Raw genomic sequence first — 62,740 nt, 5'->3', positions numbered from 1 at the left:
TGTTCATGAAACTAGATTTGTTTTGAGTTTATACAATCACCATCCATCCCAACCACACTAGTTCTAGGTTTGGATAGGCAATGATTCTTATGGCTGTGACAGCAATGATGCAGTCATTTGGAATGCAGTCTTAGCTGTGGACATTCCAACTTATTATGGAAAAAGAGCAATCTCTCATTGATAATATAATAGGTAGTCTGCTTGCAGTTGAATGGGGAGAGTTGGGGTATGTGTGGTCCCGAGCACAATTTTTGGGGCCTACAAAGCTTATGAAAATTGTGAACACCCTTTTGTTCCACCTATCTCATATTTTTCCTTTTCAGCCCCTTGTATTTTCTGCATCTTTTCTCATGCCATATAACTTACCTGTTCCTTTCCTCTTCATGAAATTCTCCTTTCTCTCATGGCTTCAACGTCTTACATGGCTGGGATTTGAATCTGGATTCATCAATACCATGGTGCAGTATTTCCCACACTTCCTACGAATTCATATTCTCTCTTTTTCCTTGGTTTCTATGGTCAGCAATATTATTACACCCCATTTTAAAAGAACTCAAAATAATTGTAATTCCATATTAAAATCTTTATTGCACAACTCTGGTTTTGTAGCCGTGCAACATCTTCTGGTGATTCACAGCAACTATCTGGTTACGTACACAGTTTATGGGGAGGATGGTGGTGGCTTGGTGTGCAGGGCTAGGGAAATTGTAGCGAGGGATATGATAATGGCCAAGCGAGGGTAAATTTGCTAGGCTTGGTGGGGAGTCAACCACAAATAGATGGATGGTGACACCAGGACTCGTGACAGGTAGGGGGGGAGTGGGGATGGTAGGTGCCTTAAGGAGTAGGTACTTTGGTATTGGGAGGCTAAGGATGGTGGAATGAGAACTGCATGTTGTTACAATATTACAATTATTTCACGATGGTCACTCTAAGAATTCACAGTGCTCTCGAGCAAGGATGGCAAACCTTTTGGCGGTTGAGTGCCTTTGTTCATGTACGTAATAGAAAGTATGCCCCTGATTTAAGTGCCAACCTATCGAGTGATCACAGTGGAATTGCCTGTGGTACCCTCCCAGCTCTGTATGCCAAAAGAATGCATCTGTGAGCCATAGGTTTGCCATCCCCTACTCTAGAACATCCAAACTTGGCACCATCCTTTTCAGGTGGATTATTTGTGGGTAAAATTGCTTGAGTGAGTGACATTTCTCTCCGTCAAATATTTCACAACCGGAGAGGTTTTTGATACAGAGCTCATGCTCCTTAATTCTCTCTCCCAGTTATCTCCATCTTTTCCCATTGTACTCAAACTACATTGCAGTTGTCACGTTGTACTTGATCAAAACTCCACTTTTAGCGTTGTCTCAATCCTGCCATTGATGTGAACAAACATGTTTTGTAAAATATATACAATACAGGGTCGCACCCAAAAGTGGTAGGACTGATTTTCTCTGGCGCGAACGAAGCGGTGGAGGAGGGTCTGCCTGGCAGGGTAAGGTGGAGGGGGCTCTTAGCAACAGACCGACACCAACCTCAGTCGCCTGCGGGCTGTCGTTGAGTGAGGACACCGTTTTTAGTGAAGCAAGTTTTTTGTCCGCGTCGAAAAACAAAATGAATCTGAATTTAGAGCAACGTTATTCCGTGAAGTTTTGTGCGAAACTCGGGAAGACGGCAACTGAGACCCTCGGTATGATCAAGCAGGCTTATGGGGACACTGCCTTAAGCCGTTATACAGTATTTGAGTGGCACAAGTTGTTTAAAGAGGGTACAGAGCTCGTTGAAGACGACCATCGCTCCGGACGGTCGTCGACGGCAAGAACCGACACGAATGTAGACAGAGTGAGGACACTGCTGAACACAGACCGACGCTTAACCAGTGAATAAATTGCAGACCAGTTGGGTCTGTCTGCATCCAACGTCCAACGCATTATTTCACAGGATTTGACCATGCGCAAGGTGTGCGCCAAGATGGTGCCGAAAATTCTGCCACGGCGCACTCTTCGTCAGACAGCTCCTGGCCAAATACGGCGAGTGTCGACCAACAGGCAACGCGTGTGCGCATTTCCGAAGAAGTGTTAGCCAATTTAGCGACGTTGCCGCACCCGCCCTATTCTCCCGATCTTGCACCACCGGACTTCTTCTTTTTCCCCCTGATGAAAAGACAGCTCAAGGGACGACGTTTTGACTCGATAAAGGCCGTTGAAGAGGCTTCGACGAGGGTCATCAACGGGATCCCCAAAGAAAATTTCCAGCGGGCGTACGGGGAATGGGAGCAACGTTATACTAAGTGTGTAGCAGCTCAAGGAGCATACTTTGAAGATTATTAAGTCGATGTAAGTATATCGTCAATAAAATTCTTGTAAAAAAATCAGTCCTACCACTTTTGGTTGTGGCCCTGTATATGTCGTGAAATGTAGGTTTACATCAGTTTTTGGTAAAAGGTGATTGATTCTACTTGTAGCTTCACGAAGTAGCCATGGTATTTGAGTGTCATTTTACATAGCAGGCCTCGACATTTCACATATTTTTCCATTTCCTTCATAACCATGTTTATTTCCGCAAGAGTTAAAAACCTGAGCATGAAATAAATGTGGTGGTTAAGGAGAACAATATCAGATTTGTTGCCAACAACTGCCTGATTGTGTGGAAGGAATCTTTCCACAAATGACACGTTAACAGTTCTCCGTCACAGAGTCCCAAGGGCATCTGGCAGTCCAGTGTTGTGTGAGCTGGTATAATGGTGTCAAAGAATGTAGTTTAAAACATATGCAGCTATATTTTCCCAGTGGATGAATGGTCATTCGTGAGAGAGTCACAGTTAAAATACCAAAGGTCAGTTTGATGGGCGAGGGTATAGCTCACCTAGTACTAAGCCCAATGGTGAGAGAGTGAAACACACCAGGGTAAGGAGGTCCAGTTCCTTCCCCTTTGCCACCTATGGTTCCCCAGTAAGGTCTGGAACCAAAAAATTACAGAGCTTGAGTGAAGCTGAGGCTGCCTGGAGGCATTGCCAGGGATCAAAGCCAGGCCCCCCTCGTCAGTGGTCAAACCCTCTACCCCAGGACTGCCACGTCCCTTCTTGTAAGATATATATTTTGTTCAACAATATACATGAAAATTAGCTATCGATTAATGCATATTACTTAAAGAAAAACAATTCCGAGGAAGAAAAATGTTGACAAAGGCAACTAATCAACACGCATTTATTAATGAATGCAAGAGACCACAATGCCACCCTACTAAGACAAGAGGCAAGATAAGCTGTACACTGAAACCCATCAAGCAAGATCATTTGTGAGGGGCAAAGGTCAAGTAGAGGCGTCCACTGCGGGTGTTCACCTTCTGCCACAGCGGGAACTCAAAGGAGCCCTTCTCCATGGAGTCGATAAACATCCCCCCATTCAGGTGCTCCATTTCATGCTGGCAGATGCGAGCCGGCCACCCCCGACAATGCCACTCCACCTCCTCCCCCCTCTCATTCAAACCTGCAAAACAATTGAATCCTGAGAAGAGGACGTCATAGCACAATTTCTTCACCAACAACACAATAAACGCATACAAATTACAAGGAGAAAATGAATGTAGTTTAACCGCAGACTATACAAATCTGTATGTACGAGGGTCATCCGGAAAGTAGTACCCGTTCGTGCCGCATGAAGAGCTGACGACGCGAGTAGCCGCTGGACGAGGTCAGATAGCTTCAGTGGCTTGTCTGCCTTCTCTGAGCCAAGTTGCGTGACGCTAGCATTGCCTGTGTTGTTTCTGTGATTGTTTACAATGTTTAAAAAAATTGAGAACGCCGCCAGTTGTGAAGTGAGGGCAGTGATTAAATTCCTCAATGCAAGAAACGTTCGCCCATGTGATATTCATCGCCAATTAAAGGAGGTGTATGGAGCCAATGTAATGGATGAGTCGTCTGTTCGGCGGTGGTGTCGCAACTTCAACATGGGGAGGGGGAACACACACGACGATGAGCCTTCGGGGAGACCGTCTGTCATTACAGACCAACTGGTGAGCTCAGTTGACGAATTCGTGAGGAACGATCGGCGCGTCACAATTGATGACATCTGTGAGCATTTTCCCAATGTTTCTCGAACAATTGTTCATGAAATTGTTAAACACCATCTGCATTATGCAAAAATTTGTGCAAGATGGGTCCCTCGCGTATCTCAATGAGCTGGCGGCGAAGGACTATGCAGCAGGAATACAGAAACTTGTCACACGTTATGACAAATGCCTTAATTTGCTTGGAGATTATGTTGAGAAGTAGTTTAAAGTATCCTCTTTCAAATAAAATTTTTTATGTTTGTTAATATTTACTTTTGTGTCTTTATTTCACGAACGGGTACTACTTTCCGGATGACCCTCGTATGTAAATGCGCTATTTTAAATTAGAAGTAAGGATTGAAGTGCAGTGTTTACCATTGATTTGCATTATCGCTGAAAAAACTTCTTCATGAAGATAACAAAAAAAATTTTATATATTATTAAAAAGTCAAAAGACATACAACTCATCTATACTGGGCTATTTCCATAAAATCCAAGGAAACGTGTATAAATAAAATAGGATAATAAACACAGATGCAAGGATATAATAGTAAGCGATATTACAGATACTGATAGAAGAAGATTAAAATTTTGAGTTAGTCATCAAGGAACACATCTACACAACCAATAAGCTAGCAAACCCCACCAAAACCTAGAGACATACCTGTAACTCTGACTTCCAAAAACCTTGGCACAAGAGCAGAAAACCCTTTAACACTTTCACAGGCCTCTGGAAAGCTTACTTTGGTGTAATTCAAAACTTTCATCACAGGGTTGATAAAAACCTGCAATAAATACTTTTCAATGAAGATTGATTCGAAGCACAGTATATGTAGCACGTTAAATCTAGGCAAATACCATTATAAAATTGAATGTGTGAGTTATTGGCTGTGGGTATTTTTCTCTGTTTAGACAATCTTTTTTGCTATTTGAACGCCTTTGCCTGTTTCTAGGATGCTTCCACATTAACGAAGCTTGGGAATATTTGGTGCATACCAGTATAAAAATGAAGTGAATACAACAAGGCAAACAATAAAATGAGCATACAAGACACATATTCATAATAATTTTTTCCTGAAGAGAGCGTGACGTTCTGAATTCATCCCGGTCAAGGAAATTATTTTTACACTGAAATTATTGCATAGTGATGAACATTTAGCAGATGACTCCTTTTAAATTTACTGTCGGGGCATCTCCTGCATTTCCTTATAATCTGAAAGCAGACTGTTGGTTAAGTGTGTGTATGATTGGAGATCGTTTTGGAAATTGGATTGGAAAACTTGGCGATGCAAAAGATCTGCACTAAACTCGTCCCAAAGTTCTTAATGGACAACCAAGAGTAGAGTTGAGTGTTTTCTAGCAAAAACCTTCCACACTGGCATCGTGATGATTCCCCTACCCCCTTAGAGTCCCGACTTGGCAACAGCAAACTATTTGCTATTCCCAAAAGTGAAATCCTCCCTCCCTAACCCCCATGTGCCATCAAAGAAGCTTGCATGCATTCCCTCAAGGACCTTCCAGAATCCATCTACCAGGAAGCCTTCGAGTTGTGGAAAAGCGGTTCTGGCTAAAACGTGTGTGGATGTTCAAGGGATGTACTCCAAAGAATTTTGAGGCATTATTGCAATACCTGAAATAAATCTATTTTTCCAAAAATATTCCTGACACTTTTTTTACAAACCGTGCCTGTGCGTGTCTAAATTGCATTGAACTATGAGCTTGAAGAGTTTTGATTCCTTGATTATTATTATTAGGTAATCTAATGGTTAAGATGAGGTTTTGGATGGACACAACTACCAAATAAATATTTTGTGACTCCTAACAAAACACAAAATCCAGTATCCTACTCTACATTAGACCCCTCTTCATCTCTGAGTACTTTCTTCCTCCCTTCATCCCATCCAACATCCCTATCCTGTTCCTTCCCTTTCCTCGTTTGCCTAACATTCTCCCCTCTATCACAGTCTTCAACATCCCACTGCCGATCAATATCCCCTTCATCCACTTTTCCTGCCTCCATAGGATTTCTCCCAACAAACCCCTCTCTTCGCCCACCATACCAAGTACTTCCTCATTTGTTTTCTTCTCTGTCCATTTCACCTTCTCCATTCTTCTCCACACCCACATTTTAAAAGCCTGCAATCTATGTCTATCCTCCTGCTTCAATGACCACGTTTCCGCGCCGTACATAGCTACGCTCCATATTAAAGTTTAAAAGAGTATTTTCTTAACATCCTTACTCAACGTCCCTGTCATCAACTCCCTCCTCCTTGTGAAAGCCTCTTTGCCTAGTGCAATTCTTCTCCTTACGTCCCCACTACTTTGACCGTGTCGGTCCAAAACACTTCCGAGATACGTGAACTGTTCTATCTGCTCTAGTTTTTGCCCTCCTATTTTAATGTTTCCTGATATGCAATTCAAAATGGCAAATTAAATCAGGGTTATCACTTGTTTAAAATTACCAATAACTCTCCAAGATACACCCAAGATTACAGAACCCATCTGAAAATGCACACCATTAATAGTCTATTGGTAAGAGGCACATTGAACAATGAACTTTTAAGTACGCTGAAGTTATATAATACACTTTGTTTAATTGAAAGTGGAAACTATCTTCCTATGACTATTCGTGTTTAATGGTGACTGTGAAACTACTCCTGGTCTAAGAACATGATGTATTCCTGAAATTCACCACCATTATCACTGCCCCTTTTCAAGTGGTATCCTCATGTTCTAATGGTCATTCCTTAGTACTTGATTGAAGCTGAAGCATTTGACTCTGGCAGACATATTTCTTTTTTCACAAATGAGTAAACCAATCCTAAGTAGACCGCTCACTGAATGTATGGGCTAATGAATTGTGTTTGAATTGACTGAGCCCTTGACAACGTAGCCACCACAGAGGATTCAACATCCAGCACTCGGCAGTTGTGGAATGTGGCGACCATAGTAAGGATACTCTACGAACCATCCTTCCCCCACACCGCCCAGTTTCTCCAGAGATACACACTCGGATGATGGAAGATTTTGGTTTAAGACAAATATGAGAGTTGCTGCTTTTACATGGAGGCAAGGCCAATTTCATGCATTGGACTCAACTGTGTCACATGTGAATGAAGCAACGGTGGTATATTCTAAAATTTAAGTATCAATATCTTTGTTCTCAAATAAAATGTTTAATAAAAGTAAAGTTACTACTATCCTAAACCCCCAGCCAATGTTATTTTATTTTATCGCAAAGCTGTGTGCCAGGATCTATTGAGGCAATAGTCATGAAAAATTGGAAGAAGAAATTGTTAAAACATACACCTCTCTCTTCATTTTGTGGCAAAAGAATTCTAATAAAGAGAGAGAAGTTCCTTCTTTGAAACACGCTACTTTTTAATCACTCTGATCTGCAGATTTGGATTGGTCGATCGATCAAGGTGATTTTCGAATGAACCCCGAGACTTCTGCCAAACTTGTAAGTCCCAACTAATACATTGCTAAAGCAAACATAAACACAGTATTCTACATTACAGCCATGTTAGGGCACCACCCATACATGCAGAAATATTGGTAATATATGCATTTCAATGCATATTAGATGATATACAGAAACATTCATGCACATTAATATGCATCGTGCAATAATTGGTGTTTATGGCTGAATCATTAAATTTTAGCCTTCATGCTAATATGCTCAAGGGCTTGGGTTCCATTTTATTATGATGGCGTATCATGTGATGAAAGAATGAGATTAATGTGCTTAAATCTGGCTGTGATGTTATCTAACTCTTGTATTTTATCTTGAGTTTGACTCCACCAATTTAATATGGTGCCATAATTATTCCCTAAGTGTCATTAGAAAAATCAGGTATCCTGAACCTTTCCGGTGGAGGCTAGTGAGAGAGATTAGAGGCTTTTGAAATGCAGGCGTTGAGATGAATGAAGAAAAAATGAATGGATAGGAAAACAAATGATTAAGTTCAAGACATGGTATGGAAAGAGCAGTATCTGTTGGGAAAAATTCAAAGAAGGCAGCAGGACAAGTGAATGCAGGAGATACTGAGAGAGGCAACGAGATGCTGAAGATAGTGATGAAGGGGAGAATAGTGGGAAAAATAGGTGGAGGGAGGTAAACAATAGGCATTTTGGATGGAGTTAGAAGGGAGATGAAAGGTATGCGGAGCTAAAGAATGAGGCATTATACCACATAGAATTGGGTAAATGACAATGTGTAATGCTACTTAGGGCTTACAAGTAAAGTAGGGAGTAGTCCCAGGATCCATCAAAAATCTATCCTAAGTGGTGGTGCAGTTTGCATCGTGAATGCATTTTCCCCCCTCCCCCCCAATAAACCACCCATGTATTGAGTAATTGCAAATAGTCCTGGATAGTTAAGACAATACATTTTTTCTTGCTGCCTGGGGAAAAGCAACACTATTAATTCTTTTATGCTGTACCTGGTTTAATTCCCTGTTAAAGTATACTTAAAAGGAAACTTTTCTCCTTGTAAGTAGGAAACTTCTGATTGAAATCTTATGGAATTTAATAATGTTATTGAAGGCAGCCATAAAGGTTAGCCACCCATACTTTTCAATCAGACTCAAACACGGACGGCCTAGCGAATGTTGCCGAATGCTGCCAGCGATGCTGGCAATAGTGTGCGTATTTGGAATGGTCTTATAGATGGCTCATCTCTAGCCCTTTATACCTCCTTAATAAATCTTTTGACCTTGTTCCTTGGGTATTTCTTTATCCGTGTATTGTTTTCTACTTGCATGTACCATATACATTTATAACTTAGATAGCATATATCTGCTTTTTAACAGTAATTTGTGAGGATGTACAACATATTACTGCACTATGAATTGAATTAAGTATGTCATTGTTTTTAATCCAGGATAGTTATTCAAAGTGCTAAGGAAGGTAATTATGAAAAGCATGTTCACATTGGCACAGATGAGAAAAGATGACTAACTATTAATGGTGGTCTAAGAGAAGTCTTAAAATGTGCTGTTCAAAAAAATGTCAGAAGGGCCCCCTAGGTCTGGAGCAAGTAATAATGATTATATTTTCGTCAATAAATGGCATTTGGAAGAGGTGATAAATAATTTGCAAAAGTAAAAATTGAACTGATTGAGAAAGAAGTTACATGACAGTGAAAAATGAGTATATACCATTGTACAGGGTGCAGATACATAACTTCCTTTTTGAATGAGGTTTTGCTTTATAAAAAAGGAAGTTATGCTGCCGCACCCTGTATTATCAAAGAATAATAAATTAAATTAGGCAAAAGGTAAAAAACCCAAGAGAAAGCCAACAAAGGATTTGCATGAAGAAGTGCAAAATATACAGATACACACATGAAAATTTTGAGGCCATAGGAAAAGAAACCGAAATACAATTCAGGCAGGGGATGGAGGGATAATTTAATAGAAGATGAGAATAAAGTGTAGAGGTGAAAGAACACAGAACAATTGCAATGGAAGGGATCTCGGCACAAACAAAATTGAAAAGAAAGTTGTTGATGATACTAAAGGGATTAGAATTTTATTCACTATTGGATTAACAGGAAACATTGTTCCGGCCGAATAAAAGTCCCTGGAATCAATGCCATTACACCAAAGTTCATTAAAAATGCTGGAGATATGACTTTAATGAATCTGAACAAAATCATCTATTATGATCACTCAAGAGGAAAAATACCTGTGAACTTCCAGAAGAAGGTAATTGTGCCTCACCTCAACAAGAAGATGGAAGACACGTGTAAAACCTTTAGACCTATATGCCTGACTGCACATATATACTCAGGCCAAAATTCACACAAACACACAGCAGAATTTGTCAGTGAAGACTAAGATGGATTTTGAAATAATGGGGGCACTAAACAGGCTACTTTGGCTCTTCTAAGTAAAATAGATAAGGCATATGAGAAATTCACTGTATTTGCTGGCATAGAAAAAGTATTATTATGTCACATGGAACAAAATACTTCTTATTCTAATTTAAGAAAGTGGAACTAGGAATGGAAGAAGAAAAAAAAGGAAATGCCGGAGAAAGCCTAGTTTCTCCAACATACGAGGAAACTGACAAAAAACAAATTTGGATGAACTTCTTTTCAAAAAATTGGACCGTGCTTTTGTAGCAGTAATGTACTGAAGAGATTGGAGGCATTACAATCGTGGTGCTATACATAAAAATGATAAAGATAAAATGGATATTTTCATGGACGAACGGTGAAAACGATGATTTCCTCTGTAAATAATAGGGAAATGATTAACCAATGGTATAGAAGTTATTACTTTATTGACGTATTTACTAAAAAGAATGAGCATTTGGGAATAAAATTTTAATTTCTAAATTATTTAATTTTAACCAAGCTAAAGAATTTGCATTTTATGAGCATTTCAAGAGAGATGTGCTATTCTTTGGACTTGCCATTGAATCCTGGTTTATTTTCTATATCACGCCAATTTTTTACCACTGAAAAAAAACACGAAAATTCATTGGCATCTAATGAATGGAATAGCGGGTTATACGTATGCACATGCATTCATTCTTTCACTTCCAGATAAACAATTTCTGCACATTCACTTTGCCTTTACAATTTAGTTTAAGAGGCGAAATTTTTAACATAGATCTAAATATATATGGGAAACTATAATTAACCTTTAAAGGAAAGGATGAAATTTCCCGTAACTGAATTATTTCTTTACTGAATTCTTCCTTCTTGAGTTCAGAAAATTCAACGGCAAATATTCTTAAGGGAATACCTATCTGCGGCGCCGCCATTCCGACTGCATCGTATCCTTTCATTGTTTTCCTGAGCTTCTTTATTATCTGCAATTAAAAGAGATTCTTCACAGCACTGATAATAAAATAAAATAGCCAAAAGCAAATGTGTCATACACTTAACTAACAAGCTGTATCTTGTCGGACATAATTTCCTCGGGGTTTACTAATTCCGCTTTGGTTCTCAGCACTGGATCACCAATTTGACACACATGGTCATATGGAGGAACTGGATTATTAGGCAGCCAAAAGGTTCGATACATATGAGCCAGTTTTCGAAAACTAAACATTCGCTTGCTATATACTAAATTAATTAGCCGTTTCTCAAGGCAAAATATAGGCTGATGGCACCACATCTTGTAACAGCTTGAGTCATCAACGTCACACTAAGAAAACTGTGCCCTAATTTATTTTCATTTTATTTCAATGGTTATTCCCTTGAAACCCCTTTCCAGCTGATCTTTCCTCTTTAACATTTGGCGCTACTACCACATTCAATTTTTTTCAAAGTGCCATAACCGCCATCTTTCGCCGAAATATCGAAACGACCGAAAGTGTTAGACAGATAAGTGACATACGATTAAGCAAGGTCTCTTCCGAGTTCAGGACAATGGCGGACGCGTAAGTACACGTTGGCGTAATTTAAATCTATTTCCATCCATCTAGTTTTTAACGTTTATGCATAATATTATTGTAGCCTTTCGTTTTGTGAATGGATTTAATTTACTACTTAGCACTTTACTTGATGTAATTTTGATTGAGAATGTGTATTTAGTGTCGGGTACCAATGTGATATTTCTTTCAGAGCCAAAGTGGAAAAGAAGCCGGAGAAGAAGGCGACGCTTTCTAAAAAGCTGCCAGCCGTTCCAGAATCCGTTCTGAAAAGAAGGAAACGGCGTTTAGAATCAAGAGCGGCAATAATAAGAAGTAACTTAAAGGTAATCAATTTCATTGCGATGTTCAACACGTGTGTGGTTGAAGTTCTCAATCTGGTGTTTTGATATGAACGTTATATTGTGATTATTCTCGCAGAGGAAATCAGCGGCGATCAAAACAAGAAAGGAGATATTCAAGAGAGCCGAAAAATATGTTAAGGAGTACCGAAGACGTGAGCGTGATGAAATTAGGCTAGCACGGCAGGCGAGGAACCGTAAAAATTATTACATACCAGGGGAGCCACGTTTGGCATTTGTTATCCGTATAAGAGGGTATTTATTACTTTAATATCTGTTTTAACCACTTCAAACATTGGTATCCTATGCTTATACCTTTTAATTTTCTTTTTAACTAGTATTAACCAAGTGTCTCCGAAGGTGCGCAAGGTGTTGCAGCTGTTTCGGTTGCGGCAAATAAACAATGGAATTTTCTTGAAGCTCAACAAGGTAATTGCAAATGGCTCTTGGAATTTGGTAATTCCTTCTATATATGATGACCCTTGTTTACTGAATTTGATTGATTATAAACCACATTCACCTTGGAGAACTGAGGATTGGTCAACTTCGCATAACTTATTGTGCTCTGATGCAAGAACTAATTCAATTTTATTCTATTCAGGCAACCCTGAACATGCTGAGAATATGCGAGCCCTACGTGACCTGGGGATATCCAAATCTTAAGAGTGTTAGAGAATTGATTTACAAGAGGGGGTTTGCCAAGATCAACGGACAGCGGATTCCTATTACCTCAAATTCCATTATTGAGAGTCGGCTTGGTAAGTTAGGCGTTCAAGAGACCCCCGTTGAATAGTTCTAATAGTGGTCCTTGCGTAGAGCCTGTATTCTTTTAATTTACTTAGCAATTTGTTGTAAATTGGTGTCTATGTCCGGATATACCTTTGTTGCTGAGTACTAACCGGAGGGACGATTGGGGTGAGGGTAGAGCTCATTTAGTGCGTACACCAATGATTGTGAATTTCGCACACCCGGGTAAAAATGAAATCAATTCCTTATCCTGCGCCGCGTATGGTTTCCCGGTTGTCTATGGTAGCGGAAAAATCCGCTCGGGTAATTTAAGGGTGTCCAGAAATGTGTCTGGGAATTGAATTCGGACCCTCGGCTCAGTAGCCCTGCGCTCAACCCACTGCACTTACACGTCATCACTATTGTGGAATTTACTATCAATGAATTTCTTTACTATTGGTTGCTTCTCTTGCCTACATATTTTCCTTCGGCATGTGGCTGTATGCAAATACAAACATAGTCCCGTAGATTTTTGTCTGCTGTTCTAATGTCGTTGACTCATTTCACGCGATGCAAGTATTAAGGAAGACGTTGTGGCATTATAACCTAGATAAAGCTTTACTGCGTAAACTAGAGTTGTTGCTATGAAGGGTAAATGAATTCTTATAGAGGGGCTATGTTAATCAATTAACTCCAGTATATGTCACAGGAACCATTTAATAGTTAATTCAAAATTTGACGGAAAAATTACCTCCTTTCATCTATTTGCTATACTAATCTTATATCAAATTGGCACTGTGAGGCAACCGAAAATTTTATGTAACAGTCAAGTGGAAAGTATATAAGCGAAATATTATTTGCAAGTTTCTCTTGTTATTTTGCAGCCCTAAAGATTAGAGATAATTTTTAACTAATATTATTGAATAGGCTTTCGATGAATAGCTGTGCTTAGTTATCTTAAAATAGAGGAAATGAAATTAGCTCTAATCTGACATCTAACTTAGACTTGTGCCCATTACCATTTGTGAAAGTGTTTTCGTTTCTAATTCCATTTTGAAAAATATGAGTGAATCGATTATGTATTGGGCATATGAAGTCAGTAAATGTATAAAGTCTAAAAATATAAATACTATTACCACACTTGTATAATGCTTGCCGATATGAAGTTATCTCACGGTCTAAGGCAGGAGGCCAATATCTTTTATGTTGTATTTTAGAAATGTTGAAGTGCAAATACTGTTAAATGTGGACAGTTGGTTTCCTTGAACTGTCCAGTGAAAAATGCTTGTTTTTTTGCCATGCACACATCAACAATTTGTGTGGTTGCCATTTTGTATAATCAAACATTTTATGCTTTAAAACTGATATCTGGTAAGGATTTTTTGTGCATTCAATCTATTTTGATAAGTTAGTTAAGTCCCATTGGTAATATTCTTGAACATTTAAATTTTAATAGCACGTTTCCACTTAAATTGGGAGGTCACACCTTGCTGTTATTTTATTGAATTCATATTTGCACTGTTGACAACTTTTGCTTTTCCTGGTCTTCCTCCCAGCTTGAAAAATCAATATCCTGCTATTATTCTGCCATCTTTGGTTAATCATGTTATTAAGCAATTCCCTTCAACCTTATCCCTTGGCTATAATGACATTCCCAAATTTGTAACCTGACTTGTAGCTTTTAGAGGAAATTGCTTTCAAAAATAAGAATCTTAGGGTTTGTTTATTTACACAATTATCGCAAAATTTATCATTGCAACGTTGCCAAGGGGTTATTTTAAGACCCCCTCTAATATGGTATGGTTTGATTCAGAGACTTCTATATGATATATGTTATGGCTATATTCAGAGACTACTACATCTATATGATTCCCCTGCGGCAAAGGTGTGTGGCGGGGAGTGTTAGGTTACCACCCGTGAAAAGGAACAAAAACAAACTTGACTTTTGCTGCTTATTGCTTTTTAAAGTAATTTTATTAATTCGTTTTTATTACTAGTTTTAATATATAGTTTGGCCTCAAAATTGATAATCATAGAGGAAATGAAGGGGGATTTGTGGAGGGAAGTTCTTAGCAGTTAAAAGTTCGGCAGGGGGTTGAAGGCTTCAGGGTGCTCATAGTTGCGAGTGTGGCAATGGTTTTTGCCCTACATCAGTAATATTTCAAGTATAGTTTAAAAGTTGTAAACACACAGTCAAACTCCAGCCATGTGTTTCACAGTCTCTTGTGGTAGTGAGGGTATTAGAGGTGTTTTGATGGGAATTCCACCAAGGAGATGGTTACTGCCCCTAGTCTGCCCTTTTTTTCGCAAGTGCAATTTGCTTTGATGTTCTTCACAAATAACACAATTTATTAACTTATTTTGATAGAAAGTGGTGTGGTGTGGGAAAGATCACACAACCTGACTAAAGCTGAGGATGCCAAGTCTCTTGGCATTGAAGTCCGCTGAGCTGAATGCTCTCTATCCCACTCAAATGTTAGACACACTGTGATAGTAGATTGGCGGTTTTTAAATTTTTGTATTTGTCAATGAATTGTTTTCGTTTGATTAGCCTTGCCTTTTTCTTTTGAACAGGGAAAATGAATTTAATCTGCATGGAGGACCTTATTCATGAGATTTTTGTAGTTGGAAAGAACTTCAAGTATGCCTCCAACTTCTTGTGGCCATTTAAGGTACTGTGTTAATGTGGTTCATAATTAAAGTCACGTGCTGTTATTCTTCATTACATTCCCTCTTATTCATTGTTATATTTTTGTGTGACTTGTGAAAATAATGTTTAGGTGCTTGTTTTTTCATTGTCTAAACCACCAATTTGTTGTTTTTGGAGTCTTTATCATAATCTTTATTTGTTATTGAAGGGTTATTTACCATATTATACAGTAAATCTAATTGAAAGCTCAAAGCAGCACCTGTAAACATGGTATTATACATTTTGCTTAATATTAAGTCTAAGTTGGCCAAGAAATTCATTGGCTGATTGAAAAAGCCTGGTTGGTTGCCGATTATGCAGTTAGGGTTTGGATGTTGAAAATTTGTAGCTGTCTGCAGAGGCTGTCTAGTAGTAATTAAATAGCATAATGCTCATGAATTTCACTGATTCTTCTGCCTTAATCAAATGAGAATATGTAGTATTTAGCCTGCATCTGTGTGTATCATAAATAAGAACTTGGATGTCAAGAGATGATTTACATTTTCTTCAACATCGCATAGTATAACAATTTTAGGTTTTAAATTGTCGAAACACAAGTAGTGCTGTTCAGCGGTTTGCAGTTACTGCTTGAAACTGCATTAGACATCATTCTGACATCTGCTCTCTCGTGGATGGGAAAAGGATACATACTTGACACCAGGGGATTTGTTTTCCACAACTTCGCAAGTCTTGGAGAAACTATAATGGGCAGCAGGGTTTCAAATCGGTCTCAGAGATGTTTTAACTTAATCATAGGCAATAGTCATGGCAAAGCATGCGAATTCAGGTCGGTGTTCAGTGAATATGTTAATCTGATATGTGCCCGTGGGTCATTATCAGACAATTAAGGATTTGTATCTAACTGGTGTTAATTTAATCAACATCTAGTGTAATATTATTTATTTAATTTCAAGTTTTTCATTGGAAGCAGCTGCACCAAAGAAAATTTATTTCATCACCATGATAGTTAAGAAATTAAATTTATAAATTGTGCAATGATGTGTGTATAGTACAAAACTAAAGAAAATAAGCATTGTCTATCTTAAAATTGTTTATATAGTTGTCTTAAGATTTGGAAGGTATGCTGCTGTTTCCCTCGAGTGATCTCAATGACCAGCTAATCCCAGAACTCACTGCAAACAGTTGAAACCCAGTTTTGTGTTTGCAAATCGATACACATTTCTAGAAATAATTTTTAATTTCCCTTATCTTTGTTAAGTTAAGATAAATAATAACTTAATTTAATTCCACCAGCACTGCCTGTCCAAAATCCCAAAAAAACAGCAACTTACCGTACTTTTGAAATATGGTGATTAGAGAACTGTTTTGAAAGAGCAAATCACTCAGATTGCATTTGTCTTTGCTGTGTGCAACTTGGAGATCAAATTTTTAGCCGCGGGTGTCATTTGTATATGGAATAATATTAATTTATTTATCAACTTAATTGGGCAAGATTGAGACTTGTCTTTTCTTCCACCTAACCCTTGGACATTACATTGAACACAATTACATACACTCAAGCCCTTGGTGGAGGAAAGTCCACCTAGGACTTGAATCCATGACCCCTGGGTTAGCAGGTGAGGACATAAGGCCACCAGGGCCGACAAAGAGAACAAAACTGCCATTGAATGTTTAAATTCTGCAAGAATGCCCGAAGACTCGAGTAATTCTCAACTTGCTGAGAGACCAAGGGTGGGGTGGGAATGACCGACTGTTCCATGGAGGTTGCTTGTTTTATGGGCTTCCTCTTTCCAAAATGTCGGAGAGAAATGGATTTGCTTTCTGGTTTGATCTCTTGCACTCATGAGAACATGTGGAAGTGATCCGACAGACAAATAGCTCTGAAGTGTTTCTTGTGTTCATTGTGAAATGCCTTTGCTGCTTTTCGTCAGGGAATTCCATTCTATGGATCAATTTTTTGTAAGACTTAAGATAGGTTACATATAGGTGATTTACACTGTGCTCCATTGTGGGAAATTCGGGGAATGCTTTGTAAAAATTCAGTATTTGCCACTTTTGATTTGTAGGGTTGTCCTTATGTCATTTTTAGATTTTGGAGAGGGATAATATGCATTATTTGCACCAAATTTGGAAAAAGGGGTGGCTATAAACACCCATGCTTCACAATGTATACATGTATGTGGTGGAAATGGGAGGCGAGGCATGGGCAGAAGTGTAGATAAGAATGACAGCTAATAGGGAATTCATACAATCAACCAGGTTTGCAGATGATCAAGTTTGAGTTAGTCAGCCAAGCTCAGTCAAACATTTTGATTTGTTTAAGTTTTATTTTCATCTGAGACCTACTTTCCCACTGAATTTTAAGTGTGCTCAGGAATGCTTGCAACCCCTTGGCTGACTTGCAAACTAAAGCTTGGCTTTCATGCAGGGACATCCTTGTCTGCCTCGCTCTGATGGAAATGCTACTGCTGAGGGAAAATCTAGTTGTAGTGCTCCTGAAATCTTTTGACAGGATTGAGTTAATGTGTACGTTTTGTGTTCTATTTATTTGTGGGTGACATATTGTAAGGTAAAAAAACTGATGATTGTCAACTCCTTTATTCTACCCATCTGCCATCACATATTCTTGGGTTGGTCCTGTTTGTGAAAGCATGCTAACTAAAGTGAAGGGACGTCTCAAAAGGCGAGGGGGCCATAAATTGTTCTTTTGGTAGTGATGTTGATTTGTGGATTGGTTGGGCTTGTGGATGAATAGTGGGCCTGGTATAGTCATTCTAATTTAGTTGGCGGCCCTGTTGAATTTTGTCCTGGTTTTCTGTTGAGGAAGCTGTGTGGATGTTATATGGCTTCATTCACTCAGTCTGCTCTAATAAATGGTTTTGTCCCATCCTTCATTTTTTGAAATGGTGTCATTTGTTCTTTCAGCTCAACACACCCACTGGTGGCTGGCGCAAGAAGACAAACCATTACGTGGAGGGAGGTGACTTTGGTAATCGTGAGGATAAGATCAACGAGTTGTTACGGCGAATGGTTTAACTTCCTCCTATTGGTGATTTTTGTTTATGTAATAGAACCAATAAAAGTCCCTGGGAGTTCCCATTGCATGTTTGTTGTCATTTCTCTGCATTCTTCAATTCCAGTGGTGTTATCATGGTGTCCTAGTGGCATAGCATCATCATTGGCACGTTCTTCACCTCCTGCCCAATCATGTGGAAATAATAATAGCAGCCTATTTTATGTGAAAACCAAAAGAAAAGTATCTATACTCTAGTAATTTGAGTTTTTCATGGTAGAAGTTTAAATGCCTTTCGTTGATGCCAGGATTTGAGATTTAGTTGAATTCTCAGATTTTGAAGTTGATTGTTTTTTATGAAATCGCAGTATTGAGTTCTGGTTGCAAATATGTCATGGTTTGGTGTGAACAATCATATTGGAGGCAAGTTTCAGGACAATCATCCTTTGATGATTGGATTCTGGATTAGAATAATGCCATGTCTGTTTTGCATGAAAGATATCCTTACATTGAAAGTACAGTAAGATCCAAGTGGCAGTTGAAACCACTGAGGGTTAGTGTTATGAAAATGTTCAAAATTGAGATGTTGATTTTTAAATTTGAGTATGTAAACTAAATTTGACATTCATTAATGATTTAAAATTCTGAGAAGTAAATATGCAACCTTGAATCCTAGTAAATATGAGGGGGCGCAAAAATAACAGGAATGTTGTTGTAGATTCTTAAGTTCTCTATTCATTTACATTACATTTTGATGCCTTAAAAGTATTCCGCATTGACCACAATGCACTCCTTCAAACAATACTTCCAATGTTCGAAATATTTCTGAAATTCATTTATCGGGATGTCCTTTCGGACTTCTAGTGGTCTTTGTTTTACCCCTGAAGTTGAAAGGGCATTCCTTTCATGTCCCTTTTGAGTCAGGTGCGTAAAGAAGTCCGGGAGCTAAATCCGGTGAGTAGGGAGGGTGGACAATCGATATCATGCCGTGTTTTGTCAAAAATGCATCACAGAGAGGGCTGGCGAGTGAGATGGCTAGGGACAAATTTGGCTGCAACCCTTCTCTTGTGCAAACATTAAGATATAGAATCCTCTGAATTGAATTCCATGTCACTCCAGACATCTCACTAAGTTAATCAATGGTTCTGCGACAGTCTTCGCGAATGAGGGCATTGATTTTGTCGATGTTTTCGTCAGTTCGTGATGTTGAAGGGCGACCTGAACAGGGTTGGTCTTCAATTGACATTTCACCATTTTTAAAACATGTAAACCACTCGTAACTCTGGTTTTGCTTAGGGCAGCCTCCCCTTAAGCAGTCTTGAGCATTACAATGGTTTCCGAGGCTGATTTCCCCAGCAGGGAACAAAATTTCACTGCAGCACATTGCTCTTGATATTCCGCCATCACGTTTTTTGTGGAAATGAAAAAAGTTGTTTCACTGAAACAGCTCTCACGGACAGCTCAATCCAGTCATAGCGACGGCGCTGCGTATACTGACGGGGGCGTGAGCCTGATGTACGACCGGCCAAAGAAGGCTTACCCCACTGCAGCCCAGTTCCCGTTACTTTTGGGTTTCCCCTGGGAGTGGGATGTGTGGAGTTTAGTAGAGAATTGTGGCTCTTCCAAGTGATGGAAGGAATAACAAAGATCTTGGTGGTTTCCATAGATAATTCATCTCCCCTCGAACCAACTGTTCAGTCCAGTCTCCAATGCTCAAATGTACTTGATTTATTCAACAAAGTTCTGCATTCTGTCTAACATAAAATTCAAACAGATTGAACCTGATACATACAGAAAACAATATAGATGGAAAGGAAACCTAAGTTGCACAGAAAGAGGCCATTGGCAGAAATTTGTAGAACGCCAGAGAAGTGGATGAGAAACATTGGTTTTAATATATGAGAATTCAGGGAAAGTGATGAATGAGAAAATTGTCATTCAAGACCATGTTGAAATTAGTCAAATTTCTGCTGGGCGTAAAATATTGTTTATGCCGCTTCCTTACCCCCAAAATTAGATTTGCAACAATTCTACATACCTGGGATACTTCTGAACTCCCTCGCTTGAGCAGTGACGAAGAAAGGTGGACGTTAGGTAGTCCTATTTCTCTATTATCATCTCTGGTTGCTAACCAATGTGGAAGAAGGCCAACACATGTGCCAAGAATCATGGATGGTGACTACTCCGGTATTTGCCGATGGCCTTAAAGACTACATTGCAAAACGTAGCCTTGGGACAGAGGAGGGAATCCTGGTGGACTATCCCAAATGACATGAGGTGTGAAGTGCATTCTTATCAAGGTGGTCCTCATACTAGGGGAGGAACAGCTGCTGCGAGGAAGGGATAAGCCGCTGTGCCTTGGCACATTCCTGCTTAATCATGGTAGTGAGGACCCTCACCCCTTTGCTGGGATGAATGCAATGTCCCTTGGACCCTGAAACATATATTTACAGTTTCTGGTACGTATTAGGGTCATGGAAATTAACTGGGCATTATACGTGCAGGACACATGAAACCTTTCAAGAATATTCTTGGAGACAAGCCTGTCTGATGACTGGACAGGGTAATTTTGTTTTTAAATTGATGATTCCTTGAAATTAAGTTTTAAGAGACTACTTCTAAAATGGTTATTGATTAAAGTTTCAAATGGAATAAATTTAAACAGCATATAATTGAATACTTAACATTTGTTAGGTTTCTTGTATAAACTTTAGGTCTCGAAGGGAGTTAACTGACCAAAGATGTCATAGCACCCCAACTGTTGCATTACTGTTCTCCATTGATTCACTTCCTGGATCGGAAAAATGATCAACTTGACCTAATTTTTTATCTGTAATTTTAGTAATTCACATCCTTGGCCTCCTACTGCTAGAGAACCTACTTTCATCAGTCTATACATAGGTGCATGTAAAATTATCTCTCTGTCGCCTGTTTCTGGAAAATCTGTTGAGTTGCAAGAAGCCATAATTTTTCAAGTGACCTTATGGCAGAGGTAGTAATTGCATATTGCTCTTGTGTGTTCACACATCCCTGGAGTAATTTTAGATTGTGCCATACATATACAATTGTGCAGAAATGGAGGATTTGTGTATGACAGTACGGTGTTTACTTGAACGATTTCATTGAAGCATGTGGTATGCCAAGATGTAATGTGGATGCCTATTATCTACAGCAAACCAAATATCCTGTGGATTATGGCTCAGGTGTGTGTGGTAGAGCCCTCAAAGGGATCTTTGATACTACCTAGAAATTGAGAGAATTGGGTGAGAAATTGGGTGAATTCTTATAAATTTTATTTACTGTATTTTTATTTTGTATTGTATTTTATTTACTGTATCCATTACTTAACATTGCTGAGATCAAATTGTGCTGTAGATAAGGGTTTCTATATACCAATTTTACACAATTTGTCAACTTCTCAGTAGTATCACATTAAAATTATCCTGCATGGTGTGTATGTTAGACTCATAATTTTTGTTAATTCTCTACATGAAGTATAAATCTAATTGCTTACAGATTTCTATTCATTTTTTTCAATAATAATGTAATGCTTTTTGTTTGTTCAGCGATTGTTTGATCCAATATGAGCCTTAGCTTATGCTATGGTTTTGCATTGAAAAACTACTTAAATTTGCTAAAGTTTCTTTAGCGTATTAAAGTTTATCTTCAGTTGAACAAATTGTCTGTGGTAGTTGAATAAAAGAAAATATCAAGCATAATATATACAGCAATACCAGAGTTTGAATTATATTAAAAATATTTAGTTAATTGTATATTAAAGATAGTTGCATATATTCATGTCTTGACAATATTTGCTCTCAAAATCTTGTTAAATAAGTAGAGGGATTGGTAGGCGAATCAGCCTATAATTACACACAAATGGTAACATACAAAATGATATGCAGTAATTGCTGCCTTCTTTGAAAACAGAGCAGCTGATCAGAAGAACTCTGGAATCAAATCATACAGCCACATTTTATGGAATACATAGAAACTGAAATCATGACATTTTTCGTCAATATTTAAATAGTAGCTTCTCATATAAGTTAATTATCCAAACAACTGACTGGCATACGACTACCATTAGTTCATCAAGTTTACTACATCTACAAAATACCCTGCAAGGGTATGCGGTGGGGGTTGTTCCTTCACCACCATCAATGCACACCATCTACTGAGATTCTGTTTTGTCATTAAGAAGAGATCTCGTTTTTGCTGTCATCCTCCAAGTAACATACATCAGGATTTTCATCTCTGCCAACATTATTTTGAATGAAAACATCTGTGGCACATTCATTCATCCACAGTAATCAACCTGGTTGGTTTTGGTTCATTTCCCTGTGCCACTATTCTATTTCTCACTAAGTTCTAGTGACCAGAAAATCTCAAGGCATGGAATTTTAGATGGAGCAGTCAACAGAGGCACCACCTGGAATTTGAACACGTCAAGGATTTCCAATGTCTGAACGCACTAGGCTAGTGGTTGTCTCCTAGTGATGTCATACGTGGACCCAAGGTCTGCTTGGAGGGTGCTATTTACTATTGAGGTCACATTTAAAAAGTGAATCTTTTATGTCTTAAAATGTTCCCTGCAGTCTCGTCTACTCTGCGTAGAATTTTCAACTTCTGCTTGCTCTTTGAAATGCTCTTATCATATTTTGGTGCTTAAAAAGCAAAATAAACCAGTATTTAAACGAAATAATATAATTTAAGCATGTTACCCTGGTGTCATTTCAGAATTTTAAGAAAACCTACTATCATTTGATAAACAAAAACGTGAGTGATGTATTCTCTGGACTGATGTTGGGTCAGGTGACATTCCACTTGGGACAACATTTGGATGTTTAACTGGCTCTCTGCCTTTCTTCGCCCTGCTCAAACTCTGGCCTGGTCAGAAACACAAGAAGGCTTCACCCCATAATGAGAAAACTCCATTTCCATAAAAAAATATTCAAATATTCCTTAACAACAAAGGCATTCGAAAAACCTGATTCGGATAAAGCTATATACAGAAAAAATAAAACGAATTAAAATCAATACCTTATGAAAATTTAGCTCCATTGCTTTATCTGAGCACACTTAACAGATGGTCTGAATTCAGCAGTTCATGCACATGTCAGGAAAAAATTGTTACCAATACTTTTTATACAAGTTTATTGTATTCCTAAAATCTCACCAACATGAAAAGACAAGATTGAAATGACTTGAGACGAAACGTCTTCAAATTGTGACTTCCCATCATCATTATATTTCTTTAAATCAATAGTTTTCAACACTTTTTCTATTGTTTATAAATTGAATCATTTCAATAGAATTTGGTATTATATGCATATGATTGAAAGAAAATATTTTCAGTTCTGACTTATTCCTTTTCATCGATGAAATTAATTCTGAAAAAACTACCAGCATGATATGATCATCTCTTCTAAGAGATAAGATATAAAACATGACTGCAAGTCTCTTAAAAGCAACATTATCAATGTTACTTTTGAGGAATCGTTTGAAAGAGTAGAGTAGGTAAAGCTCTAGGAAGTATTGTAGATTAAAGGAGTGGAGAGCAGTATTAATCAGGCTAGATCATAGAATGGTCATGCCAAAAAAGGCTTAGGTGGGTCATGTCATTACAGTGTACTAAGCTAATGGCATAATACTGTATGATGGTCCAATGGTTGAGGAAAAAATCTTAGTTCCAGCCAAAGCTCTTGCCTCTTTAAAAAGGTAAAAGATGCTTGAAAATTATGCAAGAGCCCAATGGATAAAATTATCATGGCATTCATAATTTAGAACATCCGAGAGGAGACTGACCAAAGATATACCGTAGTTCAATTTGAAGACATTTCCCACATTCAGTTGACAATTTGTGCAATGACATGGGCAAAGCATTAGATCATTATATGCCTAGTAGAGAACTAAAAATAATTAGATTTACTGACTATATTTCCTTTGAGAAGAAACGAGAGATAACTATGGCTGTCAGATTAAAGACATCATTATACTAGTATTTGAAAATGGGATATACGAAAGATTAAGCATAGAGTGTACACTAGAAGTAAACCATGTAAATTTTTGTTTGAATAATTCATTTTGCAAATATTTAATTTTGCATTAAATTGTCATCATATTGTACATGTGGAACAAGTTTCAAGTATTTAACTTAAATATTGCATCAGTGGCAGTTATTGCAAGTTTAACCATGCTCAGTTTATCTACACCTACTTGTATTGATGAAAAATCTTTCCAATGCATTTCGTCACATGGGGCTAGGTCTGGAGCATTAGCAGGTGGAAGAATACTTCTCATTGCTATTTGTGAGATAATGTGATTTTGTGGTGGATGTAATGGAACCAACTGCACACAAACATGTATCATGGACAATTTTTCTGTTACCAAAATGAGTGTCACCAACATCTTTTCGATTGCGAGAGTATGGGTGATGCAGAGTGAAATATTCATGATTTCTGAGAGTGCTCTTCCTGTTATTCAATGTTCTTCAATCATGAGGGTACCAGCAGTGTTTATGCTGGCTTCCCTCAAAGCAGAGCTTGGAACTTCATGGCACCTTCCCTTGAAAATGATGCTAAACATTTAAAACCATCTTCAACCTAAGCGACACGGATTAAAGGCCTGCAAGCCTCCATTGCACCATTGTATAGACCTCAACTACTTTTTTGTTCTTGTTAACTCAAAATTTCAATGCTGCATATAACTCGTCATGTGTTACCTCCATAGCTGCCTGTAGGCAAACTGAACATGTTTCAACTTACAACGGCTGCCGCTGATGCATTACTGGATTCAATTCAGTAAAACTTGTATTATATATCAATTGCAAATTAAGCAAACAATAAAACAAATTAAAATTACTGAAAAATACATAATGCAAATAAAATATTTGTAAATAGTTTTAAATCCAGAGCCCTCTTCTGTAGAAATATCCTTTTATTTTTATCCCTTCAGGCTGAAATTAACCATTAGATTTGAACATAGCATTATATGCTTCATGCCTTAAAGGAAATTCATTTTTCTAACCAAAGATGAGGATTGAGTTTACTTAATGCTAAACACAATATAGCATGTGAAGTTCACATTCTATAACAGGGGAAGAGGGGGCGGAGACTTCCTTATTCCCTGTATTCTACCTGTTGCTTCCAGAAAGATCTGGAAAAATTACACACCATGTGGGTGAAGCTCCATGGGGTGGCCAGAGATGTTCATGCAAAACTGAACCAGGCGCTCCATGGTCGGTATCCCAGTGCTCTCTCCATCAGACTACCACGACCCCTAGAATTGGAATTTATTGTGTCCGCCACCACACCCCCACCATGATCAAGTGAGTCAGGTTGACACGGATACTAATCCACTCAAATAATCAATTCCACCAGAAAAACTTCATCTCATTGCTGAGCGATAGCATCTCCCTCAATGGCCGTCCCTCTGTGGGGCCATCTGGCCCAGCATCAGGGTGACGCTGGCCCTGATGTCCTGAGCCAAGAGCTCTGGCTCCTCGAGGGCTGGGAAGTGGCCGCCATGAGGCTGGGAGGTGATGTGAACGAGGCGAGGGAACCTGGCCCTGAGGGCAAACTCGGGAGCGTGGAACAGTTCATCGGGAAACCTTGTGCAGGAAACCGGGACAGATGAGACGGGGATGCTGGGAAGGAAATGGAGAACGGCATTTCTCTTAGTTTTACGCCACGTCAATCGAACACGAGGTCACATGATTTGTACCGAGGACTGGGCAGCCGTGGAAATGCAATGATCAACTTCACTGAATTATTGATGCATTGAGGAAGACCCACATGAAGGGGAAGTTTTATGATAAAAGTAGGAAGATGCAGCCTCTTTGGATGATGACTGGATTGGACATTTGAACTTAATATACTTTGGTTCAATAGTTTCAGCCTCAACTTTGTGGAAGTTCATTTTAATAAATGAAAAAGAAACACTTTGTTCCAATCCACCACTTTATTACAGGTACAACTAGTTTCGACGCTACGGCGTCATCCTCAGGTACCTGAGGATGACGCCGTAGCGTCGAAACTAGTCGTACCTGTAATAAAGTGGTGGATTGGAACAAAGTGTTTCTTTTTCATTTATTAATATACTTTTACTGACAATCAATCCAGTAATAAAGTCTACACGACATATGAGATAAACAGTGCTTCCACCTGTTAAAGCCATTAAAAAGTTAATGCTTTTGGGGTCAGAATGCAAATTAGCTTTTAAAATGTCCATTCTAAGGGAATCTCCAAGCAGGATAAACAAGAGGAATAAGACGAACTTTGTTAATTCACAAAAAATCTTCAGATACCCCAATGCGATAGCTTCATCACCTATGCATTGACACCGGTCGTAGCGTATTTATAAAATTTTTGGAAAATTACAAAGTTTGTCTTATTCCTCGAGATGAATGTTCACAAGGTCGAGCCAGGTACCATTGAAAGGATAAACTAGATTTCTGGTGAGTATTCAAATAACACCAAGCACTTCAAAGCTATTAATGGAATTGTAAATGAATTACACAATGCTCGGATCCAATTTTTATAGACTGGATCATGCTTTGACACAAAATTCATTTGACCCAGACATTTCTTAAACAAAGTTTTGATTGCACACAGAGGGCACATTTCACTTCTCAAGTGCATTTACTTTCTGCATGCAAATTTAACTGGCACCTACACGCTAGGACTCTCTGTAGTCCACGGCATTAGTAATAAAGAAGAGGTAGAGCTAGTGTTAAATCAGGGCAGATCTATTTTCCACAAACAACAAGAATGCTATCCCACTCCTGATGCATAAATACAAAGCAGCATTTGAAGACATGAAAAGCAGGGTATTTACTATGGATTGGAAAAGAATTAAAAGTGTGTTCCACTTGTCAAGTTGCATCCACCTTATATTTATTGTATAAAGATTCAAATGACTCATCAGGACATTGCTCTGAAGCAGCCAGTCACACAATATTATGTGACCAGATGGTTTATGATCAATTTGCTACCAGAGGAACACATGAAACAACAGAAAATCAAAGGTGAATTTCAGCGCCACCCGAGAGGGTGGTGGAAACAGAAATCATATCTCTCATGGTGCTTGTATTGGCCATTACTCATATTACAAGGTGCAATCTCTCTCTCGATCTCCACCCCATTCAATTCTGAAGTAATTGCAATTGATAAATAGATAAAGAACGTACTACAGCCGAATGAATGGAATGAATATAAAACCCAAAGCCATACTCTTAAGGGCACTAATAGGTGGAATAAAGAAGGGGGGTTTACAGGGAGCGAGAAAGTTATAGCAATCACTCAATCACTCCGGTATATGTCGTAACATATACCGGAGTGATTGCTATAACTTTCTCGCTCCCTGTAAACCCCCCCTTCTTTATTCCACCTATTAGTGCCCTTAAGAGTACGGCTTTGGGTTTTATATTCATTCCAATTGCAATTGAGTTGATTTCCCCGAGGTTCCCAGGGTAATTCTTTTCCATAGTAAACTCCTTTACTTCTTCTAGACTGAAGAGGCCACTTTTTTCCCAAAAGAAATCCATTTGGACTCAAATCTGTCATGGGAATCCCATATAAACTGCCTTTCAGGAAAATTAAGTTCATTGTGTTTCCTCCAAAGAACTTTGAAGAAAACAGTGAGCAAAGAAAGACGTGCCACTAATGCTTTATATGGCCTTACCTACTCCAATATTACGTATGGTTCGTTACGCTCTGGAGCTCATCTCCTTTCTCCCAAGACATATTTAAACAGCAAAAGAAGGCTATTCACATCATTGCATCTAAACCTCCAATTTCATCTTCCCATCCAATCTTTCAAGATCTTGGCTTCCTATCATTTCCATCCAAATACAAGGACCCTCATACCTCTTAGCCACAGTAACATACATGAAACAACATCTGTCAGACCTCCATTCAAATTCTCACTACCACGGACACCATATACCAGAACCCAGTCAAACCTACAAATAAAATATAATTAAATCAAAGCTGCAAGCCTAGGACTAAACCTATATAATAAATTACCGCAGTAGTACAAAGATGTAATAGACTTAGCACAGTTTAAAAGACAAATTTAAAAAAATTTCTGACTGAGAAAAATTACTAGTGTCTGAATTTATTTATGATAAATTATGATGCATGTGTCAAATAAAACCTATGTATATCTGTGACTGATAAAAATGCATACACTCACACACACATGCATATATAATTTATTTTTAAATCTTCTCTTTATATGAATGCTTTTGAACTTCTATTTTTTATGATGAGCACTATACTGTTATTCTACACTACATCTACATCAATACCCTGCAAGCCACCAAAAAGGTGTGTGGCAGGGGGTGCAGCACCAGGAGGAAAGGGTAAGGGATGAGGGGATTAGGGTTTTTCAAATGGATGGGGAAAGGTAAGGGGAACCTGCAAAAAAAATATATATATATAAAAAATATAAATATAAGCGTATAACCCTGCGCAGTCGCTACCTTGTAGGTTAATACTTATTATGTCGAGCCGGATCCTGGGCGATTTCGATTAAAAGAATTCTGGTCTCTTATTGTTCTCGGAAAAAATGACCATTTAAATCTGTCTGTCCTGCAGTCAATCTCTCTAATCTTACATTCGTTCGTACTAATTCGTCACTAATCTCTGGGCAAATGAAATTATTATTATTATTAGCCATTCCCACTGACCTCCTCCCTTCACAAACCTGTCATAATCTTTCCACTGGTGAGCTGGAGACAGGTTCTCTGCAAAGAGCCGCATGGAAGTAGTAATGGAGCCGGTGATGTGATAGATCATGACATTGTCAAGCAGCGTGCTCAGTGGAATCAAGCTGCCTCCATCCACGGTCCTCACCGCCTCACTCCCAAGGTTCAATCCACCATCTGGCGCACTGATGCGGCATGCTCTGGTCCACGTTGAGAACTTCTCCAGTATGTAGGCAGCCAAGCCAGCTGGAGAGTCCCTCAGAGCAATGCCTGTGACGTTTTGAAACAAAGCATTTGATTTGAGGACATGAATGCAACTGGGCCATGCGTCATCAAGAGACAACGCATAAACCCCCATGCCTTGGAGAGCTTATTACCCTCAAGAAATATTACAAGTAATGGGAGAGGCAAACCCTTTTTCCATTTGATCACTTATTAATCCAATTAGAAACACTCAAAGTGTAATGAGTCAGCAAAAAAAAATATTCATGCAAGATGTGTGTACTTGAAAAAATCGCACGTTTAAATTTCAAATAAAAAAGAAGACTATGCACAAATTGTGGTATTCACCACTATGGGACCAGGTCTAAAAATGATCTGCACCGAACTGACGTAAGAACTAGAACCACCGCACTAGGCCCTAAATCTATGGGTCTCCTTATGTTTAATAAGCTAAATGAGGACCTGAAATCCAGCACAAACATTTGTCTATTTAAAAGGAAATTGAGAGCTTTTCTTCAAAGGAATTTGTTCTATTCTATTAGGAATTTCATGGAACATGAAACTTAGAATAGGTATATGTATTACATTGTGTATTATTGTATATATTGACGTGTCCTATACTATGTGTACAATTTTTTGTATGATGCAGTCTCTGGACAAATAAAAATTATTATTATTATTATTATGCCCAAGTGTGATATTTTAATGTACTATGCAGCATGGCTATTCAAACAGAGATGAGTGCAAATGAAAACAACTAATAATAAGTGCAAAACTATGTTAACGATAGAAAATCATTTAATATTACTACGTTAAAACCCTGCCAATGTTTTTCAAAGAGTCGTGAAATCTTCCTGGCATGCATGTTCAAATTCATTCACAAAGCATAAGAAATGGAACCTTAAAACTTTAATGCTTATACATGAACTTAAGAAGACACAGGCCAATGGTCTCCATCCCTTGTTCCTGCCTACCAAACCCCAAAATTGAAATCCCATATTATGGAAGAGAACGTTTGCTGAAAAATATTAAGCCTAATAAATCCTCTGGACCGGATTAAATACCCGCTCGTATCTTTAAGGAACTAGCAACTTGGATATTGCACCATATCTAGAAGTCATATCTAAGAAATTGCTAGTAGATCACAAGGTTTCCAGTGAGTGGAAAACTGCTGATGTAACGCCAATATTAAAAAATGTAGACAAGGAGGAACCAAGCAATTTCCCTCACTTCTATATTATGCTGCAAGGTCATGGAAAATATGGTTTCTAATTGGATCATGAGACACCTCGTCAGTCAAAGAGTTTTTGATGCAAAACCAACACAGTTTCTGAAAGAGACACAACTTGCACTCTTTGTTCATGATGTCTTTGGTTCTGGAGAGAGCAATGTTCCAGTGGAATAAGGTTTTCTTCATCAAATGACTACTATCTTAGTCAATTACTACAAAAGCTAATGATAGTGTTCCCCAATTACTCACCACAATACATCTTCAATAACATTTAATTAAACATTGATAACTCTTGAGGAGTCAATCTTTTGTTCACATATCATTATTTTGAGGATAAGTGATAAGACTTCTCATATGTTCCTTACCCCATTAGCACATCAAATTTTTCAGAAACACATCCCCAATGTGAGAGAAATGGTTTTCTGAAGCTTTGAATAACACACTGTGCATAAAATTTCAAAAAATGTGAGAATTCACCCAGGGTGTCCGGCTTGGTTGCTTGCAGGTGGAGGTGTCCGGATTCTTGCACAATAAATGGGAGGAATCTGGTAAGGGGATATATTTTGCCTGCACTGACTGTGTCACCAAACACAAGTGGGGCAGTCAGGGAACCAAGCAGCACTTTGAAGATGTTGAGGGGACTGTTGGCCTGGCATAGGTTTGAATGAATACCAGCAACACTATAATAGGATAGACCATTGAGAGAATGAGCATCATTTGGACATTAGAAAGTAAATAATCCACATAATCGACATTAAGTGCAATCGAACTTTTATAATATTTTTGCATTTATTCTGATGTAAACAGACTCCAATCTATGCCATTTGAAGGTGGGAGTAAGAGTAATCATTTTGGTAGGTGAGTAGTGACAACAGATGAGTAAAATTTATTGTCTCCAGTGTAATTTTATGGAATTAGCATAACATATTGAAATGACATTATTGGCTTTGTAATTTCACACAATTTATTTAAAAATATGACCCAGGTTTTGACATTGAACGTCATCATCAGGTGGTCCTCATGGAAGCAAACTTGGTATATATACCTTCTGATCGAGGGAGGGGGGGGGGGTTGGTCAGAGAGGGAGGGAGGTTGGAGGGATAAAAATGTTGAAATGTAGCTGGGAAGAAAAGAGAATTATATCTTTTGGCGTCAATCGTTGACTTAGAAGAGTGGTAGGTCTAGGAGTGGGAAGGATACAAGATTTCATTGGCAAGTTCATCTTTACAACGGATGCATTTGAAAATTTCCAACTGAGGACCTTCTATGAGGGCCACCTGATGATGACGTTCAACGTCTAAACCTGGGTCATGTTTTTTTTTAAATAAAGTGTGTGGAAATACAAAGTCAATTTCATTTAATTTAAACAGATGAGTAATTTATGTTTGAGATGAGATCACTGGTTGAGTCACTAAAATTTTTGTTCAGGCCATCACAAGATAAAAACTGGAACTCATAAGAGTAAACTTTCCAATTAATTAATTTCAAAATTACCTTTAACTGGCCACCAGGGCTTTTATGAGAGTATGTTTTGTATTGTTTTTAGAGACATTTATACTATAGTAGTACTCCCTCTCGAGTTCATTCCAAGCAAAATTTATCATCATCATTACCTGTTTATTGTATTTGGAATGCAACAAAATTAATTCAGTTCTCAAACATGATATAACCATAAACAACAACGTCCAAAGCAAAATAAGATAAAAAATACAAATATCTTAAATTATAACTGCTGGAAATGTGCTTACCAGGAAATTTAATGCCGCAACCAAATAATATTGACCTCCCTGAGATTATGATGCAACATTTAGAGTGTAAAAATTATTCACTTTGACCAGGTTTTCAAACCGGATGACTCCGTTAAAAGTACAGTGTGCGTTCAGAAAGTAATGCAAGTTTTTTTACGTAATTTATTGAATAGATTTGCACAAACACTTCAAATTCTTCAAAGCACTGTCCTTTGACTGCTATATATTTTTTCCAGCGACTCTGCCATGACCGGTACACGCCCTGGAAGGCGTGTTTGGGGACCTCTCGCAGGGTCTTCATCACGGCTGACTGGATCTCTACTATGGACGCTAAACGGATTCCTTTCAGGGCTGCCTTAATCTGAGGGAACAAAATAAGAAGTTTTCTGGGGTGACATCAAGACTATTGGGGGAGGGGGTGGGGCAGCGTCGGCACCTGGTGTTTGGCCAGGAACTCGCGGACTTGTAGCACACTGGCAAGGCGTGTTGTCGTGATGGAGTTGCCAGGTAGCGGAAATGTCTTTCCTCGTCCTGATGACCCTTTTACGGAGTCTTTCCAGTACATCAATGTAGTATGCAGTGTTATCTATCTGTCCTTGAGGAACCAAATCCTCATGGGTCACTCCATTACTGTCAAAAAAGACAAGGAGAATTGTTTTCCCTTTTGATTTGCTCATTCTTGCCTTTTTGGGCTCGGGGGGCTGGTCAGTGTGCCACTCCGAGCATTTGGCTCACTTTGGCATTTTGTTTCTGGGTCGTGTTTAAAAACCCAGGTTTCATCGTCACCAGTGATGATGTTGTCCAAATAATCACGTTCATTTTCAATACATTGCAGAAGTTCATTTGAAATTTCCACTCAGTCTTTTGGTCGACTGACAACACCTTGGGCACGAGCTGGGACACACTTTCCTCATCGTTAATTCTTCAGCAACAATACGAAACACAACAGTAGACAACAAATTCAGTTCATCGGCAACCTGAGGATGACGCCGTAGCGTCGAAACTAGTCGTACCTGTAATAAAGTGGTGGATTGGAACAAAGTGTTTCTTTCTCATTTATTAAAATGAACTTCCACAAAGTTGAGGCTGAAACTATTGAACTAACCATTATGATACTCAATCCACGGTCAGAGTCCAACAACTGTCGACCACGAGCCACATTTTTGACGGTTTGCTGGTTGACGACTGCCCAAAGCCTTATGCGTCATGAACCTCTTCCCTGTCCTCCTTAAAGGCCTTTTACCACCTCAAAACTTGTGAGTTGGACAGAACAGAGTCCCCGTAAGCCTCAAAAATCATTTTGTTAGTCTCCTTGAGAGATTTTTTCAGTTTAATACAAAACTTAAATGCGTAACGTCGCTCAATTGTCGATTCCATTTTTTTCATGACTAGGTTGGCACACAGAGGTTTACAATAACCTATGTCCTGCCTCTTCCACAGCTTGGAGAGCACTGAGACCGGTTTTGTGGCAAAGCTTAGTGTCCCTATCACCTACTGCAAATTGTTTGATCCCATTCCAACTAATTGGAGCAGGGCGGGAAATTTAATTGCTTTAATTTTGGAACGTACCCTGTAACCGTCACAGCATCTCCCCAGCTTCTTCGAATCTCCCTGAGATTGGCCAATAACTAATTTTTTATTGGTGATTTATCAACCAATTCTTCCGAATATCACACTTAGAAAAGCACCCTTATGCAACAATGTGCTAAATAGTCGAGTTGCTATTTCGTCACAAGAAATGGAATTTAAATAAGAACATTGCAATCACCCCAGGAATTGCAAGAACGTATGCAGTTCCAAAAAAAAAGAGAACTCATCAAAACATTCTCCTGCCTATCTCGACAGGCCTTCTCGGAATGTTACCAACTCAGTACAGATTTTTGCATAATTCTGGTACTCAGGCAGCAGACATTCATTCATATCATTGTTCAAGTGATATGCAAATTTGGGACAAACCTTTCTGGGAATAGGAGAGCCATTTGGGAGGCAATGATGCCACCCCAATCTCCGCCATGGATGTAGAACTTTGGTATGGACAGTCTCTCCATCAACTTCTTCAATATCAAGCCTATGCCGTCAGTAGCCAGCCCAGGTCTGGGGAGAAATCGAAGAGAAGTTGGACATTTTGAAAAACAAAATTAAAGCCCATATGTGATTGGATTGCCAGAGGCTTACAAAAAAAGATCAAAGGAGACTGGATGAGGATTCCAGGAATGTAATCGTTCCATTCAAACTATATCAATTAAGAGAAAATAAACACCCTAAAAAATAAAGGAAATTTTTGTGACAAGTGGAAGATACTAATAGTGGTTAGAGAATCCCACAACCTACCTTTAACAAGTAGAATACCTTATGTACACAAAATAAACAAACACTAAACAAAAAATCTTCATATAAACAATACACATAGTTGTAATTCAGATTAAAAACGTTTCATACCATAGAGCATACACAAAATCATCAAATAGGTACGTAAAGAGGATACAAACTGCTGCTTAAAGGTGTTATCCCACAAGTTAGTGGCAGTGATAACCAGTGCTTCCCTGACTTCCACCCTGTATTCTTCCTTCCTCCCTTGATCCCATACAACATTCCCATCTTATTTCCACCCCTTCACCATTTGCCTAATGTTCTCCCCTCTATTACAGTCTTCAACATCCCACTGCCGATCAATATGCTCTGAATCCATTTTTCCTGCCTCCTTTCGGTATCTGCCAACTAGCCCTTCTCCTCCCTCGCCATGCCTAGCACGTCCTCTTTTGTTTTCCTATTTGTCCGTTTCACCTTTTTCATCCTTCTCCAAACCCAAATTTCAAGTACTGCACCTAAACCTAACATCAAGTTTCAATGACCTAGTTTCCACGACGCACAAAATTGCGCTCTTTATTACAGTTCATACTACTATGCTTCTTCACACCAACAGTTCAAAAGCCTCCAATCTATGCCTATCATCCTGATTCAATGACCATGTTTCCGCATCATACAAAACCACGCTCTATATCAAAGTTTTCATGAGCCTTTCTAAACGTCCATACTCGATGTCCAGATCATCAATTCCCTCCTCCTCGTGAAAGCGTCTCGGTCTAATATAATTCTCCTCCTTATATATATTGACCTCAAATAATTCTAACACCATGCCATTTGCCCTCATTTCTTTATAGTAGATGACAAGCATTCATACATACATATGATTTATGACTTTTCTTCTAGTGGCCACGCCATTGGAAGTGGCGGCAGGATTAAAGTGGGTGATGTCATCTCTCCCTTCCAGGGTACTGAGCACACAGTTGGGGTCAGGTGATTCCGTCAAGTGAGGTGAGACGAGGGAAAGTGCCTTCATCTGATAGCAGGAGGGAAGCCTATGGCACAGGGCTGGGGGAGAGGGGAGGGGCCGGTTCTTCAGATGGAGATCAGCGGGTCCCCAAGAGAGCTCGGCAGGAAGACAAGTGTCTGGGTCAGGTCACCAGCACTGATGGGATTAGATTTCAATGAGTAGAGTTGGGGCACTGTGAAGACTAGATTGAGGAGAATAGATGGAAGTCACCCACAATTGGGTTCACTCCTCCCCCTCATGAGAATTGATTCAATTCCATCTTCTTGCTTGTGCAACATTTGCCCAGTGAGTTGGGCGTCACTTGACCCCGGGTGAGATCTACATTAAATCCTGCATTGCTATCAATGATAATAATGCTTAATGGTTCCTAAAAGACATTTGAGACATGTATAGAACACATCACATTGATTGCAAATATTGCAGATAAACACAATTAATTGAAATTAGAGTTTGAAGACAAATGCACAGTAATTAATACAAAAAAACAGTAAACAGGAGCAGCAACAGCATACCTAGGGATAAAACTATTCATCTGCTGAGAGAGAAATGAATTCACCCACAGTATAGCATGGATGTGAACACCGGAACTGATAAAGTTTAGACTTAAATGACCAAAAAATTCCTATTTCCCCTACAGATTTCAGGAATTTCACACTGGCATAACAAGGGCTCTTTGCAAACATAGCCAAGTTATGGGCAATCATCCTCAAGTCATTACAGCCTCTATCGCTGTGCCTACGTGCATCAGCATTGGATATAAAATTGAACATGGCTTTGCTTGACAGTATAATAATAATAGCATGGAAAATAAACATGCAGGGAATAGTTAAAATTTTTAATTTTTAAAGTAAGGTCTAAAACTAAATGCCATTGGAACTTTACCAAAGTTTCTCAATGCCTATTTTTACAGCTTAAAGAGGCACAAGGAATGAAATGATCGCAACTTTAAATGATCTACGTCTATCTTCTTTGTAGAACTGTTCATAGGCAGCATTAGCACAGTTGAGTTTGTAATTAACATGGATGGGCATGCAAAGAAATTTTCATTTATCCCTGACATTACAACTTCTTTCCCAGCTTCATCAATATTATTATTGATATTTTAGCATTCCCTTGTGAGGTAGCCACTTTTCACTAGTGCCTAGCAAAATAATGTATCTCTGTCAACTGCAAAGTTTTGATAAAACAGTCAATTAACAATAATACCACAAAACTGGTTTATTTATAAGTGCACATGACTCCTCTGGAAAAAGCAATTACATACCTGACTAGTGTCCAGTGAAGTAAGTCCAAAACTTTGCTAAACAATCAACATTAAGGTCACAAATTGTAATGTTTAATTACTCTGTTCAATATTCTTTAGCATCACAGATAAATTAGTAAAGACTTAAATTAGTAAAAACCAAACAAGTTTTGGAATTCCACTGAAAATTTTCAGTATTGGGATCAACACCCAGGCCTTATGATGTGTAAGAAGTCAGTCCACTATTGATTGAACCAATACGATCTCCATATAGGAATGCATGTGCAAAGAAAACTGAACAAACAGAGGTAAAATCAAATGTAAAAGTTGCTGACTGCGAACCTGTGAGCACCTTCTGAAAATCCATATCCAGGAAGAGAAGGTATGACGACTTCAAAAGCATACCAGGAGCCCTCAACCTCTTGGGGTACAGTGAGCAGGGGAACAAGATCGTACATCTCCCGAACAGAGCCAGGCCATCCATGAATCAGAAGGATTGGTAGAATTTTAAAAAATTTATCTGAAAAAGAAATTTAAATGCTTTCCAATCTGATTGCCATACTTTCACATATCAGAGGTTACCACATACTCACACTCTGAATTCGCTCGAGGTATCGCATGTATGAAATGTATCCTCAATCCGGAGATACGTGTTATGAATTGAGGTAGGGAGTTTAAATATTTTTCTCGAGTCTTCCAGTTGTATTCCTTGATCCAAAAATTGATAATTTTTTCAAGAGTTTCAGAATTGAATCCATATTCAAAGCTAGTATCCTCCAAAGGTGGAGTCAGGCTTTCGAGAGTCGAATGCAGACGCCGATTTAAAATATCTATTGCCTGTTACAAGAAAAATAGTTCCAGGTTAGATGTCTGCAAATTAGTATTTTCCACTACTTTGTTGTAGAACGAAGGATTGAACCACTTAAGTTTTCATATGTTCTTATCCTAAACTTGAGCAAAAATGAGACCACTGTCTTCAGTAAAATGTGATTCAGATCTTATTCCCTGAGGGAAACTACACTATGTATCACATCACTATGATGTTGGCTACTGTTCACCTTACAAATACGAAATACCAAATCTTAATTAAGTCGCATATTCACCTCGGAAGAAATGTTAATTGAAAATGGGAAAATGTCTACGTTTTCAACTTTATTCGTTCCATTCCCCCACCATACATCTTGTATTTCGGGAATCGGAGGGATTCTTGTTATTCTATGGTAAAATGCCGCCAATCCAGCCACAATAATTAACATAATCATTGTTAGTGAATGACCCATGCTGAAATCTCTTTAAACCGTAGTATCACTGCCTCAAGTGTGCGGATTTCAAGAGTATCCAAACGTAATCTACGACAGTTACAGCGTTTATCTCATTTCAGTCTTCTATTAATTGATTTCATTTCACACTGACTGAGAAATGCGTTAAAATAAATTTGTTGCTTTCGCTGAATGCCGTCCGATTTTCTCATAAACTCATTTATATCACACTGTCCAAATTGAATGTTGGCGCTAAGACCGGTGCGGATGAAAAATGGGGACCATCTTGCACAGTGGCCTAGAAAAAAGAAGTTATTGTAAAATTTCGAATCGAATTGATTTTTTTCAACTTATGTTATAGTCACATCTTACACAGTCCCTCGGTAAAAATAATGGACACATAAATTCAGTTCATCTTAATCATTATCTGCCTTCATTTCTTATTACGATTCTGAAGTGTTCAAGGAATAGTTGAAAATCCACTTCCGTACAATAATAAAATGGTAATAAGCGGTTTTATAAACATCAAACTCATCCAAAACTTGCTTTAGAGTTCCACCTCATTTCTATGGTTTTCATTGAACGTTTCGAATCCAGAGAGTCGAAAAATATTTTTATTATTTTAACGTCCAATTGAAGAAACCCAGTCTATCAGATTTATTCGTAATTTCTGCTACCACCATTTGAAAATACGTAAATGTTCTAAGGTATGAAAAATGAGCTTAAAACAATAGACGTTGAGTGTTATTTTACTAGAAACTATATATAAAAGTCAATCTTAAGTACATGGCCCAAAACTTGAGCTAATACCAAGATATTATATGGACCCAAATACTAAGAAATTTTTAAGAATTATACATAGTAATCGGATTCACTAGCATATTACCTTGCATTGGATATTTAGTACCGGGGTCTCTCAATATAGTTAACGCAATGGAGAAGTACCTACTAAAAATACTTGTATTGTGCACTTTGCTGTGACACCAATACTTCAATGTGGACAAGTATTGGATGCACAAGCACATATTATAAGTCGTATGAATACTACCCTAGTATACCAACACTTAAATGTCATTCCCTGTGTGTTGCATTCTTAATGTGAGGACTTCCATGTTAGCATGTAGATAACCACCATGAGCAATTAAGTATTATTATTGATGCCAAACATCTTAAACTTCAGGCCATTCATGCTAAAGGCGTGATGCTCAGTAGACTATGGTGCATGCGGTACCGTCTATTCCATCAAAGAAAATAGGGGAGTTAATGCTAACTCAGAGCAAATGGTTGAAACGTATACCTCAAATGTTCTTCCACTTAGGTTCCCACACCAGAGAATGTTATCAACCAGGCTAGAGGAAATAGAGTAAAACTATCCGAGTCATTTCATGCATGGGGCAATGAAAAAATGACATATTATCCCTTAAATTAAAATATTAGTCAAGTTTTTAGACTATTTAAAGAACTCGTTTTATTGTAAACGAATGAAAATATATCATGAGCGAGTAAAAGTTTGATTTTCGAAATAGACGGTAGAATAATTATGGAGGCAAATATTGGTCAAGATAGGCTCTTGATAGTTTCCTTAGGTCAATTATAAAAAAATAGTTTATTCAAAATTATACGGATGAAAATGTCCTGGATAAACGTAAATTCCTTTATTTCTAATATATAGACTGTTTAATACCCCTGAATGTATTTGGGACTGCAAAAATGCAATTCCTAGTTTGTTACATCCGCCAGTTTTATGATCTAGTATCATTGCTTTGTTGATAGTTTCCCTTGGCCAATGTGTGTTCACATCGAAAACATGATTAAATATCATTTTTACATGCTCCAGGATTAAATAAGACTTTAAAATCTCGTTAGGGATTGCTTGTATGCCGAAAAACATTTGATGTAGTAGAAATCCATTGTAATTTACAAATGGGAAAGCTGAAGATACCCTCAAAACTCATTATTTATCGGTAACATCTGGCATAACAACAACAAATGAGTTATGAAGTGCATAAACTTCCTTCCGTACAAAACATCTACATCAAGCACAATCTTTCTGGGAGCTTTTTGTGCAAACACTTAGCGTTCAAACATAATTTTACCATTCAAATACACATTTATCCTGAAAGCAAGCTATTATAGAATAATATAATGAAAAAGTATAATTTCAGAAGCATTCTCATTCAACTTCTCCATTTTCTTCCCCAAATACCATGGCTTGCTCAAGTTGGACAAGTCCAAGCTGGCATTTATAATAGTCTTTATTAGTATAGTACATAGTAGCCGGCTTGGAACCTTCCAACTTTATTTTATGCATGAAAAACTTGGCCACACATACAGAAATCAGGAAATTGACTGAATCTGATACATTTATAAAAATAGGCAATGGGTGTGCCATATAATCAATAATTTACTTCAGAAAATTATTTAAGAATCCAATTATGTCTGTATATAAAATTTAATAGACCAATTTTGGTTATAGATCTGAAGGTAAATCCTTCACTCTTTGGTGCCTATCATTATTTTTACCACATATGTTTTCACCCCTATTTCCAGAAATGACAGGAGCAAGATGGTCCAATACATCTAAATAAACAGCTGTACACAAAAATATATTTATATGGAGTATAGTTTGTAGCCACATTATCAAGGCATGACCTCTATGTTTCACTTCTGTTTGCAAACAACAGGCCAAAGACCAAAATAGATTGACGAGAAGTATGCTACTTTTTTGTGTGTAAGTCTACTGGTATTGTCAATTGGTGTTCTACTGGTTAAGTTGGGTTTTGGATGAAGACAGCCTACACAATTGTATAACAGAACATTTGTCTCTCCTAGCAAAAATATATAACCCAACATCCAGCCTTGCAATAAGCCCCTCATTCAACTATGCATCCTTCCTTCCTCCCTTTATTCTGTCCAATATGCCCACCCTATGCTTTCTCCTTACTCATTTGCTTTTAGTTCTCCCCTCACAGTCTTCAACATCCCATTACCAATCAAAGTGCTCTGCAGTCATCTTTCCTGCCTCCTTTGAATTTCCCCCAATGATCCCCTCTCCTCCCCCACCACCACCGAGCACTTCCTCGTTAGTTTTCCTTTTAGTCCACTTAACTTTATCCATCTGCAGCTCATCTCCACAGCCACATTTACAAAGTCTGCAGTCTACGCTTATCATCCTCATTCAATGACCATGTTTCCGCACTGTATGTAACCATGCTTATCAAATTTTTGGCAGACGTTTTCATAATATATTTTCTTGAAATCCCTATCATCAATTCTCTCATTGTGAAAGCTTCTTTGCCTAATGCATTTCTTTTTTATATGCCTATATAATACTTAATTGGCAATTTGGTCCAAAACACTCCCCAGATATATATACTGTTTTGCCTACTCTAGGTTGTACTTTCCTTTTTATATGTTCATCATAAGCTTCCTCTTTCTTGAAAATGGCATAACCTTTGTTTTGTTTACATTTATTCTCAACCCATACCTATTAGCTCAATTTCCAATTCACTCAGCAATGCTTGCAACCCTTTGGCTGACTGACAAAATAATGCTTGGTCTTCCATCAGCAAACCTAACTGATTTTATGAATTCCCCACCCACTTTCATTCCTACCTTAATTTCTTCCCATGCCTCTTTAATCATTTTCCCCACATATATGTTGAACAGCACTGGTTACAATGGGCAACCCTGCCTTACACCTCTTCCTAACACTGCCCATCCCAACTCTCAATCAACCACCACTTGCACCTGAGCAGTCCGAGACATGCCTCACTGTTTAACAAATCTTAAAAGGTTGAACGGAAAGCACAAGAAAAAAAATTGGATGACACTGAGTTGCAATAGAACATGATTTATTTTTGTTCCAAAATAGTTGTTCACAATGAAATAATGTAATAATATAAAAATTTCACGCAACAAAAATAAAACAAAATGGTGGTAAAGTTTTTTCACATAACATGTCATGTATGTTACCACTTATAAATTGCATAAACAGGAAATGTTTTCGGCCTGCATTATGTATCATGAGAGTTTATAAACATCAAATTACCAACTAACACAGAAACAACAAAAAACACATGTCAGAACACATTAAGAGACTCTCATCATGACTAGTACGAAGAGGCCTAGTAAATTTAAGTGGAACATCAAGCAAAGGGGACACTTCACATAAGATACTAATGCCTCGCTAAATTCTGTAGTTTGCCTTTCACGCCATTTCACCCAGTGTACACTGACTGACTTCTAACTTAAATTAATGACAGAAATGCTTGGCAGGCATCACTACAGATCGTAAACCTAAATAAAATGCATAGTATGACACCTTGATCAAAGACCTTGCACATCTCCTCTTCAACCAGAAACTTTTCTTCCGGGCATTCACATCCACGTCTATCTTGTCTTTTCACACACATTTGATGATCAGTGAATAATATACTCCACATCCAGAAAAATCGTAAAAACTTAATATAAACATTGATTCAATTTTTTTATAATCCCTTCAAAAATGACATGTTTTCAATACATTCTTTGTAAGTAAAATTTTCCACACAAAGCAGGAAAACAATTATATTCAAAGCCCTTAAGATATGCGCTTTGATTTTGGTGAAGCATTAATATCATCTCAACACTTCATAATTTAAATAACAGAGTAATCGAAAGAGTATTTCTGGAAATGCAATTCCATTTCCATGTCCCCAAAGGTACAGGTCTTTTCCAAAACGCCTTCAGGTTGAAAAAAAAATCACATTCAATCCGTGGTGAGGCATTGCTTCAAATGGAAAGGGATACTTTGCATCACAGCAATTGGTAGTGGTCAGATATACTACTCAGTCAGTGGTCAGAGATAGCATCTCCAATAACAATATCTAAATGCGCTGAAATTGCTGTTGACTTCTGATTGTTTTCTGCCGTTAATTGTTCAATACTGCTTGTTTCAGCATGGTAATATATTTTAAGCTTCTGAGAAATCATTAATTCAATATAACTTTGATCCAAGATTATAACACATAATTTAAATATTTTAAGAGAGCAGTTAGAGTGAAACAGGAAAAATAACCCATGCAGGTAGTATATGCATGGAAACAAACACATACAAAGTACATACTTACAAGGTGACTTTTGATTAATTTCTAACATAAGTTACTCAATGAAAATATTTGCTATGGAAGAAAGATTTTTAGGTATACCATTTCTACAAACAGATTTACAGAAAATTTAAATGACTGGAAATCATTCAAGGAATATTTTTACCAAATAAAACTTTGACAAATATTTTCTTTACGATGAAACCCAAAGGGGAAAAAATGTGTGTGTGTGTCTGTGTATGTAGTTGTATGTATATACATAAAATACTGGCTGTTTTATTTTAAAGTTTTTTCAAATTAACTTGAAATGCAATTATTAGTTCTACGCCAGAGAGTTTAAGCATTTGAAATAAGCATATAACTTAGGGAATTATAGTAAATGGTAGACGTGGTAACTTTGTGGAATTTTATATCAATAAATAAAGTCATAGTAATAAATTAAAACACTTGGTATGATTCTACAATATCAAATGAAATAGTGTAAAATCATACGTAGTGCCTTTTATTAAATACAATAACTTTGGGAATTTGATTCTTAACCATTTTATACATGATATGAGACTATAGAAAATGTTATATATTCAAATATATCATTTTTCAAAAGAATTCTTTCTTAAACAACTTCATAACCCTTAATTAATAATAAAATTGGAATAATTACACAAAAACAACAAAAGTAAGCAATAACAGGCAAAAGCAATTAAATATAACAAATATTTCTTGTCATGAAAATAATTTTTCAGCATAATAGTAAAAAATTTGGATTTTGCAGCCGCAAAAATACAAGGGGATGATTTGTAATAAAAAAAGGAATGGATTTTTTTTCACTAAATATGCAGAAGCTATTTTGATACTAACATTATCTTTTCCCAAGCTGTTACACCTTCATTTCTCCATAATTCCTAGACTTCTTTCAGTAATAAATGAGAGACAAAATTCCAGGATTTTTCATTGCGTTGATCACATGTATTAATTTACGTTTCGGAAGACAGTTTTCAAATAGGGAGGGCTAACGAGCACTTTGGTTCTCGCACAATCGGTTCTTTTACCTTCCCCTGCAGAGCGGGAGGGGTGTCATGCATGTTGCGGCAGAGGGTGAGACGGGGTGTGGGCGGGTGGGGGTGGGGGGCAGGAGAAGAGGGCGTTGAGATGTCACACAGGAGATGTGATGGCTCCGGCCGGCTGGCGAATGGTTCCCACCAACTGGAGGAGAAACCGGGGGCTTCGGTATGCAATTACGCCACCGCTATTGCACCACTTGGCTGGGGAGCTTGTCGTACTGCTTTCCCCATCGGCATTGCTCTCATCCTCGTCATTGTACCTGAGGAGACCACAACACGCCCACATGAGGACAACACGCATACAATATGGCTTGGAACTGGAGGTCGGGTGACCATGACATAATCCCCACCATCCAGTTCACCCAACACACATTAAATCACGACTATGAATGCCATAGTGGCACGTTAACTTAAATTATACGCAGTAGCTCCAACTGAATTATCCATATCTTCAGGTCAGGAATTTGACATCTTCAGTCAATGACTTTAACCTGAAAATGCACACAGCAGAGTCGAAGAAACAGTGGTAATTTAAATGTTGTTCAAGAGATGATACTTGGAAAACAAATTTACAGATGATTATTAACTGCAAAAGCCTACAATCAAATATACTCTTTTACAAATCACTTATTCGAATTTGTGTATGTTTGAAACGATGCAACAACAGTGTTGCTCAATTGTTTCTGGCTCAAACTTTGTGGAAATTCATTTTAATTAAATGAAGAGTACAATGTATCTTTCCACTGTCCTCTATTTAACGTACAACCAGTTTCAATGCTCAAGCGTAACCAGGTACCTGATGATGAAGCTTGAGCATTGAAACTAGTTGTACGTGAATAAAAGACAGTGGAAAGATACATTGTACTCTTCATTTAATTAACAGTGTTGCTGTTTGCAAATTTCTGAAATACATACTTTTTTGCATACAAAGTTCATTGGCAAATATTTTCATCGAATCCCTATTAGTTCAATATTTAAAAATGTGATTTGCTTTTTTATGTTCCACATTATGAAAATATTATATATATATTACCAAAATCCAAAATTTCAACATGTTCCTTACCTAAGATTTCATTTTTCCCAGGGTATTTTGAGCAGAAAGTCCTCTTGGGTCTTCCACTGGGAGAGTTTCCATTCGGGCTGATGTTTTGATTCTCGACTAGGGCATTGTCTTCAGAGCAAGAGTGAGTTCACAGGAACTCTTGCCCTGAAGAGCATGCCCGAATCGAGCATTGAAATGTTGGCCAGAATGGAGACTCTCACCTTGAGGAAGACCCAAAAGGAATTTCTGTATTCTTTATGAAAAGCAGGAATTACACATGTATAAATATCCATTGGTAAGTTTTTCTCCTGCAGAAAGTGCATATTTCAGAATCCTGTCAAAGAGGAAGCAATTGCCCCAGCCCTCCAGGTCCTGATTGAAAGTCAAGGGGAAATATTCCACATTGGATGAAATATTCTGGGTCACGAGTGAAATGTCATGGGAAGAGTATTCTTGGACAGTCACTCCCTAGAAACTTCACAGAAGTTGACAACCTTGCCGCAAATACCACTTGAACCCTTCCAGGAGACTCGAATGCACTCACTGATCACCTCAGTCTAAGGACAATGGACCCGACTCAACTATCATTCACAAAATCCATTTAGCTAAACTTTTGGACTCAAAAAGTTCTCCTCCCTTGCTCAAACTAATTCATAGATTATTTTAGACTCTGACTGACTGGCGAGACCACAGAACTAATTGTGTCTAAATAAATTTCATTTCAGAATTGGATCGAGTTCAGCAGAGTAGGGCTAGATTTGTCAAAAATTGTTATGACCAACGCAGTAGCGTAACTACTTTGCTAGAAAATTTAGGCTGGGATTCCCTTACACAGCGGCGTTTACAATATAGATTAAACTTATTAAAAACATTTAAAGATGGGTACTTTTCCGATGACATCAAGAACATAATACAAACCCCAACATATTACCGGCAGAGGGATCACGAATATAAGATTAGAGAGATTGACTGCAAGACAGACAGGTGTAAATGGTTATTTTTTCCAAGAACAATAAGAGACCAGAATTCTTGTAATCGAAATCCCCCAATAGTTGGCTCGACATAATAAGTATTAACCTACAAGGTAGCGACTACGCATGGTCATACGATTACATTTATATATTTTTATTGCAGGTTCCCCTTACCTTCCCCCATCCATTTGAAAAACCCTAACCCCCTCATCCCTTACCCTTTCCTCCTGGTGCTGCACCCCCTGCCACACACCTTTTTGGCGGCTTGCAGGGTATTGACGTAGATGTGTCTGAAACTGATAAGTTTGTGGAAATGGCCACGCTTGACAAATATCTCATGAAGTGAGTATAACCTGGTGCAAGCTCTAACCTGGGAAGAATATTTTACTTTTCCCGGTTAAGTTTTCCACATGGCAACACTCCCCGTGATCGGACTGTTTGATTACCAGAAAACTGATCCTATCTGATTTGATTGACCCTGCTACGTGAGACACCTACCATGATCCTTTCATTTCAAACCTTCAAGGTCATCATTTTGCCTAAAATCTTGAGCAGACTGATTCATCCCTCTTCCTCCCCCTTGTGCACAAACTATAAAAAATAAGACCTATGATAATGAGACCACTGAATAACTAGTCACTCCCACTCAAATCCTGTTTGGATGAGTCAGTGGTCCCAAGGTGACATAGGTTGGGATCCTGGCAGACCTGTGGAACCTCACTTAATGAGCAGAATTTGTTCCAGGCCAGGTTTGAATCCAGCCCTAGACAAAAATTAAGCCCTGTTGATCGCCAATAGCAGCTATTTTCAACCTTAATTTGTCTCATGCCATACACCAATTAATTAATCACTAAAATTCTGCAGAGCAACAAAAATACATTATATTTTTCATGCTTAATTTCTGTTATCTAAGCAATATATACTAATCCCAAAGAAACTGCGGGAGATGCTGCAACGGTAACTTTAAACAGAGTCATCCGCTAATATGCATTTCAATGCAACAATTTCATAGTTCCAAGATCTATCGTCCACAGGATTCGAACCTGGGCCCTCAGAGTGAGAAGCCAGTACACTAGCCTACGAACCAACCTGATCCCCCTCATAATGGATTTTGACTTGCCCAATAGTCCCTTGAAAATGCCAGCCTTCGTCAAAATTCATACGAACACTTGGTGTAGGCAGAGTATTAATTTAACCAGTCTAAGAATGACTTTGCGAAACAACTAGCATCACTCGCGGGGACTTATCTGTGTTGCAAATCGCATGGCATGTACCTCAGTCCAAACCGTAGCTCCAGGTCGAGCATGAAGGGGAGTGCTTCCTTGAGCCCAGGGCATTCAAGCAGGTGGCTCGGGGGCAGCGGGCACGAGTCTGCTGCGGCAGTGGCCACCCTCCGGAAGTCCACAACGCCTCCTCCGAGAGCCGAGAGCAGTGCATGCGGGCCACAGGCATCCCAGCGGAAAGTGGTGGGCCTCGTCAGAAGGTAGGCATCTGCCTCCCCAAGGGCGACACACAGCTGCTTGTGCCCTGCCCCGGCCACCTCCACAACCGTGTACCGAGTGGCAAGGCGTCTGCGCAGGGCTTCCGACTCACTACGGCTGATTACCACCACCCCTCGGCTTTGCATGCCGCCTCTGCTGGTGCCCTTCTCCTCTGCCGAGCCGCCTCCCTCCACGCTTAGCTCCACCATCCGCATGCCACCCCCCTGCGCCGACCCCTTCTCCACCTCCTCTTGGTCACTCAGGATGGAAGACATCCGGTAATCCTCGTAGCTGATGCCCCAGTAATATCTCCCCGTCCACCTGCAAAGATATGGAACGTGGATCCATACAGTAGGCACTCCAGTGTTAATTTCACCGTATAATTAAAATGGATGCCAAATTAGTGCTATATTTCTGAAGAATTTATTGAAATTTCGTGAAAAATCATAATTGTATTTACACACCTGCCACTACTACATTGTATACTAATGAAATTAAGAATACAAAGTAACTTTCCACTGTCCTTTATTAGCATACGACCGGTTTCAACGCTCAAGTGTCATCATCAGGGCGTTGAGCGTTGAAACCGGTTGTACGCTAATAAAGGACAGTTGAAAGTTACTTTGTATTCTTAATTTCATTAAAATGAATTTCCACAAGGTTGAGCCAGAAACAATTGAACATTGTATACTCTTTTACTGCTCTCTATACCTTTCTGTACAGAAAACCTCCCTATCTAGTTTTCATCAAACATACTCAAGACTTTTTCTGATTAACCCTAATCATGCATTACATACACAATTCATACATAACATACCTGCATTCACAAATGCAGGCACTTTCACTGATCTCAGGTGCTTTATTGTCAAAACCCCTCCCACATGACCGCATGGGTCTGCCATTAATGAATGTAGTGCTCATTTCAGTATTTGTTGCCCTGGTTTGTTTGTTTTCTAGCTCCTCCTTCCATCCCTCATCTCTATCTGTGAGTGGTACACCTCCGCTGCCCGCCTGCTGTTGTGTGTCACATTCCCTACCTGCGTCTTTGGGGACGGAGAGCATGAACTGTACGTGCGTGTGAGAGTAGAATTGCCCCTTCTTACTTTCCAATTCTGATTTGCACGTCCTTCAATACATTTTTACTAAATTTGTAGGTGCATGTGCACGTTAATTGATAGTATATTTATTTGCATGCGTCTAAGTTAAAAGGAAGTTTTTGAAGGAACTTTGAATGCCTTCGTGGGTATAGGTTTGCATGTGGTTATATTGTATTTTACAGGTGGTGACCTGACACCCTCCCGCGGCAGCTTGTGGAGTATAGATGTAGATTTGTTCATCAAATATTCTCATTCCCCTTCCATAAATACATCTCTTTGCATTACGCTGGTAAATTCTTACTTCCTTGCATGTTATTTATTGCCACTGATAAATAATATATTTTTCACTCGTTTACTTATTTCAATGATGAAGCCAACGTATGAAGTATATGCTTGCCTGACAAAAGTAAATTCATCTATCCTCATGGGCCATTTCTATGGCACATGGGGATATAGCTCAGATAAAACATTGAATTAGACTTCCCTAATTCCCTGCTCGTACACATACTTATTGACACTAACATCTTACACCAAAAGGCACGATTAGCCGAGTCTACGACAGCAAGCATTTTCTGTGAATTCTTGCTGTCTGATGTCAACATATACACTCCTAAGAGTATTTGATGCACAACGATTCAAAACTACAAATTCAATGCAACTGAAAAGAAGATCTACAGCAAAAAGGTTGTTAATATTACACCACAAATGTTTTATTAAAACCCTGCTTAGAGGCAAGACAGCCCTCAAAACCAGAAATTGATGTGGACTCTGTAGATGGAATGCAATTTACATTTGGGTATAGAATTTTCATGGCAATGCAAAACTTGAAAACACACATACACTCCATTGGGCCAAATACGAGGGTCATCCGGAAAGTAGTACCCGTTCGTGCCGCATGAAGTGCTGACGACGCGAGTAGCCGCTGGACGAGGTCAGATAGCTTCAGTGGCTTGTCTGCCTTCTCTGAGCCAAGTTGCGTGACGCTAGCATTGCCTGTGTTGTTTCTGTGATTGTTTACAATGTTTAAAAAAATTGAGAACGCCGCCAGTTGTGAAGTGAGGGCAGTGATTAAATTCCTCAATGCAAGAAACGTTCGCCCATGTGATATTCATCGCCAATTAAAGGAGGTGTATGGAGACAATGTAATGGACGAGTCGTCTGTTCGGCGGTGGTGTCGCAACTTCAACATGGGGAGGGGGAACACACACGACGATGAGCGTTCGGAGAGACCGTCTGTCATTACAGACCAACTGGTGAGCTCAGTTGACGAATTCGTGAGGAACGATCGGCGCGTCACAATTGATGACATCTGTGAGCATTTTCCCAATGTTTCTCGAACAATTGTTCATGAAATTGTTAAACACCATCTGCATTATGCAAAAATTTGTGCAAGATGGGTCCCTCGCAAGCTTACAGATGAGCACAAAACCAAGCGTATGGCTGCAGCACTGACGTTTTTGGGACGTTATTCTGATGAAGGAGACTCCACCGTATCCACCGTATAGCCCGGACTTGGCCCCTTCAGATTTTCATCTCTTTACAAAGCTTAAAGACTTTTTGGCAGGAAAAAGATTTGACAGCGATGAAGAACTTAAAGAAGGAGTGACCCTGTATCTCAATGAGCTGGCGGCGAAGGACTATGCAGCAGGAATACAGAAACTTGTCACACGTTATGACAAATGCCTTAATTTGCTTGGAGATTATGTTGAGAAGTAGTTTAAAGTATCCTCTTTCAAATAAAATTTTTTATGTTTGTTAATATTTACTTTTGTGTCTTTATTTCACGAACGGGTACTACTTTCCGGATGACCCTCGTATAATCTCATGCATAACATAGTTGCCATCCTATTTCTGGGATTTCACACATGGAAATTACTTATAATTTTTATGTCAAAACAGTCAAAATACTTATCTAATAGCGATATCATTAAAATGAGAGAGGCGGCTCTTTCAGTTCAGGCCAGTTATGAAACAAAACTAAAATTTATCGGCACTAAACAAGGTTATATGGCTCGGTAGGGGGATTGGGGGGGAAGAGAGAGTGAAAGAAGAGGGGTATGAACACTATGAAGAGACAGAGAAGGGAGGGCATAGAGCATTGGTTTGCCAACTATCTCTGGCAATGATACTTATGGTGGCTAGAATTTAACTTCTTTTGGCCACAATAAAATTAACTATTTATATAATCATGAGACGAAGAAGAAATTTTACACTTACAAGGCAAACCAAGCTCATTATAAATTTGTTACACAGACCACCTCTGCGCAAAATGCCAAAGGGGCGATTTTATCATCAGTAGAAAATCAGAGTCATCACAAAATACTGCCATCATAAGAGCAGTTTAGTCTGGGTAGGTCGCCTTTTACACACTAGGTAAGGCATCTATGACAGTAAAAAACAAATGTTTCCATACATTAAGTTGACAATCACTTCATAGAGATCAATGTTTAAACTCTACCAACTTTGAAACCAATTGAGAGAAAAACTTTGCCTTTTTCCCAGGCATTAGGGCACAGGGGAGAGACAACTAGTTTTCATTTACCACACTAATTTCCCATTGACTTACATCCCAGAGGTGCTGTCTTCCAAAGAGAATGGTCTGTTTACAACTCCCACAATTGGAGTTCCAGTTTGCCGGTGGAAGGCACCAATCAGAACGGTGACACATGGCAGGCCAGACTGATGGATCGATGATGCTGGACTTTCACTGCCTTCAGTGACATTGGTGCATCCACCACTTATATACTCTGCTGTTGAGTCTGGAGTAAAAAATAAAATTCAACTTCAACTACCATGCATTGGGATGCTGGCACTCAAGTGTAACAAGTGATGCTACTCCAGGACATACCCTCCTTTGGCATTTAAATAAAATAATTAAATGCATAGCAACATAGATGAACCGCAAAAATGTTATTTTACAATTTGCAAGTATAATATTTCCAAATTTTGATGGCTGTTCTCTAATGGTCACTTTCCCAAATTTATAGGGTCACTTAAAAATTAACACATTCAGAAAATATTGAGAACAATCAATACAAATTTGATGAATATTTACCAATAGGATCAATCCAAATACCAAGCTGATTTATAGGCAATTGTGGGCAATCGGACAGCCTAGAAAAATCTTCTTCTAAATGAATTTCCCTGTGTACTTCAGCAGCAAGGAGGTTTGCTGCATTTTCATTCCCATCCAACACCTGCATGCAAAATAATGCCCACATTTAGTAGCACAACTCCACTTCCCTGAAAGACTTACAGAAATAGGTAGGTGTGGTTTCAAATTTAGGCTTAAATGTTTCTATTTTTAAAATGCCCGGAATTGGGCGATTTTATAACCCCTATAAATTTCCCATTTACGTACCTTGCAGAGCATTGAAGACGTATCCCCAGAGCATTCTTTCACCTCCACAGTTATGGACTCCCCCAAAGTATTGGTGAAAGTATTATTTTCTTCCCCTTTGATAAACTCGGCAATCTCTGGAAACTATCCATAAGGTTTATGCCAAACTAAGACCATTTACGATATTAATTAGCTTAAAGGAAAACATGATACCTCTTTCCCAATGTCATGCCTGACGGTTTCTTGAATGAGAACGTCGGCTAATGTTTTGAAGTCTTGAAAGAACCTGCGATTCATTTCATCGCCCTTCTTTTCTTGGATTAAAAGCTGAAATAAATCTTCTTCGTATCTACATGCTCTGGCGATATTGGCAGACTTTTCCGACGCACTCACTAGGACTTTCAGGAAATGAGCCATTTCTGAAAACAAAGCCATTGGTCTAAATTTCACCTAAGTCATCGAATTACCTGGCAGCACACTAAAATTGCATTAAATAATCAATTTTTAGGGAGAAATTAGCGAACGAATGTAATTAATTTGTGGTAAACAAAAATTACCGAAACTTCAATATCATAAACCAAATATGGTTTTAAAGTAAATTCTTCACTACAGAAAGAACGATACCTGCTTTAGTTTGCGATTTTCTACAGATGGAAGCTTTACAAGTGCGTCTATCGTCCAGCACCCCACATTCGATTGGGAACCAAGGTCGTAGTCTTAATGTGGTCAGCTGTTTCCTCCATGAGCCATATTGATCAATAATAGCAGCGCGGAACCAGAGACACGAATCTTTTCCCCACATGCATTTTGTTATACTAAAAATTGACATTTTATAATTTTATCGAAATGAATCAACCTCAATTACTGTATCAAAGCATTTTAATTCCTTTTCGGAGAGATGATAGTGAAAATATACAGACTTTCTCTAAGAGAAAATATATTAAATAATAATTATAGTTATTATATAGATTATAAATGAAGAACTATCATGTTATAATTTTTGAGCTGTAATGAGTTTCAGAGGCTGCGGATTACTCAAAGGGATTTCAAATAATTCAACAACTTCATTCAAAACCTACAATGAAATGTGCAATGGGATTTTCATTTGTTTCCGAGTTTCACCTTTCAAACAACGGTTGTAGCCTAGTGACGAGTAAAATTTTAGTGTAATAGAGACAATTATTTTTTACATTGTGTTAGTTACTGCAATAGTTTGGGCTTGGAGCTCAAAGCATTATATTCACTGGACATCCTTTACATCTGATACAGTTAGCTGCTTTTTGTACCATGAACAATTCTCTTATAATCTGAATATTCTCCGTGTTATACATGTCCAAGAGGCAAGGGAAGATAGGAATAAAAAGACAGAGGTAGTTTTCATCTTAAACGAAACCAGGTGAGTTATTCCTTTTAAATATTAATGTTAACTCTAAACCATTTGTTCATGCGTTTTGTCAAACAACGAGATATTTTCGACGATCGCACCAAATTTTCCCCGACAGAAAATAGCACAAAAGTAATAACGTCTTTGACTCTATTCACCCTTCTACTCGCACATAGCCAAATATTAGTATATCCTTCCTGTTTCTTTCTCAACCAAATGTATGTTCAATACTTGTTGGTTTGGCATCATATACCAAGCGAAGGGAAGTTAAGAAGCAATGAATATTTTTCATTTTTCATTACGTGTCCTTTTCTTGCCATCTCATTGATTGTTAGAGGATGTCATAATCTTCCAGCATATCACTGGATCTCTTGATGATCTCCCTCTTAAAAGTATTTTGCCATCTTGTAATATAATTATTATCGTAGCTTATCGTAATATAGGATTGTTTAAGCTACTTATTTGGATAAAGGTTTTACTCTTAATCGAATCCTATAAGCGTATTGGTATTTCCTCCTAAAGAATGCAATTGGACGCAAAGATCCTGCAGATATGACAGTAGAGTATTTGCGTGTGGAACCACCTGTCGTCAGCTTCGGCAGTTGGGAAAATTCAGGAGGATCTTGTGAATTTATGTCTTATGTCTGTTGACCGTGTTTAATGTAGGGTATAGCTATAGAGTTACACGCTTTCATTTAATTTTGTTTTTTGTACCTTAATATTTCTCTTGATCCACCTCCCGGGATTTCTAGTTCAACATTTATAGTTACGTATTCCGAATGACAATTCCATAATCAAATTAGAGCTGATTTTACCATTTCAATCCGGAGTTTCATCTTGTCAGATAACTTAAGTAATATTTTAATTCAATTCTGGCGTAGGAACCTTATTGCCCGGGTAAAGTTTCGAATCTCGGGAAGAACATAGTCGCGGGAATTGTCCGTTGCAGTTTAAACGTATATCGTAAGATGGCGCGAGCAACGATTGCAGAGCAGGTGAAACTTACGACTGAAAAATCGAAAAAAAAAATATTTTTATGAATCCAAAACTTGTTTTTATTTCCAAATTCACTGAAAACTAGAAAAATTAAATTTTCTTCAAAACACAAATAATGTCATGTTCGCGCCCAAAAAGAAAAACGTGGGTACTTTTCACTCATTCCTAAACTGATACACTTTTAGCTCATAGAAAAAGTTCAGAACTTCCATATTAAAATTTTATTAAAACTCCCACCCATTTATCACGTGAGTATGAACATTTTTGAATACCGAAGAAAATTTTTTTTCCTACTTTTTTGTGTATTTTGAAATAAAAGTATGATCTTTTAAAATTTGAGTTTTCGTTTTTGTTTAAGATTCATTCAATGCCTCTTTAAGCCACTTGATTTTTAGCAGGTGCATATATCTAGTGCACGTGTCCGTCAGTCAAGTTATAAAAGTCATAGGCGGCACTTGGAAATTGATGAACAAGTATTGTCTGAATGGCCTTTTAGTTGTACATTTCTAAAAAAGGAGACCAATGAAATCTTTCGGCAAATGTTTAAAAGCAGAATGTCTCACTGAGTAATGTATCTATAACACTTTAGGTGTATTTTCATATTTAACGAAAAACCGGGGGATCGAGATGGTGCGGGGGCTAACGTACTGGCTTCCCACCCTGAGGGCGCGGGTTCAAATCCCGGTGGTGTTGAATATTTTTCAGAGGTTTCTCGATCCCTACTTGAGGTGCTTTGTGGAGGGCACTTTGAGTGAGTACGCCGTCCGTCGGATGGGACGTTAAACTGCGGACCCCTTGGCGCCTTTCGTAAAGAGTAGGCTAATGCCGACGCCGGGTTTCTCTCCACCCTTCATCCTTTCCTGTCCATCCCCTATGGCGCAAATGACCTTAGCTGTCGGTCGCCTCCCCTCAAAACTACTACTACTACGAAAAACGGTCTTTTTCTACGAAGAAATTTAAAAATGAAGTCATTCGCCCGATAAGATAGTAAAACCCATCCTTCGATAGATAATGTTATGCTGTTGACAGCATGTATTCTAAATTGATTTCTGCTGTGGAAGTAATATCTTTTTTTAATATTATTTGAGCCAAATATATTTACAAAGGAGAGTCCAAGGGGTTCCCACCTCATTGGATCCGCCCCTAGTCTCACGAGTATATTCCCAAAGTAAGAAATCTCTCTTCTCGTAATCGTTGCATAACTGGTGAGAGAAATGTCAATCCTACCAAGTTACTGTGAATATACGAGGTCTATCCAATAAATGCGCGGACTGGTGCAATCTGGCGGCCATGACGGGGACTATAGCCCTACTATAACCACTAGCGGCGCTAGTTGCCTGTGACCTAATGAGCCGTCTGTGCTTGGCGGATCGTCGAGCTGCGCGTATGGTGCCAGTTATGTTTGTTTCTGTTGTCCTTGTTTTTACTGTTTGTCGAAAATGGAAATTGACGAAATCACGTAACAACGAATCGACATTAAGTTTTTGGTGAAGTGAGGTCAAAGTCAAGAAATTACTGAAATGTTGACAGCTGTTTACGGTGATAATGCTCTAAAGAAAACATCAATTTTCAAGTGGATAAAATCAAACCAAAAAATCAAGAAAAAGCCGATCGAAAATCAAGATCATACTCCTGGTTTTCTTTGATGTCGAAGGTGTTGTTCATCATGAATTTCTTCCTGAAGGACAAACAGTCAATGCTGAGTTCGATCTTACAGTTTCCAAGCGTTTGAGAGATCGCGTGCGTCGTGTGCGACCTACCTTGACTCAAGGCGATGGATGGATCCTTCACCATGACAATGCATCTGCACATCCAGTATTGGTTGTTCGCCAGTTTCTGGCAAAAATTTCAATCACCATTCTTGATCATTCTTCTTATTCGCCAGATCTCCCCCCCTGTAACGTTTTCCTATTCCCGAAATACAGAAATGTGATGAGGGGACATCACTGGGAAGATGTGGATACAATAAAGCAATAAACGACGAGACAACTGAAAAGCCGAAATCGAAGGAAAATGAAAGGTGAATTAAGGAGCTAAAATCTATGTAGACTAAATTTTGCGAAATAAAGTTTTTATGGCCTCAGTTGGCGTATTTATTGGACAGACCTCGTATAAAGACATCTTCCTATAGTTATGCATGAGGAATTTATTTCTTCATTCAAATTATCAAGTCTGCCAACAACTTGAATGGCGAATGTTTTGCACCTCAAAAAGTTCATGATTTTCATTTCGATTGGTAGGAAACAACACAGAGAAATTGGCTATCGTTTATTAAAAAAATGCAATTTGTGAGGAAGAGATTGGCGATATTCTCAAATTGTTCACAGGAAATTAAATAAATTCTTTCTCTGTGTTCATCTAGGCACTAGAAACGGTAAAGATGTTTATCAAAGGTGTCAAGTCTTTATTTGGTATTTGCATAAATTAAATGGAAGACGAAGTTCGTATTTTGTTCACTCCTACTGCTGTTGCGTACATAAATAACTTCTTAACCCGTCCGCGAACTTCATCAAGATCGGGTACATTTGTTGGAGTGCCTTCGAAACGGACTCAAATTGATTGTGTCACCATTCATCCCGATTGTCTCAATTCGTACATGGTTGAATGGAAGGCCACCCTCCAATCTTCCCAGCATCCAATAAAAATCCTTTTCCGCCCTGATGGCTTTAATACGCCTGATCGAAGTCCCTTTTAATTATTTAATAAATTTGTCGATTTGGCCTGAAAATTTGTCCACTGGCCTTCCTTGTGAGGCATTTATTCCTCTCTCTTCTTAATCTGAAACAAATCCATTGAGTCTGATTAAGTGCGCCCAATCCATTTCAGTTTCCTCTCCCTAATTGAGCTTCCCATTGCCATCTTTTCCTTCTCTCTTCCTCCTAATGCTTCCTCGGTTTTCCGTGTATTGATTCGGAAACAGAAACGAATAATAATTTGCTCAATTTGTACAAAACTGCCTAGAAAGGGTAAAGCAGTGTCATATGATTACAAATAGCCAAGGGTGAGATGCCACGGAGACTCAATGGCTTCCTCATTTCACTAGAGTATCAATAGTGCGATTTTACTGTCAACATGGATGAAGTAATCCATCAGTTTGTCTGAAAACCATCGGTAATTATAATATGTAGTCGATAATATTCCGATTAAAGGTAGAGTTTGATCGTCTCGGACAAGATTATTTCTTTCTTCGGTTCTTTATGCTTCCGACATGCTTTCTTGCCGTTCAAAGACATTTCATTCCTTTCTCTTCACCGCCTCTTTGACATCCCCCCCATTCTATTACGTCTTTTAGCATCCCGCTACCTTTCAATAGTTCAGGAGAATCTCATTACTTTAGTTTTCTTGTGGTTGATCTTCATTCCGTGCCCCTCACCTCGTTCTCGTAAAGCACTCAATTATACCTGCAATCCCTCTACCGTGCGTCTCCGCATTGATTGATCACCTGCAAACATGGCTTAAGCGTATGGCCGCCCACTTTTATTCCCAGCTCCAGTCCTTCCGATGCTACTCTTTGCATTCCATCGGCATTTATGTTGCGCCCTGTCTCACGCCCCTACCAATCACTGCCCACGCCAATTCTTCCTCTGATACGCTTACCGGAACCATACGATTCGCGTGCCAGTTCCGCATTAGTTGCTTATCCTCTCAATCCACTCCCAGTAGTATCTCTTATTTGCTTTCCTCAATCGAACACCTAGAAATCCACGAAGCATACAAAGATTTCCTGATTATGTTCTATGTTTCTTTTTACTAGTTTTCTCAGCACAGAAAAGCTGTCACGCGTTTCTCTCCCTTTTAAGAAGCCAAATTGATTTTCACCGATGCAGCTGTTTGAACTATTTGTAAATCTTCAGATTACTACCTTAGCTGCATGTGAAATTAACCTTATCGACATATCGTCCTTGATTTACTCTTTTACTGATAACTACTTCACTCTTTTTTGAGATCGGGATCAAAATTCATCTGTGGAAATCGTCCGGCTATATAGTTTACATATCTTGTGAATATTTTTGATCGAAACGGGCAAAGTAGTTTTGGCAAAAGAGGAAGTTAGCTATTGATAGGGACGTTAAGAAAAGACGATTGAGAAATTATGTTATAGATTGAGATATTATAATTAAGAACATATCAAAATCTCACAGAAGACCATGTATTCGAATGAAAAATCCTTAGCATAGTATACAAAGTGTGTATAAAAAGTATCGGTAATAATATTTTCCTGATGTGTGCCTGAAGTGGTGAATTCAGACCGTCGGTGTAGTGTGCGCATGAACACAGATCGCATTGGTATTGATAAGATGACAGTGCACACACCATCATATCACTGAAAATTTGGCAATGCGAAGGATCTGCGCTAAAGTCGTCCCAAAAGTCTTGACGGACGCCCAGAAGAGCAGAGTCGATGGTCTACTTGCGAAAACCGTCTGCAGCGGTATCGCGAAGATTCCCCAACCCCCTTGCAGTCCCGATTTGGCACCAGCAGACTATTTCCTATTCCTAAACGTGAAATCCTCTCACAAAGGACATCAACATGGGAACCTAGGTGCCGTCAAAAGAAGCTTACCCCAAAGGACCTTCCGGAATCCATTTGCCAAGGAGCCTTCAAGTCGTGGAAAAGCCGCTCTGGCTAAAAAGTGTGACGACGCTCAAGGGAAGAAGTACTTTGAAGAACTTTGAGAATTGTAGCAATATCTGAAATAAATCTAGTTTTCCGAAACTTTTCACGATACTTTTTATGCAAACCATGTATGTATCTGTGTGGAATATATATACTGAATTACGAAGAGAAAAAAAAGTGAACATTACTGGGCGTATATTACTTATTTCTCGTTTCATTTTGTTAGCACATGTAGGGAAAACCGAAATAAATAGATTTTTTCGTAAGTACTGCGAGAAAAATATTTATAGAAAAGACTGTTTGTTGACCTCGATAAACGAACGCCTTGGTCCAGCTGCACCTTGACCGTTGGCGCACGGCTACAGTGGGCATAACATGCTCAAAATGGAGCGCATTACATTGCACTCTCTCGGGCGTTATTTGGTGGAAGTCTTTCATGCTAGGCGGAAATGGGGGAAGACTAACTTGGCAGTTCCCAATGGAATTTTTATTTTTCACGACCATGATAATTTATTGAGAACCAGAAGAAGAAAAAGATTTATTCCTATATAAATTGTGATTGATATATATTGCATTGTGATGGTCTATGACCATTCCAAAACAATTATCTGTGATCAAATTATTTGTAGTATAAAATGGAATATTTCAAGCAACGAAAACAATATTAATGTAATACATACGAATTGTGCACTATTTTATTAACTGGAGTTAAAATTGCTTGTTTAAGTATCTATCTACTTTATAGACGACAAATGAATGAACTGAGATGTGATAAAGAAATGGGCTTTGTCATGACGTTCAAAATATCGTATCAGACCAAGCCAAGTAGCGTCAGTGATGGAATGATGTCAGTGGCGAGCAAGCCAAGTATCATTGATGATATTATCGTTACTTGTTCTTACAAAACACGAATTATTGATGAAATTCGAAAAAATAAAATATTATATGTGTAAGAAATAAACTCTCAGAAGACAGAAAGATATTCTCTGGAAAACAATTCAAATATTCCTCTTTAACAATCAGGTGTAATTTATTAATGCCGCATTTTGATACAGAAAGCTATTTCATTTGGTACGCCATGTAATCAATCCTTCGTGAGATGAATTACCCATTGACGTGTGAACTGAGTTCCTACCTTTGTTTGTATTCGTCGACCATAATTTAATTTACGTGGCCAGTGAATATTGGTTCCAAGATACCTATTCTGAAGTCTTTCTGCTGAGATATTTGAAATTGACAAAGAGTTGATTAAATCGGTGTGATGAATTTATATGCACTCACGTCACTTAAAGTTACAGCACTGAGTATTATGGTCATAATTGTCACTATGATAATGAAAAAGTTCACGTAAGAATTTGATAGGTATCAAAGAACTGTATAGGAAAGTTTCAGTGCGACTATGTCTTCATGATTGTCTGCAAGCCAACGGGAAGTTTTGTGGCGGGAAGGGGTGTATCCACAGCATGCTTGCACAGCACACGAACAGATAAAGTCACGTATTTTACATGAGACAGCCAAAGAAAGCATTTCCGACATGCAAATCAATTTGTAACCACTGATCGGATTCAAGAGGAATGCTCAGGGAACCACCACCATTTCTAGTAAAATCATGCAACTAGAGAGATGTATAGTTATTAAATTTAGCCTCGTCTGCCTTAGAAAAACACTGCGGTTACGAATTCCAAACTAGTTCGTGCTAACATTTCTATAATGCGCGCACAATTTGAGGAATTGGTCTTCATGCTGATAGTGGGATCGTCTATCAATTAATAGCAGATGTTGTTGAATTTGGTATGAATATTGAAATCAAAAGCTTTATTAGGATTTTCTTGACGTAGACAGTAACGATCGCATCGTAACTGACACTATCGACATGAGTGTACGAGGTCTGTTAAAAAAATGGCGCGAATTTTGAATTTTCGCTGGCTACGTATATTTGATTTTCCATTTTTTGTGGCGTTATGTTGGTACTTATGTCTCTCACTGATGCCGAAAATTTCGGCCATTTTGAACATTTAATTGTTGACAGCTTTTTTTTTGGACGTGCTTTGGCTTGATATTTTTGCCGGTTCCAAAAATGGATCGAAGAATCTGCATTAAATTTTGTGTGAAAAAAGATATTTGGTTAGCGGATGCATTCCAAATGTTGACTGTGGCCAATGGAGAACCTACCTTGGACCGAAGTAACGTTTATCGGTGGTACAAAATGTTCTCGGAGGGCCGAGAAGATGTGAACGACGAAGAGCGTTTCGGACGCCCGAGCACGTCAATAACAAACGAAAACATTGATGAAGTGAAGAAAATAGCATTGGCCAATCGTCGAATCACCGTTAGAGAAGTTTCTGAGGACCTAAACATATCGATTGGTTCGTGCCATTCGATTTTTACCAATGGATTGGGCATGACACGAGTCACCGCGAAATTCGTAACAAAATTGCTCAATTTTGACCAAAAACATTGGTATGAGGTGTTGGACTCTGTCCGCGACGAGTCAAATTAGCTTCAGAGGTTCATAACTGGCGACGAATCATGGGTTTATGGTTATGACGCGGAAACGAAAGCTCAATCATCCCAATGGAAGCACGAGCCAAGACCGAAAAAAGCGCGCCAAGTTAGGTCGAATGTGAAAGTTTTGCTTACAGTTTTCTTCAATTTCAGGGACGTGGTGTCTCATGAGTTCTTGCCACAGGGTAGAACAGTAAATAAGGAATATTACCTGCAAGTTATGTGAGATTTTTTCGATGCAGTCCGCCATAAACGCCCGAATTTGTGGAAGAACACAAATTGGCTTTTGCACCATGACAACGCCCCTGATCACACATCGTTACTTGCGCGCGAATTTTTGGCCAAAAACAACACACAAATGATGCCGTAGCCCCCTTTTTCCCCAGATCTGCCCCACAGTGACCTTTTCTTGTTCCCGAAACTGAAGAGGCCGATGAAAGGACGACGCTACGCTACGATTGACGAGATAAAGACTGCAACGAAGGAGGAGCTGAACAAGATCACAAAAATTGATTTTTTGAAGTGCTTCGAGGATTTGAAAAAACGTTAGCACAAGTGTATAATATCTAATGGGAATTACTTTGAAGGGGACAAAATAGATACTAATGAATAATAAATAATTTTTGAAAAAACACAAAAGTCGCGATACTTTTTGAACTTCGCGATACTTTTGACTTTGAGTCTTCGTATAGTGTATCATGTATTCCACCCAATATCCAATATGCGGTCGAAGTTGCTAGGTTGAGGGTCACTTTTTAGGCATAATTATGGGAGCGGGCAGAATATTTCAGGGACTAGCACCGGCACACTTTCCGAAAACTATTACCATTCGTGATCTCCCATCTGGCTTTAGTACTATAAACCATATATGCGAGTAAGCAAAAATGGAACTTTCTGTCATTCTCGTATAGATCTTTAATCTGTAACCGAAAAATTTGTCTTGACGGGCGAGACTCAAGCGAAATCGGTTGTTTTATATGGCACTACATCAGTTTGCTTTTATTCCGCACTCGAAGACCTACACTGCTTACTACACCGCTGGCCTGTGTCTCAGGGGGTGACTTAGCGTCCGGGCTTGTGCCATCAAAAATACATGTTAATTGTGCGTTTGTGAATAACGGAGAATTTGTGGAATCGGAACGGCGGAAATGATGTTCTAATTTTGAAAAAAGTACCCTACGTGTTTGACAAGAGCTACTAGTCAGGAGGGTTGCCTTTTGTTTCACGGAGTTTCACGCAGCAAACTG

General features: G+C 38.6%; 4 protein-coding genes across 5 annotated transcripts; 1 reads left to right on the top strand and 3 right to left on the bottom strand.

The window, feature by feature from the left end:
• Window positions 1-3,189: 3,189 nt before the first annotated feature.
• LOC139696283 (peptide deformylase, mitochondrial-like) lies at window positions 3,190-11,306 on the bottom strand. The gene is made up of 4 exons (XM_071594980.1): window positions 10,953-11,306; window positions 10,702-10,872; window positions 4,712-4,832; window positions 3,190-3,485 (listed from the first exon to the last, which is right to left on the bottom strand). The coding sequence occupies exons 1-4, from the start codon at window positions 11,178-11,180 to the stop codon at window positions 3,289-3,291; spliced, it is 717 nt and encodes a 238-aa protein (XP_071451081.1). The 5' UTR covers window positions 11,181-11,306; the 3' UTR covers window positions 3,190-3,288.
• A 30-nt stretch (window positions 11,307-11,336) lies between these two features.
• Window positions 11,337-18,255, top strand: RpL7 (ribosomal protein L7). Its single transcript, XM_071594978.1, has 7 exons — window positions 11,337-11,445; window positions 11,630-11,762; window positions 11,857-12,032; window positions 12,116-12,206; window positions 12,379-12,535; window positions 15,078-15,175; window positions 18,079-18,255. Exons 1-7 carry the CDS (start codon window positions 11,435-11,437, stop codon window positions 18,187-18,189), a joined length of 777 nt encoding a protein of 258 aa, XP_071451079.1. The 5' UTR covers window positions 11,337-11,434; the 3' UTR covers window positions 18,190-18,255.
• A 3,706-nt stretch (window positions 18,256-21,961) lies between these two features.
• On the bottom strand, window positions 21,962-38,343 carry LOC139696644 (juvenile hormone epoxide hydrolase 1-like). The gene is made up of 8 exons (XM_071595456.1): window positions 38,284-38,343; window positions 37,756-38,209; window positions 37,246-37,489; window positions 36,995-37,172; window positions 34,032-34,169; window positions 30,805-31,007; window positions 28,874-29,144; window positions 21,962-25,811 (listed from the first exon to the last, which is right to left on the bottom strand). Exons 2-8 carry the CDS (start codon window positions 37,930-37,932, stop codon window positions 25,583-25,585), a joined length of 1,440 nt encoding a protein of 479 aa, XP_071451557.1. The 5' UTR covers window positions 37,933-38,209; window positions 38,284-38,343; the 3' UTR covers window positions 21,962-25,582.
• A 3,459-nt stretch (window positions 38,344-41,802) lies between these two features.
• On the bottom strand, window positions 41,803-52,857 carry Ipp (inositol polyphosphate 1-phosphatase). 2 transcript variants are annotated; one of them, XM_071595517.1, is made up of 7 exons: window positions 52,615-52,857; window positions 52,204-52,409; window positions 52,012-52,134; window positions 51,706-51,847; window positions 51,217-51,409; window positions 47,347-47,874; window positions 41,803-44,319 (listed from the first exon to the last, which is right to left on the bottom strand). In XM_071595517.1, the coding sequence occupies exons 1-7, from the start codon at window positions 52,817-52,819 to the stop codon at window positions 44,151-44,153; spliced, it is 1,566 nt and encodes a 521-aa protein (XP_071451618.1). In that variant the 5' UTR covers window positions 52,820-52,857; the 3' UTR covers window positions 41,803-44,150. The 2 variants fall into 2 exon arrangements, with proteins under 2 accessions (XP_071451618.1, XP_071451619.1); XM_071595518.1 differs by having other exon boundaries at window positions 52,619-52,721.
• Window positions 52,858-62,740: the final 9,883 nt, after the last annotated feature.

This window comes from Hetaerina americana, unplaced genomic scaffold (genome assembly GCF_022747635.1).
Source record: "Hetaerina americana unplaced genomic scaffold, ioHetAmer1.1.p SCAF_7, whole genome shotgun sequence".
Taxonomy (NCBI): Eukaryota; Metazoa; Arthropoda; class Insecta; order Odonata; family Calopterygidae; genus Hetaerina; species Hetaerina americana.
Note: the sequence above shows the minus strand (reverse complement) of the source record. Positions and strands in the feature narration are given on the sequence as shown.

Bases quoted from the DNA above. Each gene is read 5' to 3' on its own strand.
- LOC139696283 (XM_071594980.1), bottom strand. From the start codon at position 11,180: ATGTGGTGCCATCAGCCTATATTTTGCCTTGAGAAACGGCTAATTAAT. The intron at 4,833-10,701 runs GTTAATTATAGT...TATTTATTGCAG, and splicing joins TTTCATCCTTTCCTTTAAAG to GTTTTTATCAACCCTGTGAT. The intron at 3,486-4,711 runs GTATGTCTCTAG...ATTGTTTTGCAG, and splicing joins TTTGGAAGTCAGAGTTACAG to GTTTGAATGAGAGGGGGGAG.
- Ipp (XM_071595517.1), bottom strand. From the start codon at position 52,819: ATGTCAATTTTTAGTATAACAAAATGCATGTGGGGAAAAGATTCGTGT. The intron at 52,410-52,614 runs GTATCGTTCTTT...CTTTGTTTTCAG, and splicing joins AAAATCGCAAACTAAAGCAG to AAATGGCTCATTTCCTGAAA. The intron at 47,875-51,216 runs GTAAGTCAATGG...ATATCTTTGCAG, and splicing joins GAAGACAGCACCTCTGGGAT to GTGGACGGGGAGATATTACT.
- RpL7 (XM_071594978.1), top strand. The intron at 12,207-12,378 runs GTAATTGCAAAT...TATTCTATTCAG, and splicing joins TTTTCTTGAAGCTCAACAAG to GCAACCCTGAACATGCTGAG. The intron at 12,536-15,077 runs GTAAGTTAGGCG...TCTTTTGAACAG, and splicing joins CATTATTGAGAGTCGGCTTG to GGAAAATGAATTTAATCTGC.
- LOC139696644 (XM_071595456.1), bottom strand. From the start codon at position 37,932: ATGGGTCATTCACTAACAATGATTATGTTAATTATTGTGGCTGGATTG. The intron at 37,173-37,245 runs GTGAGTATGTGG...TTTCTTTTTCAG, and splicing joins ACCTCGAGCGAATTCAGAGT to ATAAATTTTTTAAAATTCTA. The intron at 29,145-30,804 runs GTGAATTCTCAC...AAAACGTCACAG, and splicing joins AACCAAGCCGGACACCCTGG to GCATTGCTCTGAGGGACTCT.